This window comes from Podarcis pityusensis (genome assembly GCF_964106645.2).
Source record: "Podarcis pityusensis genome assembly, chromosome: 3".
Lineage (NCBI taxonomy): Eukaryota > Metazoa > Chordata > Lepidosauria > Squamata > Lacertidae > Podarcis > Podarcis pityusensis.
Window position 1 is genome coordinate 42435326 of NC_138026.1, and position 72089 is coordinate 42507414.

The 72089-nt window shown below is 42.2% G+C and overlaps 1 protein-coding gene across 1 annotated transcript; it reads left to right on the plus strand.

Moving 5' to 3' along the window:
- The first annotated feature begins 28538 nt into the window (after positions 1-28538).
- Positions 28539-47880, plus strand: SPACA1 (sperm acrosome associated 1). The gene is made up of 7 exons (XM_080999919.1): positions 28539-29110; positions 30872-30928; positions 35779-35880; positions 36172-36278; positions 38507-38642; positions 45264-45384; positions 47365-47880. The coding sequence occupies exons 1-7, from the start codon at positions 28957-28959 to the stop codon at positions 47603-47605; spliced, it is 918 nt and encodes a 305-aa protein (XP_080856045.1). The 5' UTR covers positions 28539-28956; the 3' UTR covers positions 47606-47880.
- Positions 47881-72089: the final 24209 nt, after the last annotated feature.

The window sequence follows — 72089 nt, forward strand, 5'->3', positions numbered from 1 at the left end:
TTTGTTTCAAGAAGTAAGACTTAAGTTTCATGGCAGTTTACCTGTTGCAGGGAGTTCCAAAGTGGAAATGGGTATTATGTGGCACCTGTAGTACTGCCAATGCTGTGGATCGAAGTGGTCAAGTGGGCACATGTGAGGTAAAGCAATCTTGCAGGTATCTAGTAGCACAGATATTCTTATCATCAATGAATTTGTCTAATCCCTCCTTTAAAGCTGTCCAAGTTCATGGCCTTTGTGGTAGCAAATTCCATAGTTCAACTATACAGTATGGTGTGTGAAGGAGCATCTTCTCTTGTTTGTACTGAACCATCCAACATTTAGCTTCCTTGGATGGCCCCAGGATCCTGTCATATTATCTGTCTTTTTTTTCCTGCACCTCATGCATAATTTTAAGCATGCTTGGAGGAACAGGGAATGTGCCTCAAATCAATATTGCTTTATCTTGTATCTGTTTGGCTGTTTTGGAATGGGCTTCCCAAAAGATATAAGGATGAAGCTTATCTTATTTCTATCCCTGACTTCTTCTGTGCAATATTTCAATAATGAGAAGTTAGGATATTGGATACAATTGTAGGAAGCTCAGTGGTAGAAACTAATTAATTCCGAGGATCACTGAGGTTTTGGAAACCTTCAACTTTGCTCATGGGAGCTTAGTGTGCACGTAAGCAGCTACATTACCGGTTACCTTCTGCATGTCTGAAAATCAAGGCTTGGTATGTTGAAAATGTAAATGCTAATTAGCGAGTTGAAATCTAAATGTTAATTAGTTATTGTTCTGTGCCCACGCAATTGTAATTCAATTATAACTTTACTTGAAAAATGATGTGTTTCAAATATAGCAAGGCACACATTTATCATCAACGTCTAAATCTACTCTTTGTGTCAAGGCTGACACTTGGGAATGAATCCATTATTTTTAATTATTGAAATATATTTCAAAAATACATCATACGAAAGTGCAGCACTCACAGTGTTTTTAAATGTTCACCAGGCAAGCCCAGGTTGTCACAGACACTACACTAATAGCAAATTTGTCATTGCATGAACCAGAAAGTCTGGATTTGTTTTGTTTTTTCCTGCCGAAAAAAGGCAGCTATAATTAATAGGCTACCCTCTTAAGCCCTTGGATAGATGAGGGAGTGACAAATGACTGTGTAGCAGAGTGAATTGCGAAGATACTGTTTAATGGGTCCCCCATGGGCTCAGATCATACAACTCTCCTATAAAAATGCCTTCTCTTAAATCTCCTAGCCTCATGAGACAGATTGATTCAGCTAGTCAAGAACCAGAATCAATGTGCTATGACTTAATGTTGCCAAATACTCCTAAACAACCCCAAATCAAAATGCAAAAAAGTTAGCCAGTTGGTTAAAGTTGATTCTGATGAAAGCTTTCAATGGACGTCACTGCAGCAAGGTAGCTCCCCAGAAGGTCATGTATTACGGTATTTCCTCACAAGTCCTTCAAAACTTGAACCACTTGGTTTTTCATTCCCTGCCCCACAAATTTCATTTGATAGAGAAAGAGAGAGTTGGAAGGACTTCATATGATCATCTAATCTGATCTGCTCCCAGGAAACCACTTACTTCAGCACATTTGATAAGTGACCATATCGCCTCTGCTTTATAGAATCATACAGTTGGCAGGGACCAAATACCTAGTATATTAACTTGGTTTATATTTGGGGGGGGTAGACCCTTCATAATGTGTGGCTGTAGTCAGAAACTTCAGCCGTTCAGGCTTACCTTGCTTGATTTTTATTTTTTTATTTTTTTTGTAAATCTGTCACCTCATCCTAATCTAAGCTAAAAATGGAAAAAAGTAGGGTTGTATCATGACTGAATTATGCAAGAGACAGGCTTGAGTGATGAACTCCTGCAGTTTCTCGATTTCTGCTTGTGGAACGTGGTGTTGTCCAAATGATATTTTAAAACTAATCAGCACATAATAATTGGGAAAAACCTAACCCAATAGACATTTATAATAATAATAATAATAATAATAATAATAATAATAATAATAATTTATTTGTACCCTGCCCATCTGGCTGGGTTTCTCCAGCCACTCTGGGCGGCTTCCAACAAAGATGAAAAATACACTAAAATGTCACATATTAAAAACTTCCCTGAACAGGGCTGCCTTCAGATGTCTTCTGAATGTCAGGTAGTTGTTTATCGCTTTGACATCTGATGGGAGGGCGTTCCACAGGGCGGGCGCCACTACCGAGAAGGCCCTCTGCCTGGTTCCCTGTAACTTGGCCTCTCGCAGTGAGGGAACCGCCAGAAGGCCCTCGGAGCTGGACCTCAGTGTCCGGGCAGAACAATGGGGGTGGAGACGCTCCTTCAGATATACTGGACCGAGGCCGTTTAGGGCTTTAAAGGTCAGCACCAACACTTTGAATTGTGCTCGGAAACGTACTGGGAGCCAATGTAGGTCTTTCAAGACTGGTGTTATGTGGTCTCAGTGGCCACTCCCAGTCACCAGGCGAGACAGTCTGCAGGCAGATAGGGTCTCAGCCTACGTACCAGATGGAGCTGGTAAACAGCTGCCCTGGATACAGATTTGACCTGTGCCTCCATGGACAGCTGTGAGTCCAAAATGACTCCCAGGCTGTGCACCTGGTCCTTCAGGGGCACAGTTACCCTATTCAGGACCAGGGAATCCTCCACACCTGCCTGCCTCCTGTCCCCCAAAAACAGTACTTCTGTCTTGTCAGGATTCAACCTCAATCTGTTAGCCGCCATCCATCCTCCAACCGCCTCCAGACACTCACACAGGACCTTCACCGCCTTCACTGGTTCTGATTTAAAAGAGAGGTAGAGCTGGGTATCATCCGCATACTGATGAACACCCAGCCCAAACCTCCTGATGATCTCTCCCAGTGGCTGCATGTAAATGTTGAAAAGTATGGGGGAGAGGACAGAACCCTGTCATTAAGCTCATATTTCAAAATTATTATTTTTTAAGTGCTTGCATGTTTGCCAACCTTTGGGTATCACTCTGCATGCTTCTACCCCCATCCATACCCATAACTCGTTCTTGGGACACTGTTCTGACTGGTGAACCAATTATAGTAGAGGTTTCTTTGCTGTGTACTATCTTTCACTTCTGTGTTTTATTTTCTTTGGCTTGGATCATTGATTTATTTTCACTGGACAGGGTTGTTTCGCTAAGGAAACACGAGCCAATGCATGCTCTGGATAAGGGCCTTGTAGATATTCTCGAAAGGGGTGTGTCTCCACTGGACAGCTCCCCTGCTACCTTAACCACCATGCTACACATCTGCCTTTGGACAGCTGCCTGTCCTTTGCTGATGAGACAGGGACTCTAAGGTGGAAATGGGGCACATCTGTGGACAGTGGCACATCTGCAGACACTGGTGCTCATCCTCCTTGAAGGAGCTGCCAAATTGCTCACAGCCTTCTCCCTTTCCCTGCAGTCAATGGAGGCTGGTGGAAAAGAAGAGGAGAAACTGCAACTATTGGACATACTGAGTCCAGAGAAACTTGGAGAGGGAGAGATTGGGCTGGGCAAAGAACATGACAATAGCATGGAGGAGATGAAGCTGTTATTCTGCAATAGCATCCAGGGCCTATGATTGGTAGTGAGCCATTGCATGGGCCCCAATCTGTGCCTGATGATGCTGACCTCAAGATGCAAGGCTTGTGCCAGACTCCATCCCTGAGCCATCAAACCCAGTCCCTGAGCTGACAGGCTCTGTCCCGGCCTCCTAACTTCCACCCAGAGCCACAGTAGTAATTTTGAGATCAAAAGCTGGCAACCCTAATTGCTGACCATGTAATACTTAGTGTGAGAAGGCAAAGGAAAAGCAGTTGGGAAAGGCCTTTGCAAAGGAGAGAACAACTGAAATGGTTAAGGTTCACATAAGCAAAATGTTTGTGAGATGAGGCAGATGGTCAGATTTCAGCTACCGGTAACTTGTTAGGGAAAGGATTGGCAATGTTTGGTTACAACTAGATGTCTGCAGAGAAGAAGGTGGAAAATAACAACAATTGAGATGCAAATCTTGCATCAAGAAAGATTTGAGAAAGCTTAAGATATACTGAGATATGTCTGACAGGCTGTAAATAAAGCCAGCTTGCCAGCTCTGGGTTCCAAGTGTGGTTTTATTTATGGCTATTGCAGTGAACAAATAAGAATTGAATTCTCAGGACGTTTACCATGATTTACAAATGACAGATTAGGAAAGCATTCGTTAGGGATTCTGTAGCAGACTTTTGGAGGAAAAGAAAGATCCCAGAGAATCATCTGGAGGAGGGTGGGGGTGGCAGGATTCTGTTTGTTATGGGGGTAGAATTGCCAGTTCCAGGGCCTCAATGTAGAGCTTTAGTTTTCCTCTGAATATTGGAACTCAGTGCCATCTCTCACATTTTGTTCTTTTTCGGTGAGAGTGTCAGTGAGGCTCATGGCACGGGGAGAAAGAGAAGTGATTCTGGAATTGCTAATGCAATCAGAACATATATAAACTGCTGGGCACAGCAGTGTTGCATGAACCGATCAGTGCTTGGGGGAGGCATTGCCTTCTGCCAGGCATAAGGGAAAAAACACTCTTGGGATGCATGTATGCAGCTAGACAGCAGTGATGCATTTGAGCACTTGTGCAATTTGGTAATGTATACGGCGTGATTCATGGTAAGTTAAGTGCACTGATGACATACAAGATTTCTAAGTACTCGCCCTATAGTTGTCTTGCGTGTAACAAACCTCATTCGCTGCAATCCTGAGCTAGACATATTTATGTAAGATGTTTTATGATGAGATTGGTATAATAATGCGTCATCATTGGCCTATTAGATTCAGGAAGCTTTTCCATATTCACATTTTAATCTCACTTTTGCCTCTCAAAGTTACTGACAACAGAAGAGAGTATGACAGATGTGGAGGTTTTTTGTTCAAGAGTTAAGGAAACCCTTTCCCTGGTAATCTTAGTCAACAGAACTTTGCTTTCATACTCGGGATCAGGGATGGGAAACCAGTGACTCTCCAGATGTTGTTGGACTCTGACACTGAGGGGGTGATAGGAGTTGTATAGTAGTAGTAGTAGTAGTAGTAGTAGTAATATTTATACCCCACCCATCTGACTGTGTTTCCTCAGCCACTCTGGGCAGCTTCCAACAAAATATTAAAATACAATAATCTGTTAAACATTAAAAGCTTCCCTAAACTGGGCTGCCTTCAGATATCTTCTAAAGGTCTGGTAGTTGTTTTTCTCTTTGACATCTGGTGGAAGGGCGTTCCACAGGGCAGGTGACTCTACCGAGAAGGCCCTCTGCCTGGTTCCCTGTAACTTGGCTTCTCGCAGTGAGGAAACCACCAGAAGGCCCTCGGCGCTGGTCCTCAGTGTCCAGGCAGAACGATGGGGGTGGAGACGCTCCTTCAGGTATACTGGACCAAGGCCGTTTCGGGCTTTAAAGGTCAGCACCAACACTCTGAATTGTGCTCGGCAACGTACTGGGAGTCAATATAGGTCTTTCAAGACTGGTGTTATGTGGTCTCAGTGGCCACTCCCAGTCACCAGTCTAGCTGCCGCATTCTGGATTAGTTGTAGTTTCCGGGTCACCTTCAAAGGTAGCCCCACGTAGAGCGCATTGCAGTAGTCCAAGCAAGAGATAAACAGAGCATGTACCACTCTGGCGAGACAATCTGCGGGCAGGTAGGGTCTCAGCCTGCATACCAGATGGAGCTGATAAACAGCTGCCCTGGACACAGAATTGACCTGTGCCTCCACGGACAGCTGTGAGTCCAAAATGACTCCCAGGCTGCGCAGCTGGTCCTTCAGGGGCACAGTTACCTGGGGATTCAGGACCAGGGAGTCCTCCACACCTGCCTACCTCCTGTCCCCCCAAAACAGTACTTCTGTCTTGTCAGGAATCAACCACATCCTCCAACTGCCTCCAGACACTCACACAGAACCTTCACTTCCTTCACTGGTTCTGATTTGAAAGAGAAGTAGAGTTGGGTATCATCCACATACTGATGAACACCCAGCCGAAATCCTCTGATGATCTCTCCCAGCGGCTGCATGTAGATGTTGAAAAGCATGGGGGAGAGGACATAACCCTGAGGCATCCCACAAGTGAGAGCCCAGGGGTCTGAACACTCATCCCCCACCACCACTTTCTGAACACGGCCCAGGAGGAATGACCGGAACCACTGCATAACAGTGCCCCCAGCTCCCAGCTCTTCTAGACGGTCCAGAAGGATGTTATGGTCAATGGTATCAAAAGCCGCTGAGAGATCCAGCAGAACTAGGAAACAGCTCTCACCTTTGTCCCTAGCCCACCAGAGATCATCGGCCAGTGCGACCAAGGCAGTTTCAGTCCCATGATGAGGCCTGAATCCTGACTGGAAGGGATCCAAATGGTCTGCTTCTTCCAGGCCTGTTCAGCAACCACTCGCTCAATCACCTTGCCCAAGAATGGAAGAATTGAGACTGGGCAATAGTTGGCCATATTGGCCACATCTAAAGATGTTTTTTAAAGAAGTGGTTTGATAACCGCCTCTTTCAGCGGGTCTGGGAAGGCTCCCTCACAGAGAGAAGCATTCACCACCCCGTGAAGCCAATCGCCCAGCCCTTCCCAGCTAGCTTTTATAAACCAGGATGGGCAAGGATCAAGAAGACAGGTGATTGGTTTCACTCATCCAAGCAGTCTGTCCACATCCTCAGAGGTAACAGATTGGAATTGATCCCATGCAACTTGACTAGACAGGACTCTAGCACTCTCTTGCCCCGGCCCTGCTCCCATGGTGGAGTTTACCTCTTCCCAAATCTGAGCGACTTTATCAGCAAAAAACTTTGCAAAATCATTGCAGGAGATCATGTGGCCCATACTGGGCCCTGATGGAACAGGTGGTTCCGCTAAATTGTGAACCACCTGAAAGAGTCTCCTGCTGCTGTTTTCTGCAGATACAATAGAGGCGGTGAAGAAAGTCTTTTACTTAGTGATCACCAACATCCATAGAAGTGAACACCAGGTCTAAGGCATGTCCACGGCTATGAGTTGGGCCAGACTTATTCAGGGACAGCCCCTGGAGGACATGCTTTCCACGAAGTCCTGAGCGGCCCCTTGTAAGGTCGTGTCGGCGTGGATGTTAAAATCCCCTAGGACAACCAAACTAATTGTCTCCAGGAGATCATCCGCCACGACCTGAAGCAGCTTGGGCAAGGAATCCTTGGTGCAGCGGGGAGGTCGGTACACCAATAGGAATCCTGTACTGCCCCTATTGCCCAACTTCCAGAACATGCACTCAGAGAACTGGGTCTTCCCAATAGGACGCCTGGTGCAAACTAATGTCTTCCTAAAAATCACTGCAAGCCCCTCTCCCCGCCCACAAGGCCTGGGTTGCTGTGTGTAAGAGAAACCTGGTGGACAAGCAGCAGCAAGGACAGGCCCATCTGCTTCATCCAACCAAGTCTCTGTTACACATGCCAGGTCAAGTCCTCCATCCACGATCAAGTCATGGAGGGCAGTGGTCTTATGAATCATTGACTTGGCATTGCACAGCAGCACCTTCAGGTCATGTGGGTATCCCTTGCTGATTCTAGTATCCGTCCGGTCAGGACCAGACCCGGAGGCAGGAATAGTCCTCAAACAACGACTAAACCTGCCTCCTCGGTAATGACATGGTCTGGTCTTCGTGAAACTCCTCCTCCTACCCGTGATCACTGAGATTGGTTGTCTCAGTGCATTCCCCCAGTGGAACATGCCCCAGCCATTTTGTTGGCTGGGACCCACTCCCAGGCAGCGCTGACACCTCCCCTTAAGAACAAAATAAAACCTATATAAAAACAAAAAAACCCAATAACAGATAAACCAAAAACCAATAAACCACAATAAACCAAAAACCAAAAACAGTAAAAATTACAAACATACCAAAATTAAACAAATTCCCAAACCCGACTAAACATTCATCCCACACCCACACCAAAAATAATTTTAAAAGGTAAAAAAGAAAAACGTTTTAAAAAGAACTGTGTGCTGTTCTGAGTTCTCCTGGGTAGCAGCAGCAGCAACCGTCCTTATGAGGCCTGTCAGGCCCCGCCCTGGCCAGGTGGTGAGTGGCAGGAACGGGGCCCAACAACATCTGGCAAAAGCTCACCAGGCTCCTCAACCCTCCTCCAGATCTAATATATGGAGGTGAGAAGATGGATTCCTTTATTTTGGAGTTTTATTTTTGCCTTCTGTTGGATTACAAAGGAGAAAACAGAACCCCCAGTTGGATCCATTTGTAAAATGGTGGACGCAGATCAGCGTCTCCTCTGCTGATTACAGAAGACAACCTGTCATCGATTTCCATGGGGCTTCCATGGACAAGGTCTTATGCCACCCACCTATATTTATTTATCTATCTGTCTACCTATCTATCTACATATCATAGACTTCAAGTCCCTTCTACCCCTAATATTGCATTACTCAGAAGTTCCTGAATGAGAATGATTGGTCCATGAGGCAACATTTCTGTTAGTTACAGCAAGCAAAACTTGCCAACTCCAGACTTGACAAGCTGTGAGACCCAGATGAGAAATGCTCGCCTGCTTCAGTGAGGATAAATTTGCCAGTGTCTATAAAGCAGACCAGCACTGCCTGCTGTAAGATGCTATGTCAGTGGAAAATATTTCTCCTCAGTATTCCCACATGGTAGTGACAGGACTCGTCTTCCTCTCAGGAATGGTATATGGAGCAGTGTGCCTCTTTTTAAAATGAACACACACACACACACACACACACACACACATACAGCATGAGAATATTCTTGAAAGACCAGAACTGGACTGGTTTGGGGGTGGGGTTCCTATACTAATTTCAAAAAGAAGCCTAAGCAGTCTTATGAGTGAAAATCAATCTGAAATAACAGTGGCCAAGGGAGGGAGAGGCTACTACAAGAGAAGGGGAAACAGGTTTTGGAGATGAATCAGTGAATTAATGCACAGACTTATAAGGCTGTATCTGACGAAGACATAAAATAGAAATAAATGGACTCCAAGATCTGCTGTGATGAAAGGGGTTTGGAAGAGGTCAATCTCTGACTGAGCCTGCCTCAGCCAAGGCTATACTGGCTGAAGTCCCTCATTGTGGCTCAGTCAGAGATAGTGTTAGTCCTCCATCCTGGCTCAGACAGGGCTCAGTTGGCTGAGCCAAGGCTGTGATAAGTCTTTAAAAGGGGGTATTTTAGGGTTGTGGTGGGGGTGGGACAGGGCAAGGGGAGGTTTAACCCAATTCCAAACTGCCTAACCTAGTAACCTGTAAGTTACACTGGCAAAACAGGCGGTGCAAGTCAAATTCTGTTTTAAAAGCTCGCTTTATCTCTGCCAGGCTCCTTGTTGTTTAGGGGGGTATGATGTAGTGCAGGCATAGGCAAACCCTCCAGATGTTTTGGGATTACAATTCCCATCATCCCTGACCACTGGTCCTGTTAGCTAGGGATCATGGGAGTTGTAGTCCCAAAACATCTGGAGGGCCGAGTTTGCCTATGCCTGATGTAGCGCAAGTGGTTCTGCATTGTGTTTGTTTGCTTCCACTATGCACTACACTTATTTGTAAAAGAAACACAGTAATTACAAAGATCTCATAGGTCTCTACTACTCCCTCCCCCCTCCAAAGGGAACTACGGTACACGCTTCAGCATTGTCCTTGTGCTTCTTGCTACTCAGGAAAGTGAAGGAAGCTTAACAGCATTCTTACAGTGAGTCACACCGAGCAGACTTGACTTGGGACATCCATCTGATCTTATTGGGTGATCTCCAAGGGATAAAGTTTTTTTTTTAAAGAGCTACAAACATTTGTAAAACTGATTTTGCCTAATGACACAGAGAGATAATTACTGCTCTTTAATCAGGACAGTATTCTGTTTAATTAGAATCAATTTAGCTAACACCAGATAATTAAGAAATGGCTGCTTAGGAAAGATGGCAGACTAGTATAAGATGCTGGGAACTGTTCTCTTTAATTTGGAAGTTAGCAAATAAAGGCACAGTTGCTTGGGATCTCTCCATGTTCCTGGCTTTGGAGTTTCACTGTTTAAACTATAATTACCAGTGGAACAACTTGGGAAAGAAAGACTGCATTTGGAATGGAATCTATTGCATCAATGCTGTTCTCTCCCTCCCTCCCTCCCCCCTCCCTCTGTGTGTGTGGACTGCACTATGCTGAGTTTGTGATTCCTCACCCATCATGAATCTTGCAGGGAGATAAGCAGAGCATCAGCAGGCTCAGAACATGAGTGATCTGTGTGTGGCTTGCTAGGATAACATCTAATCACAGAAAAGAGCTCCGTGTACTCTTACTCTATGGAGTTTTTATATCAAAATTTCCCCACATGTCTGAACACAGCCAGAAAATCCACTTTATCCCTGTGAACTATACTATCCATACATTAAAAGGAATACCCTGACTTTCCATCATAGTTTATATTCATTGTGAGGTGATAGATAGATAGATAGATAGATAGATAGATAGATACAGATACAGTGGTACCTCAGGTTACAGATGCTTCAGATTATGCAATTTCGAGTTGCGCACCGCACTGAACCCGGAAGTACCGAATTGCGACCCGCGCGTGTGCAGATGCGGTGCTGCAGGTTGCGAACGTGCCTCCCACACGGATCACGTTCGCAGCCTGAGGTTCCACTGTATAGATATAGCTATAGATATAACATTCATATGAATATGAATGACTGACTTGACTGGCTCTGGCAGATTGAACAGACAAGACTAATAGTGGATCCAATGGTCAAGAAGGACGTTTCTGCATGTGCTGTAGAGGGAAGTGAAGGGCAGATGGGGCTCATCAACATAGGCAGGTAGCCCATCAAGGAGAAGGAAAACTCTGACCCTAAACCTCTGCTGCCTTGTGGGACATCTTCAGAGTAAACTCTACACAAATCAGGAGGGGCGTCGGTTGAATGGTGCCTTGTACGCCTCCTTCCAGGAACCAAGCTGATGCCAAACATATTGCTCTGCTTTCTTTTGGACCACATCAGCGAGACCAAGAGTGAGTCTTGTCATCTGGGTAGCCCAGGACCTCCATATATGCTGCCCAGGCTTGTGCCCCAGGAGATCAATTTCGTGCTGCTAATGCAGTGGTTTGACTTCATCCCCCAGTGGCATACTCCACTGTTTCTCAAGACAAAGGGATGCCAACAACACACACACACACACACACATCCCCAAGTCAATTAAAAATAAACACTGTTATTTACCTCAATTATTTACTCCATCCGTTGCATGGAACTCTGAAAGTATTCTCTTCATGCAGTCACAAAACCTAGTTTTCTAGGGAAAAAAGGCTTTGTTCTTCAGCATTACCTTAACTGTTAAATCTTCATTTTTCCAGATGGTCATGTCTTTAAAATGAAAAGACATGGCATTTTTAAAGGCATTTTAGCTGTGATTCCTGCATTGCAGCAGGGCTGGACTGGGGTCCCTTCCAACTCTATGGTTCTACGAGAGTATGTAATAGATAGATGTTTATTTTGAATTGATAGTACTTTGCCCAAGCAGAGGTCTCTTTAGGGATTGATGCCTTGAACTCTGGATCAATAATGCTTTTCCATGCTCCTAGCAATGATGATGGTAGACTCACAGAATTGTAGCGTTGGAAGGGACCGCAAGGGTCATGTAGTCCCACCCCCTGCAATGCCTGAATCTTTTGCCCAACGTAGAACTCAAACCAACAGCCCTGAGATTAAGAGTCTTATGCTTTACCAAATGATGATGATTCTTTTTATGTGAATAATCTTCAAATGTGTGTTAGATTTTAAAAGTTAGTGCTCTTCAGTATCTGCTGGTGGGGGGCGGGGGGAAGAAACCACTCATTTTCTTCAATTTAATTTTCACAGTTACACTGACTCTGAAGTACTTTCTCTGGTCTAGGGCAGCACGTTCTGTTCTAGTAAAAAGGCTTCAGGGATGCAGGTAGAGGTGGTAATGGCTGCCAGAAATGAAGGTTTTATGATAAGTCAAGGGGGGTGTTTTTCTGTCATGCTATTAAGTAACTCTGTACCTTATTTTTCTGTCGGATCCATCATTACTTTGGGGAAATAGCTTTCACTTATGAGGCCCCACTGAGCCTTTTAGAACAGTTATCTCTTAAACTCTACAGCGAAAGATGCTGCTTTCTCCCTCAGTGAGCACATTATAATAATATACAGTGGTACCTCAGGTTGCAGACGCTTCAGGTTACAGACGCTTCAGGTTACAGACTCCGCTAACCCAGAAATAGTACCTCGGGTTAAGAACTTTGCTTCAGGATGAGAACAGAAATCGTGCTCCGGCAGCATGGTGGCAGCAGGAGGCCCCATTAGCTAAAGTGGTACCTCAGGTTAAGAACAGTTTCAGGTTAAGAATGGACCTCCAGAACGAATTCAGTTCTTATCCCGAGGTACCACTGCAACTGCTATTTACATGCATCTTATATCGGAAGTGACTTATCTGGTATGTGTGTGCTGCAGTCTAACCCACGGGCATAGCTGGGGGGGCAGGGAGGCAGCTGCCCCCCAAAAAATCAAGTAAATAAATAAAAATACTTAACTAGCTGACCAACATAAGGCCTCCCCCCTGCCCCCCGCAAGTAAATCCTGGCTGAACCCATACTAACCTGCAAGTAATATTTAGAAGTAATGGATGTTACTTGAAAGATACAGAGATAAGGGAGCACTCACAAAATTATGCTGCTGTAGAAAAGGCTTAGTTGTGCCAGGGCTGCAGATACACAGGGATGGCATTTGGCTCTCTACATATTGTTGGACTATCAGCTCCCAACTTCCCTGATTATTGGTCATGCTGATGGGAGTTGGAATCAAATATTTGAAGCCCCATAGGTTTGCCAGCCCTCCTATAGCATGGTGGTAAATTAGCTTGAACTTTGGGTGACGTAGGACCATAAACCTAGTGTTGGATGGGAAGCGTCCTATGGCTGAGCATATTGTGTCAAAATCAAAGAAACCAATGACAGGACTCAATTGTTTTAAAAGGACACATTATTAAACCACATATTAAAGTTCTTAAAACTAAAGAAGAGCCTACTTGGCCCATTACATTCCTCTCAAAATTAAAGTGGTAGCATAACCTGTCAAGGATTGTTGCTTAAAATCAGATAACTTTCAGGCACTGAGCAGGACAGTATTCTGAAATGAATATGTGCCTTCATTTTTCAAACACAGACCAAAAAGAAAAGAAAAAGAAACACCACACACTCATCCTCAAGCGCCAGGAAGGTGTAGAACATGCTCCCACCAGGACTAAATTTAAAAGATGTGCTTGGCAGTGATGAACACATGCCTAGCATATGGATACAGCTGACGGCAGAGTTCCTGGACTCCGTTCAAGAGAACACTCACATAGCAGATGAGCCGTGGCAAATTTAAAACTCTACGTCACATCCTTGCCACTAAGCCTTCATTTAGTCATCTGCGAATGCTGTTCAGTTGTCAGAATATGATATCTAGCTTGTTGCCGAGTGTAAGCTGAGATATTTCTGTTCAGGATCATCCATTCTGAACACGTAACACTGCAAGAAGAACTCATCTTGCTCTTTTCCGCTTGACAGTCGCTGGCAAGTACAGCAAATAACATGGAATCCTTTGACTCTGCTTGGAGGAGTCGCTGTCTAATAGACTTTGCCTGGCCTTCTGATACTTGATCTCAACGGCACAGTGGGAAGATGGGAAAGAGGCAGGATAGGGGCCCTTTCTCAGTACTTGCTTTTGCCAATGTGGTTCTATTAAGCAAAAGCAAAACACTCTTCCTGAAAAACACCGGAGAAGCCTAAGTACAGACACTTGTATGATCATATCCCAGGACACCTGGCTAGAAGAGGAGAGGGAGAAGCAGAAAACAACCATTGTGAAAAATGTATTTCCCCTCCTTCTAAAGAGAGTAGCAATATTTTCCAAGCGGCAGTTGCGGTTATCAAACAGTGCCCTCCTGGCCATTCGAATTTTCCATCTTATGTTGGCTTTCAAACCATGCTAACTTGGTTATCCAAAGCCCTCCTCTTTCTGGAATGCTTTTTCATCAGATTCAGGTGTCAACAGGAGGAAGATCTGCAGTGGTGTGGGTAACAGAGCATGAATGGGCCGTCTGAATCTGCTGTGAGCTTGAGAAGAGGCACAGCTACATTCGTGCCTATCCTTCCCTTGTTACCTTTGCCATCTGTCGAACTGTGCAGTCCAATTCTATGCAAGCTTACTCAGAAGTAAATCCCATGGATTACCGGTATGTATTCTAATGAATGGGGCTTGCTCCCCAGTGAGAAGGGCTTTAGCTCAGCAATAGAGGAGCTAACACTTTGCATGCAAAAAAAAATGTCTCTGATTCATCCCCTGGCATTTCTCGGCACAGCTGGGGAACATCTATGCCTGCAACCCTGATGGGCTGCTGTCACTCAATATTAGGTGGGCCAGACACGGCATAAGGCAGGTATCAGGGACACAGAGTGTGAACTCCTGTCAAAGTCCCCTCCAACTCTACAATTCATAGAAGGACCACTTCTCTGATATCTTCCCTCACCCTCAATTTATAAGCCTATTAAAGCTGCAAGCTTTGTTTTATATATTTTGCTCTCCCCCCATCCCCACTAGTTGAGAAGAAGAAAAACATCGTGTATCTGCTCTGTGATGCTTCAAGACTGGAAGCCTTAAGCTGCCACTAATGACCTGGTTCAGATGATCACTCCAAGCTCCATTGCACAAACCACAGGTTTCCATATTCAGAAAACTGTGGTTTGTTGTTAACCACAATCTGAAGTTCCCATCTCGTCTCTTCAGGCCTGAAGCATGGATACTGAGAACCAAACCTGCAAACCACGATTTGGAGGATTGCCTAAACATGATCAGAGCTTCCTGGTGAATCTTTCCAGTGGGTTAAGTCTCTTAACGTATGCCCTAGCGATCAATCCATCTATCTATAGGCACACTATACTGTGGTAAAAAGTTGGAAAATGCCATTTGCCTTTGAGAGAATTTTGATGAGCCATAGTCTTGAATTCTGATTGCTCAAAAGTCAGATATCCCACAAGTTATGCTAATTCCATAGGAAATACGGACTTATGTATTTCCTGTGGTGCATCACCATATCCTTTTCCATTGCTGATTTTAGAAATCAAATTAATTGGAGGTGCCAATCTTTATGATATTTAAACACTTGCTGCATCTCGTAATCCAGATAATATTATGCAAGGTGGCAGAAGGAAGAGGCGAAAGCAAGAAATGTTTTAGATTGAATAATTTTCAGGCACATTTTCTTCAATATTAATATTTTTCTTTGTGATATTAGGAGGGCCAAATGAAACCTCAGGTACTAAGAGGATGTGTTGCGGGGGGGGGGGGAGGTCACATCAATAAGCAGATATACACCACAGGGTTGATTCTGTCTCTATAATAAACTAAATTTGGGTTTAGATATATATGATTGTGAAGTTCAGTTTAAGCCAGTAGTTTTATTTTTGGTAGTTTGCTTATTATTCTGCTTAATAAGTGCACAACCTATTCTGTTGCAAGAGATAATAAAACAAAACGAAGTTAAAATTATGTGTCTTACACACAGTATCAACATAATCCTGATGAACAACATTAGTCTTTAAGGTTGTAAACTGAAACGAGATGGGCATTATTCACAGATAATTTTGTATTGTAGTTTAAGTTAAGTTTTCAGAGTTCAAGCCTTTCCCCAAAGCTACGCTTTTCTGAATTTGAAAATTTGCTTCCTAGTTCCAGATGTAAACAGGTAGGATGTGATTACTCAGCGGTGACGGAAATCTCAACGTTACCTAGGGCTGGCCCTAGACCAAGTAGTGGCCCAACCTCTATTTGTTCAGTTTTTCAATACCCTTTCTCTCCTCCCTCCCTTCCTCTATATATATTATTTATTTTTGTCACAGAAGACCAAAACAAATTGCACATGGAGTTGATCACAACCTTTCTTATACACACTGCTGCCTGAACATGCACACACACTGTAATCTTTTTTTCTTACAAATAAAAACAAACAAACAAACAAGGAATGTTAATGCAACAGCAATGCAAGTCAGTTTTTCCAGCATTGTTTCTTTCAGGTGAAGAGGGCACCTGATAGAAAACCCTGAACCCAAGGACTCACTGGGGACATGCACCCCTAAATCTGGCCCTGAAGGTACATGCTCCCCCTCCTTCTTAAATATTCCTGGGCTACTTCTTTAAGCTGTTTGTTTGTTTTCTAAGACAAATAATGGTTCGTTTCACATTAACATGAATTACCTGGGGGTCATGGCTGGAGTGTGGCCACCTCGACCACACTCCAATCTACAGTTCTGAAAAGTAATTTTCCCTGACATAGCGCATTTTTCTATATTATTTGCACGAATGTATACATGTTAACACATACTTTGGTCTATTCATTTTTGCACACATTACTTGGGTTGCGAAATTTGGAGAAGTGTGCATTCCAAAGGATTGTGGTTTCAGTTTGCATATTGTATGCTGCAGATCAGAGAGGTTTGCCTTTAAATGCAAACAGAATCCATTTTCTCCCCCATTCCTAGATACCAGAAATTGCTGGATGCTGCGTAGCTCCCTCTCTGCAGGCAAGAGCCTCTCGGATGCAGCAACGGAAATCTCTTGAGTGGGAAAAGTAAGACGCAAATGACGTGATGCAGTGAGGCGAAGAAGACATGTGGCACGATTGGAGGCTTGTTTCTGTCTGGGCTGCCACCCAATAAACGCAGGCAGAGGCTCTCACTTGCAGGAAGAACGAGGCCTTTATTCAGGCAAGCAGACACAGCACTCCGGAGTCCCAACTCAAGAGTTCAGGAGCAGGGCAAGAAGTTCAGAAGAGGGTGAAAGCGATGAAGATGTCCCAACACATTTCCCTGCTGCTCCCACCAAGCAGATGCAGAATGGTGTGCTCAGTTGCAAGATTTTCTCGCCTTGTAGGAGCATCATGATTTCAAGCATGCACTACATTGGGGTGGGTGGGTCTGTTCACATCTGCAAGCAGGGTGCCTGGTTCTAGGAGATGACACTGCACCCTCTTGTCCAAGCTCCTGTTCAGTCGCTGCCAACCCAAGCCCAACAGCGCTGTGGGGCTCATGATTGCTTACTCTGAATAAATCCCAATGAGGAGAGGAGTGCAGAAAGAAGAAATGCCATGGTACACCCAAAAAATTTCAGTCCTCTATTGTCTCCTGAAACAGATGGATGCCAACCGAATCCCAGTTACGTAGTTCAGTGGCCGTTAACGCCAAGTGTGTATACAAAGGCCGTTCTATATTATGGTTCTGAATCAAAATGACAAGTGCTTCACCCAACAGTCCAAGTGTCCCAAAAGATATAGTTCAACAGAACTGAAAAAAGAACTAGAAACAAAAAACCATAAGGACAGTCAGGAGAGGGCATAATTTCAAGAGGGGAAAGGCTGCTAACAGAGTGGAGAGAGGAGGGATGAGATTCTGTGACTCAGCTTTTCATGACCAAGTTTTATGAAACTGTAACTATCCATTTTTTATTAAAATAATTAAAATTTACAGGTACTTAAGAGCACTGCCTATGCCACATTTCAAAATTCAATATGTTTTTTCTAAATGTGGTCCGTTATTCCTTAGAGGTCTAATCAGGAACTCAATCGCCCTTGTTAATCACATCATCCCACTGCCATTTACTTGTGGAACTGAGCCATCATTTCCACAATTGCAGGATGTCCAAGGACAAAAGGAAACAAATTGCTTCAAAGAAAACGGAAAATGTCTTTCATTTCACATTATAGTTGCTGACATTTGGGGGGGGGGGAATAACAATATGAGGCACTTGAATTGCAGCTGCTAAGGTGATCCATTATTTTTATTCTATTCAGTGGAATTCCAAAAGAATGAAGTAAAAACTTAAGACATCCAGAGAGGATGTTATATAGCTCTTCCAGCATGTAATTGATTTCAAATGCGTATTTTCAAAATTACTTTTTAACCAATGCTTTAAAAAGAAGAAAGAATTATGTCCAGCTGCTGGGAGTCATTATTTTCTGACCTGTTTTTAATACCCCCATCTATCCCAATGGTTCCAGTATACAGCCTGGTCTGAAAGGACTGTTTGGAGCTCCCTTGAAGGAGTGTAGTAAATGCTGCTTATAGTCAAATGGTGTACAATGAGGGGTTGCTTTCACCATTGAAGCCTATATAGGTGCTATATCATTCCAGTGCCAAATTTACGTAAAAGCTAAACAAGCTATAGCTTAGGGCCCCACTCTCTTGGGGGCCCCCAAAAAAATTAAAGCGAAAAAACTCTGGATGTACATTTCCGTAATATAAGATAAAAAACAAATAAAATAAAACCTACATACAGCAACAGTGTTTTGTGTTGTAGCAACAGTGTTTTGTGTTGTGTTGTGTAGGCTCCTATGATGTAAGTTAATGGGCCACGCCTGCTAGCCTGCTCCCAAAAATATCACTGGTTTGCTCAGTTCTATATATAGGGTGCCTACATTCTGCATGGACTGGTTGCATGGCAACATGTGCAAATGGCTTTAGATACCTATTAGGTCCATAAATTACCATATGGCATATATTCAACACAAAAACAGCGACAATTTGTTGTTGGCAAAGGACAGCTAGGCATATAAAGGGCCCCATTACCTTCAGTAGCTTAGGGCCTCCTAAACCTAAATCCAGCCCTGATGGCTTCTGCATCCTTTTGAGAGGGTCTGCTTGGGGAGGATAGTCATTATTGACCCAAGGAGTTAACTCCCCCCCCCTTCTTAAAGTGCAATCCCATATATTCTCAAAATCAGAAGTATGTATTCAATGGCTTGTACCCAACATTAGTCATACTCAGAGTAACCGACTGAAATTAATGACCATGACTAACTTGAATCCATTCATTTCACTGGGTCTACTTCAAGTAACACAAGTGTTTATAAGCTTAATGTCCAGAAAATGCTGGGAATGAGAATGGGCTGTTTTACCTCCCTCTTCTATTTAATTGCTTCCCCCTTCCCTTTTCTAGCCTTGCATTATACAGGAAGCAAATGAATTGAAGTCAGTGGAGATAACAAGTGTAAAAGTAGTTCATTATAATTATAATTTTCCTCTGCTTTTAATTTTAATATAAAATAGCACTTTGATAATTGCATCACAAATTAAGGACAGTAGGTATTAAGAGATGCCTTGATACATCTAAATAGATATTCCAATATCTAATTAATTTTGGGAAACTTTCATTATTTAAACAAGCAAACTGATTTGCTAGAAAACAAAAGATTCAATTAAAAACTCAACCTTTAATAGTACCCTTAGAAGCCTTATTTCAATTATTTGACTCAGCCTGGGCTTTTTCTCCCCTAATCAAACTAACAATTACACAATGAAGGTCTATTATTTATTGAATGTGTGGGTCGGGAACAGATGTTATGAAGAGTTCAGAGAATCCTTAAATTTTGATTGTTTTATTATTTTACAAAAGCATAGGCAGTCTGGAGTTAGTAAGATATATAACTTTTCTGAAGTCTTGCTCAAGCCTCAGGTAGGGGGCTTATTTCCCCAAGCAATTGTTTCTTTTATATTTTCCTTTATGCATATATATATATATTGATGTATAAATCCCACTCTATGGTATCGGTTATTTTCTCTCTCACACCCACTCTCTCCCTCTCCCTCTTGGAAGTGAAAACCTTGAACTTTACATCACAGATAAGATCATAGTCAAAATCCAATAAAAAATGAGATACCTGAAATCTCAACTGTGTTTTTGATTTTTTAATATAATGCACAGCTCACTTAAATCCTGACCTTTACTGCAATATTCTTGGACTTCCATCCCTTCGGGCTGGATTAACTATTAGATAACCTATGCTATATAGAATGCTCAAAATATGGTCTCTTGCGCATGTAATCTAGTCCTAAAGTGAGGAGTATGCCCTTTTGGCAACATTGCAATCTCTTTCGGCACCTTCCACTGCTGTCATACTGATGCAAAACTTTGTAACTGCTCCAATCAGGCATGGCACAACTTAACACCGCCACAATTCCTGAAGTTATTAAACTCAGCCATGTGTACATTGCTTTGGCATGTATAACACTTCAGTGTGTGATCAGGGTATTTCCTGTCCACCCAACAACTGTTAACTGCAAAACTGTATCCATTGGCTTTATAGTCTTAAATGGGTTTAAGAGTTCCTGTTGCTCTATAAGGATCCCTGGTCCTTCTGCAAGGGTGCTAAGAGAACTGGGGGGGAGGGGTATTTTTTAGCCTTCTCCCCAACCTACCATTCTCTGTATTTTGGAAGAAAGCCGCAACACGTAAATCAATATGAAACCAATGCCAGTTTGCAATACTTTAGAAATGCCGTTGGAGGGGAGAAAAAAGGACAGCAGCAAAATATAAACCCAGGGCCGTCTTTACCCAGGGGTGCAAGGGGTGTGGGGCACCTGGACCCAAATTCTTGGGGGAGCCAGGCGCCTGCCGCTGAAGCCACCTAAGCTCTTAACTATTTACCTGTTTTGAAATAATAATTTTGATCAAGCTAGAAAAACAAAATACTTATATACTTAGGTATTACCGAAATGTATACCTACTGTTTCACTAAAGGACTTTTGACTTTGTGCGCTCATTTACCAAAGACGTGCTGTGCCAGCAGTGGTGCTTGTCATTCACAACGCCAGCGCTTGACTCAACGCCGGCGCTTGTCATTCACAACAGTTGTTGTTTAGTCTTTTAGTCGTGTCCGACTCTTCGTGACCCCATGGACCAGAGCACGCCAGGCACTCCTGTCTTCCACTGCCTCCCGCAGTTTGGTTAGGCTCATGTTTGTAGCTTAGAGAACACTGTCCAACCATCTCATCCTCTGTCGTCCCCTTCTCCTTGTGCCCTCCATCTTTCCCAACATCAGGGTCTTTTCCAGGGAGTCTTCTCTTCTCATGAGGTGGCCAAAGTATTGGAGCCTCAACTTCAGGATCTGTCCTTCCAGTGAGCACTCAGGGCTGATTTCCTTAAGAATGGGGAGGTTTGATCTTCTTGCAGTCCATGGGACTCTCAAGAGTCTCCTCCAGCACCATAATTCAAAAGCATCAATTCTTCGGCGATCAGCCTTCTTTATGGTCCAGCTCTCACTTCCATACATCACTGCTGGGACATTAACTATACGTTCACAACAGTGGCTCTTGTCAAACTCAACAACGGAGCTTGTCATTCTCAATGGCGCCGTGCACGCGAAATTAGCTCTCTTACATCTTATTATTTGGGGGCTAAACTAAATTTGGGGGCACTGGGTGGATCTTTGCACCCCGGTGGCAGCTAAAGACTGTGCTGTATAAACCCCCAACAGTTAGCTAACCTATAGATCGTCCCAACAAGTTTCCAGGATGATGCTAAAGTGGCTCATATATTTAAGTCATATATGATGAGTGTAAAGATAAAAGAAAGCACTTCTTCACACAGCACATAGTTATCTGTGGAACTTGCTTCACAGGAGACAGTGATGGCCATCAACTTAGATGGCTTTATTAGATTAGACAAATTGCTGCAGGAGGCTATCGATGACTATGAGCCATGGTGGCTATACTCTGCCTCCATAGTTTGAGGAAACAGTGCTTCTGAATAACAGTTGCTTAGCACTACAGAGTGAGAGTGTGGTCTTGCGCTTGGATCCTGCTTGTGGGTTTCCCACAGGCATCTTGTTGGCCACTGTGATGACAGGATGCAGAACTAGATGGGCCATTGGCCTTATTCAACAGGCACTTACGTTCCAGGGTTCTAAGGAGCACTTATGAACCTGTATATGTGGGAGTCTTAGATGAATCCTGTTAATGGGCAATAGAATTCTAGGGGAAAATAGCCATGATAAAATGCTCATCCCAGCCAATCCCAAGTCTTGCATTCACATTAGGAATGGGCTTAAAAACCCTTCTGATTCAAGCTGCTTCACATAGAATCGCTAGATTGGGAGCTCAGTCTAGTACAACTCCCTGCTGATGCAAAACAAAAAACCAAAAACCCCACTACTACAACGTCCCTGCTTGGAAACCATCAATGAAGGGGATTCCACCACCTTCCCAGGCAGTCTGTTCCACTGTCAAAACAGCTCACATTGGGAGGATGCTTCCCCTAATGTTCAGTCTAAATCTGTTTCCTTCTCATTTGAACCAACTGGTTCTGGGTCAATCCTCAGAAACAAGAGAAAATATACTCCATCAACTACATGACACCATATATGTAAGCAATCTCTGCCTTCAAGTTCCAAAACCTTAACATTGGCTGCTGATTTACTGCCTGAACTGTAGGTCAGAGGCACTGAGCTGGGGTGCCAATATCAAAACTGCATCTCAGTACAACACAGTCGAACCCCCCACCCCACCCACAAAAAGGTGGCAGGTGGCATCTGGGTCTTAATCACAAGTAATGGGAGAAAATACCCCTGGCTTCAGTTAATTTATTTATTTAAAACATTTAAAGGTAAAGGTACCCCTGCCCGTACGGGCCAGTCGTGTCCGACTCTAGGGTTGCGCGCTCATCTCGCTCAAGAGGCCGGGAGCCAGCGATGTCCGAAGACACTTCCAGGTCACGTGGCCAGCGTGACGAAGCTGCTCTGGCGAGCCAGGACCAGCGCAGCACACGGAAACGCCGTTTACCTTCCCGCTATAAAGCGGTACCTATTTATCTACTTGCACTTAGGGGTGCTTTCGAACTGCTAGGTGGGCAGGATTAAAACATTTATGTTAATAAATAAGTTAATAAACTTAATTCTTCACATTTTGTGGAGATATGTAAAATAATGGTATCCTGCACGCCACAAAGAACACAATAAAATTGCACACTGCAGCAGGATTTGAGAAGGTTTGCTTGCCTGTCTATATATGGCTCTCTTCTCAGCTCAGGGAAAACACAGCATTTAAAGCAGGAGGAAGAGGCACCATTAAACATGGTTCTGCGTAAGATCCATAATCCGTTCATCTTACATTAAAGCTGATAAATTGTAAATTATGTACTATGTTTCTAATATAGCCCTAAACTGATCCAACAGCAAAGTTTTCAATACCAGAAAGCAATTAAAAGAAAGACAGCCTCACCAGGTGAATGCAAATTATTTGGTTACTAGAGACCTGATCAAATAAGACAATCTAATTAACTGGTGATCAAATTAAGCAGAAGACTCTCTGAGTGAGGTGTAATTAACTGGAATTGTCTGTATTATGTAGGGTGCAATCTACCATCCAATTCCTGTGAAAGCTCCATTGAAATGAATGGGATTTGATGTGAAATAGCATCTGACATGTTGCACACCTATTCCGTTTTTTGAAATATGCATTATATGAGAGATTAGGCCAGAGTCCTACATTTAGCAAGGACTGTAGGAAACGTCTTGATGTTTATTGGTCTTCATAAGCTCATCAGCCCAAGTGGCAAGAACAGAAAGGGGAATGTGAGGAGCTTCAAAAGGTTCACTCTGAACTGTGTGAATGGGCATTAAAATGGCAAGTGTAATTCAATTTAGCAAATGTGAAATGATGCACACAGGGGCAAAGACAATCTAACTTATCGGATCTGAACTGGCAGGGACCAAGTGGGAAACAGCTCTTGGGAGTCACAGCAGGCAGATAAATGGAAATGATGACCCAGAGTGCGACAGCTGTGAAAAAGGGAAATTGTTTTAGGGATCGTTAGGAAAGGGGTTGGAGATGAAAGTGTGATATCATAATGCAGTTATAAAAATCTATGGCATGAGCAACATTTGGAATACTGTGTTCAAGCTTTGGTCTCCTCAGCTCAAAAAGAATATTGTTAAGGTTGAATATTGAAAAGGTTAAGAAAAGGGCATCCAAAATGATTATGAGGCTGCACTATTCCCCTGTAAGGAAAAGTAAAGGTTACAGCGCTTGGGACTTTAATTCTTGATATGCATTTTTAGCCTGCCCTTCACCATGTGATTCTGGCTCAATTCAAGTAAACCATTAAATACATAAAACATTACTAGTCCGTATTAAAAAATTTTTTGAAAAAAATTATGTTTTTCAGGTTTATAGATTTCACTAATTTTACAATCATTTTAACATTTCAAAGCTTGACTTCCTTCCCCCTCTTTCTGCAGTTCCTTAAATTTATTTTTAATATCTTCTGCATATCCAAATTAACTTAATTTGCTCATGTATTATCTACTTTAAATAAAACTGCAGGTTATTACAATAATTCTGCCAATGTTCTTATCTGTTTACAATTTATCTGTAAATATTCAATAAGCCATTTCCATTCTTTCATAAAAAGTTTGTTATCTCGATTTCTTATTCTTCCGGTAAGTTTCACCATTTCTGCATATTCCGTAATTTTTTGCATCCATTCTTCCTTTGCTGGGACTTAGGCTGTATTAAATCAAACCAGAAACCGTCAGAAACGGCAATAATTCTACAGTGGGAGATATCTTCTGATCTTATTCTCTACCCCAAAGGCCTGTGGGAAAAAAGGGGCCTCTTGACCTAACATAAAGGGTATACAATGAAGAAGGCAGGCACACCTTGGACAGGGGAGCATTTCACAGCTTGAGTGCCACCAAAGAGAAAAATCTCTCACACTGCTGAAATTCACAGGATGGCAGAATTGCCAGCAGGGATTCATAGAATCATAGAGTTGGAAGAGACCACAAGGGCCATCGAGTCCAACCCCCTGCCAAGCAGGAAACACTGCACATCGCAATGGGATGAAATACAGTGGTACCTTGGGTTAAGAACTTAATTTGTTCCAGAGGTCCGTTCTTAACCTGAAGCACCACTTTAGCTAATAGGGCCTCTTGCTGCCGCTGCGCTGCTGCTGCACGATTTCTGTTCTCATCCTAAAGCAAAGTTCTTAATCCAGGGTACTATTTCTGGGTTAGCGGAGTCTGTAACCTGAAGCGTCTGTAACCCGAGGTACCACTGTATGTTAGTTTGGAAATGGATAAGGGGAGCATGTTTGGATAGAGAAAAACATTCCCTCTCAAAATACTAAAATCCAGGGTTATCTAACAAAGCTGAATGTGGGAATTCAGTGAGTTCTCCATATACCAGTTGAACTATGGAATTTGCTACACAAGATACACTGATGGCCACCAATCTAGGAGATTCAAAAGGTATTTTTTATTTATTTCATAAAACACTTGACAGTAAATAAAATAAAATCCCCCCACCTTGGGAGGACAAAACTATCGGCAAATACTAGTCATGATGGCAATGTATACATTTTCTCCGATATCTGTGGTGATATGTCTGCGTATCCCTGTTGCTATAGAGAGGGCTATTGCACACATGTCCTGCTCATGTGATTTCCTCTCCCATCTGGTTAACCACTGGGCGAACAGGATGAGGAACTAGACTACTTTTGGCTTTATCTAGGAAGGATCTTCTTATGCTCTTGATGCATCCTGATGATAGGTTGTGGGGGTTTTTTTGCATTTAGGAAGCAGCCTTTTTCCTACACATTTGCAGGTTTAAGCAAAATACAGCCAACCACTGACAGATCTCTTCCTCCGCTACTTTTTATGGATGACAATTATTGCTGTTTCCTGCTTACCTGGAAAATGGAAATGAGGACACTTCATGACAATGTTACCTAGGAAAATATCCAAGTTACCTAGGAAAATATCCTACCTTGAAAATATATTCCATTCTGTGGTTCTAAAATAGCGGCTGGGATATACTTCTAAAGTCTTTCCCTGCTTTAGCTGTTTTCAGTAAGTCTAACCCCAGGTGCAGTGGAAAGGGGTGGGATGTGGGATGCGTACACACCATAAATTTAAAGCACATTATCTTCCCCAAAAATCCTGGGTACCATATTTTGTTAAGGTCGTTGGGAATTGTAGCTCTTGGAAAGATAAGCTAGTGTTCCCAGGATTCTTTGAAGAAGTGATGTGTTTTTAATGTATAATGTATACTTAGCCCAAGCAAGCCTTCCAGGATCCATCACTAGCCCAGAAAAACCTTCATAAAGTGTTAACAAAATGTTTTTTAAAATGTGGTTTCAGGACAGCAGAAGGTTCATTCACAGTAGCTTTCCTGAAGAGAAACAATTGATAAGGTTTACAGTTTATCTACTGATAAAATTATATTTTATTTGAATTAATGTCTTCATTTTATTATCTACTGTGCCCTTGAAACTTTGCAGCATTTGCCTACTAGATCCTCAATCATATTGTAGTTTTTTTGGGAGTAAGTCCAGTTGAACCCAGTAGAACTTACTTCTTAATAGACATGCAGACGATTACACTGTTAGAAGATATAGGTTTAAAAATGCACATTGGCAGAAAGATGAAATACATTTTTATATGCAAAAATTCATTTATTTGAAAAAATTATAAACCACAATAAAAAGGCTTTCCAAGCGGAGTACAAGTAAAATTACAGATAAAACAATAAATTAAATTACAATAAAATGCATTAAACATTAGCACAAATGTATTCTATTCTGTTATGACTTCCCTGCAATTTACCATGCTAATATAAAATTTCAGCAAGACCCTTCAATCTAAGGTTGTGACTCTAAGTACATTTATTTGAAAAATTTCCAATGAAAAGAGCATGAAATTACAGGATTGAATACATCTAAAGCTGCAATCTTATGCACATTTACAGTAAACCAAGCCAGTCCCACTTAGCACAGTGGAACTTACCTCGGAATAAACATGTAGATAGTTGTGCAATTAGTGCATTTATATAGCTTTTTCCATTGTGCATTAACTTCAAATACATCATTACATTAAACCTTACAACAGCTACCAGGATAGGCATGTAGTATGAGCCCTTTTCTATCACGGAAGGTTAACGCCAGTGAATAAGATCTTGTCTTAACAGATAAGTTCATACCTAAGAACTGGACTCAAAAGGTTCCAGTACCCCATTTCAGTAGTCTGCAAGAGCTCATACCACAATAGACCAATTGTATCCAAGACACCATCACAATTTGTGACTTTCATGAAGAGTCCAGTTTCCCACTTAGATGCATTTATAGTCTCCAGCTAATTATTTGACCACCTCAATGAGTTTTCCCCCAATACGCCATAATCATTATTTTCCTCATTTCCTGGAGGAAAAACGTGTTCAGTTTTCAGAGGTGTTTGAGACAGGGAGTTTTGCTTGCCTTTGTGTGGGAGAAATTACTGGCAGGAAATTAAGCTAAATGAATTAGTTTTGCCCTCTATAGAGAGGTCTGTAATGTTTCCCATCTCACTGCCTTGTCTCAATCCAGCTTTCTGTCAATGTCCACTCCTTTGTTCTCAGAAACCTTTATACTGGTTGACATTTAACTATTCCAGAGGACGATAGCTGTTGTGGCTACTGAAGGAGATAATAATTGAAAAGAGACAGATTTTTTGATAGCTGAAGATTATTTGTTGCCATTGCTTTAAGAGTACCAGCACAAAAACCTTTGATTACAGCTCCCAAATTCAAAGGGGAATCTATGAAGAGATAGGATAAAGATATCATATGGAACATTATCCACACTATTAAATGGATTCCTTATTTCACCAAAATGGCCAAAATCTCCCCCAGCAAGAATGGCACAGAATACCAGATATACAGTAGTTATTAAAATATATAGACTATTTTATCCTAAGGACTCAAGACTACCTAATATCTATACTTAGTAATAGCTCTTCCTCCTTCCTGCCAGAGGCATCTACATTTGTTCTACTGTCAGATGGAGAGACCACAAACACTTCAGAAATAAAACTCAGAATGCAAGTGTTGACAAAGTTAACATGACTACAAGTTATGAATGCCCTGTAGAGGTCAGTTAGCTGTTCATGTGGAACACCGCATTGCAATTAGTCAAAAAAGGATTCGCACTAGTGTGAAAGAATCATGCCAACAATGCAGTGATCCATCCATACATGAATGGGTTTAGAAATTCTGGGGCACCCAGAGGCCTCATAACAGCCACAACGGGTGGGTCAGCTCAAAGACCTGATGAGATTTCGGATGCCGAGTAGAAGCTAACTGAGCAAAACTCAGTAATCAAGACAACCAGCACTTTTGTTATACAGTGGTACCTCGGGTTAAGTACTTAATTCGTTCTGGAGGTCCGTTCTTAACCTGAAGCACCACTTTAGCTAATGGGGCCTCCTGCTGCTGCCGTGCCACCGGAGCACAATTTCTGTTCTCATCCTGAAGCAAAGTTCTTAACCCGAGGTACTATTTCTGGGTTAGCGGAGTCTGTAACCTGAAGCGTATGTAGCCTGAAGCGTATGTAACTCGAGGTACCACTGTATTCCAAAATGCTAAACAAAAGCCTATGGTTGCATTTCTATACAGTTACCACTTAACTCAAAGGAATTTACTGTGAGTGGGCATGTATAGGACTAAGCTATAAATCCAGAACTGTTAAAAACCAATACAGGATATGCAAGTGGAGAGACCCAGGTTTTGTTTTGACTTGTCTGCTGGCTGTTTATGTGCAATTCTTGCGAAGTGCTTCTCAGGGAGAAAACACTTGAGCAACACCTCCAGAGACACTGCAGATTAGATACCACTCCCTTGGCTGTCAATCCTCCTGCGCTATGGAAAAGCACAAGGTTCTTAAAGGCATTATTAGTGTGTTATCTGAAAATCGTGAGGACAGTTCAGCAGTCTGTTTTAGAAAAGGTGGTGGTTGCGAGGGTGCGAGGTTTGAGTTTCTGAGATCAGTAAAGACGCAAAGCACATTTTCTGAAGACCTCCATAGATGTATGGGCTCAGGAGGCAGTCCCCAAATACTTTCATATAGGGAGAAGGCGCTGCCACCGTGTGTGCATGTGGGGGGGAACCTTCCAGTTTCGGGGTGGGGAGAAGGAAGAGAAGCAGGATCGGGGCGAGCGGCCTCCTCCTTCCTCGCCCCCCGCGTCTTCCCAGCGCCGCGTGCCGCTCGAACGCTGAGCAAGGCCTCATTGTGACGCCTCAATGGTTGCCCCTTTGCGAGCGCCTCCGCGCGGCGGGCTCGGCTGAGGGCAAAGGCCGCGGCGGGCGCTGCAGAAAATGGGGTTCTGCAAGGCCGAGGGCACGGGGAAGCTCGTCCTCCGGGTGGGCCTGTTCCTGACGCTGCTGGCCAGCGAGCCCGCGGGCGCCTTCAACGACACCATCTCGGTCGACGTGGCCTTGTCGGAGCCGCTGCTGCATCTGGAGGAATCGGGTGAGCGGCGAGCGGCTCACTCACGTCCGGAGCCTGTCGAGCACGCGGAGGGCGCCCTGCGGAGAGGCGCCCTTTCCCCCCAGCGAGAGCCTCCCTCGGCTCTGTTCGAAGCCCAGTCGGCGGCTGCGAAGGGCCGCCTTTGCACCTCCGCCGTCTTCATTGTGCAAACGGGCCTCTGGCTAACCTGCGCGAGGCAATTTTCCAGGCGAAAGCGCACCCCTAAGGCAACAGCCCCGCGGCGAGGCTGCTGCTGCTTCTAGCTGCCTCCTCCTCCTCCTCTCTTTTCCCCGGGCCAAGTTCCAGCCTCAGAGGCTCCCCGGCGCTTCCTTTTCGCTCGCTGCGCCGCCCGGCTGCTGCTCTTTGCAGGTCCCGGCAAGTTCCTTCCCATTTCCCCCCTTGAGAAGCTAGAACGATGTTAGGTCAAAGAGAAGGTGTTTCGCGTGTGGAGCCAGCTGTTTGCCAGGCTGAGTGAGAGTCGCGGGTTTTTTGAAAAGTCATTGCTTAATCATCCCTTACTGGGATGCGAGAGCCACGTGCCGTCTTTTATGTCACGAATTGGATGCGCTGTCAGTGCGATAGCGTTGTGCAAGGACTTGCCTTGAAGCCCAAAAGTGGACCATCCCTGCAAGACTGTGACAGTGTACATATTGCTCCTGGCCCATTGCTCCTGGACTAGATGGGCCATTGGCCTGATCCAGGGAGGCTCTTATTACGTTTTTGACTCTCCGATGATGATTGTTCATGTGTAAATTTTTTTACATAACTTTTCCCCCCACTAGATGTTAGGCTGCAGTTCTATACACACTTACCCGGAAGTCTGTGCCATGAAACATAATAGGATTTACTTCTGAGTAAACATGCATAGGCTTGTACAGTGGCACCTCGGTTTTAGACTATCTCCGTTGACAAACAGTTTGGTTTTCAGATGCTGTAAACCTGGGAATAAATGCTTCGGTTTTCAAACACGTCTCAGAAGTCGAACATGCAATGTGGCTTCCGCAGTGTGCAAGATCCTGAAACCTAGCTGCCAGCTATTGAGTGTTAGTTTTTGAATGTTTCAGAACTTGAATGGACTTCTGGAATAAATTACGTTCGAAAACCGAGGTACCACTGTATTATTATAACATAGCTTTGATTTAGCAAGCTGAAAAGTAAGGTATCATGCAGTATAATAATGATCTCTACTACATATTTACAATGTGATTCACCAGTCACTGAAATAAAGATAATGTTGTGCTTTTCAATTTCCCTACTGGACTATATTAAAAGAATAAATTATCATGTAGGGATGTACACCCTATTTCTCAAAATCAGTTAATATTTAAATAATGAGATGTGTCCAGCTTGATTTGTTTTAGTATAATTTATTGCTCCAGAAATCCTGGTTTCTTTCCCATTGCTCCACTGAATGAGAAAATGTTATGCTTCAGGTGAAAAGCACTGGGGAAGAATTTCATAACTACAGGGTGGGTGAGAGTCACCTAATGAACCCTGTCAATGGAAGTCTTGCACAAGGGCTTCGGCTTGCACAGTGGGGCTTCCCCCCTCCTGCCCCGTCTTTCTTCCTGCAGCTGCCAAAATTTGCTCTGAGGGGGTTAGGAGAACCTCCAGAACATCACGGGGGGAAGGGATCTTTCCACCTCTCAAGCTGACATGCTTGTGCAGACAGAACATTTGCAATACCATAATGTTGAATTCCACCCTATATTTTCGTATACTTACTTCTGTAACCTGCTTTTTGTAACTTGATATCTTTTTCAGAAGCAAATCTGACAGAACCCAAGGAAGTAGAATTTGGAGAATGCACGGTTACATGTGGTAAGCAGAAAAGCAGATGGATAAAACATAGTATAAATGGGTGGGTTTTGGATTTTAAAAAAACTTTTTAGGAACAATATACTAACATTAGCTGTTGAACCATTGTAATTTGCATGCCCTCGTTCACCTTCCATTGATTTCAGTTGTTGATAACTATAATTAACAAAAACAATCCAGTTGATTGTCATTATAAATTTAGGTCAGATCTGTTGTTTTATTAATTTCACAGCCTGCAGGCTCTTTTTTTTAAAAAAAAAAACCAGCTCCTTTTGTTTATTGGCTCATGGAGCTGCCTTCACCAGAGTAACAATTTTCTCTATTTGTGAACATCTGCGAAACGTTCAGAAGCTGAAAGACCTCCTGATGCATCTCACAGATGTCTTCCCACATACAAGATTTCCAGCCCTATAAAGCAAATGGCTTCTCTGCAATAGTGTATGCCGTATTCATCATACAGCTTATTAGTTGTGCTAAAGGTAGCTGAGGTCTCAAAAATGAGTGGAAAGAGTGATCTCCAATAGGATAACCATTTTCTAGTCAAATATGCCTGTGTTCATGCAGAGCAAATAAAAATAGGATAGTTTTTGCATCTCTTACAATGGCTCCGTTTCTCAGGTAGTTCGCAAGAGAAACAAATGTTCATAAACCTGATGGTTATGCCAGAAAGGAAATGTTTACTGCCCCCATCAGTGCAGCATATTTTTGTTATTTTGTGCCAGTAAACATTTTTTATATTATTCTTATGTTCTTTGCTCCAGTTAATACTTTTTTTAGCACAGTTTGCGTCCCTTCCCTATTCAAAATTTGAAAAATTTGCAGATTGCTCTCCATTCTGGCAATGTTTCCATACTTTAAGTTACCCACTCCATATATTCACAGGGTTCTTTTAATTATAAATGTAACATTTAAAAAAGAAATATGAACAGTTGGTGTTATAATGAAAGAGTTGCATTCACTGATTGTGTCACTCTCATTTAGAGTGTTTTTTTATTTTATTTTAAGGTAGCCACATCTATAATTTTGTCTATAGCAGAGAGGCTACATTGCTGTCCATTCCCCCACATCTCAGCAAATCCATGTTTCTTTAATACTGCCCCTCCCCTGAAATGTGTAGAAGCCTCTGTTTCATTGCTTTTCCCAGGATATATTTATGGTAATTGTGCAAATTCACAATATCCTTTTGATAATTGTTAGAATTCAGTGTTACACATGTGCTCCTAGCTTTTTCCACTTTCTTTTAAAAAAATATAAATGTTTTATACTATGCTGTTGTTTATATTTTATACAGTATCGTAAAGCATTTTGTACTTGTTGTCTTGCTTTTATTCACAACAATCTTGTCAGATAGATTTGTGCAATTCCCATTTTTACCTGATCAGGAAAGCAACATGATCAACTTGAATTACAACTCGTGTCTCTCTGCTGAAATCCCAAAATCTGGGCTCATCCATACTGATGTCTAATTTGGATAATAAGCTTCCCGTACAACATTAATTATTCATTGTCCATGTGACATTCTCTACCAAATCCCACACCATACCAGGGATGCTTCAAAAAGGAGAAGATCTGAAATAATCCAGATTTATGGTAGGAAAAGTGGAGGAGAATGTCCTAAAGACAACAGAGAATTAATGGAAGTACATTATCTACATTCAAGAACAGTATGAACGAGCCCTCCATTCAGCTCAACTTAACTTTTACTTTTTCTTATTCATTATTTCATCTTTTTTTTACTATGTAGCTGCAAGTTGAACCATTTTTAAATTATCTTCCAGCCATCAATTGTTCTAAATCCTTTTGGCTATGCTTTCTTTCTTCTCAATTTAGCACCTTAACTTAATTGAATTAACATAGTTCTTCATTAACTTCTCCGTTATTATTGATAAAGCTGTCAGATTAGATGTGGTCTAATGCCACTTAACTGCATGCCTCATTAAAGCCCCAACCCCGCCCCCAAAGGTTGACTTGTTAATACCATTTCACATCCAACCTTCATTGCAAATTACATTGCTAGTTTGAGGGAATTTGAATGAATATCTCAATGGCCATGTTCATTAAAGTCAGTAAACCCAAATACCTTGTTTTTGATGGAGTGCTAAGCCAAGGATCATGTCTTGTATCTCTCCAGCACAAGTGAGGAGGAGCAAAGCTTGTGCATGGTAAGCCACAGTTAATGGCTTGTCATGATGTTCAGATGCGTCCAATGAGAAAATTGCCAGGATGGAGGTAAAAATATCCAACTGGCCAGGCAATAAAAGGAGAAAAAGTAACTAAATGGTGAAACACCAAAGGAACTTGAGATCTTCTGAAACAACCTTCTTAGGACTTGAAATTTAAATTTAGCCTACACAAAGGTTGTTGCCCCTGGCCCATATTTGCTTCATGCATCCATGGTTTCACTGCATGAACACAGAATCTGGCATCTCATACAAGATCTAACCACCTAGAAAATTGATCTAAATCTATTCCCTGCTCTCTACACCCGAAGACAAAACCAGGAAAAAGGCTTACCCAGGGCTATTTTCTCACTTTGAATGCACTTCTCTTATGGATTTGCATCTTGGTCGTGCAAGTGTATCTGAAAATATTTTGTAAATATATGACAACTCCAAATTTATTATTCAGGTAGCTGCAGTTAAGGCAACTTTCCTATTGCGTTGGCGTAGCGTGGGGGGGCACAAGGGCGGTTGCCTCAAGTGCAAAATTCTTAGGGGTGCAAAATTTCAACACCCGGTGCTGCCTTAATACAGCTGTACTCATCGCTGGGTTCCATTAAAAACGGCTTCTCCATCCAAACCAGGAAATGACCACTTCAGACAACAGTACAACTCTTCTTTTCTTATCTCTGCGAATACGATCTCCTGGGTGATATAAATACTGTTAGGTAGTTGAATGTGCATGCGTACTCCATCCGTTTCCCTCTCACTCACCCCCGCTTTGCCACGGGCCTTGGCAACTGCCCTGTGGTATCAGTTACAGAGGATTTTCAGAATTTGAGCTAAGAGGCAGAAAGTCTTCCCTAGTCAAATTCTAGTGCTCCTAGTCCCACCATGCTTTACTCCAAATCTGATGAAGCCATCTTTCTGCAATCACAATTCAATCCCTAGGATTGTACTGTTACCCAGAAGTTTGTATCTTCCTGTTTTCAAGGGAATTTGGATAGTGGAAGTAAAAGGAATCATGAACAGCTGGGAGATTGGAGTTGGGGTTAAGAGTGATTGGTGGCCCAATAAAAGGAGACTGTCAACTCTCTCTCTCTCTCTCTCTCTCTCTCTCTCTCTCTCTCTCTCTCTCTCTCACACACACACACACACACACAGTCTGTCCATTTGTCCATCCCTGTTTCAGGATTAAAAGAGAAGCTGTGTCCATTGTTTTCCTTTATTATAGGTATCTCCAGTATCACCCATTATACACCCATTATGTGAGTTTTTAAAAAATCCAAAACAAGAGAAATGTCTTTAATAAAAATGTCAGTTCATTGCTATATACACCTCTGTTTTCTTAACCTTTGAAATGAGAAATTCTCAGCAGCTTAGCATGATTCTCGTTTTGCAACATTTCCAGTAAGTGTTGTTCGTTCCGTCTGCCACTTGAGGTAATGCTACATGTCATATAAGAAATATTACAAAATATATCAGGTTTTCTAGGCATTTAGGGATGCAAAATACCTCACCACAAGGTTGTTGTTTTTTCATATGCATAGGTTGTATTCTGGTTAGGTCACAAAAGGTTTCTTTTCCATCTCCTCCATTCCTTATTCAATAAACAAAATATTTCTATAACGGCTGGGAATCTATTCTGTATTTACTGGGACTAAACATACTATTCTCTCCTCCCTCGCATGCCATGCCATTTGAATGAGCTGGGTACACAGTGTTTGGCAGAAGGAAAAAGAGAAAAGCAAAGAAACACAGCACTTGTGTTGAATATGTTTGTGTTTTTGAAAATAACATGAAGTTCCCAAGTGAAATGTTGATGTCTGAGATCTGCAATTCTTATCTAATCTTAATTACATATAGGTAGCTTTTTTCCCCTGTAGGCTGCAACCCTCCACACACTCACTAGGAAGTAAGTGCCCTTTAATTCGGTGGGATTTCTTCCTGAATAAACCTGATAGGTGGAAGTTATCCAGTGCAATCTCTTTTATTATCATTAAAAAACTTGGATAATTTAAAACTGCTTAAAATGGAAGATATCATTAACATGTGGCTACAGTAACAATCAGAATTGAGCTTGCCTCAGAAAGCTTTGATTATGTTGATGAATCCACCAATTAAAGCTAGCACCAAGGTGAGATCAATGTGACATCAGATTTCCTTAATTTGCAAGAGTACTTACCCTCCTTCCTGAGAAGCCCAAATCCTGCAAGGTATTCAGCACTGTAATTTTCCATTGGTATCCATAAGAGTTAAGGATGCTCAGCACCTGATCGGAATGAGCTCATCAGAGCAAAAATGCTCCAGGCACCAGATGGTTGAGGCTTTGAAAGGCCAGGTTCACAGAGGCTGCAAGCTAGCGTTGATATTTAAATTTTAATTAACTTGTTTGTTTTTAGCAATGCATTAAAATGAAAGTGCATATAAAATTCAACTGAAAGGAGAAAGTTTTTACCTTGTGGAATGGATGGGTTACCATCATCTAAGTACACAATAGTCTCAGGCACAAATGGGTGGTATCTTCTAAATTTTGGTTATAAAGAAGACAACTGCTTTTCTGAAGGCCTTTGACAGGGACCAGAGTGTTTTGATTTTAGAAGGTGAACTTAAAGGAGTATCTGCCACAGAGAAAGAGAAAGAAACCAAAACACAAACAGACATGTAATGCTACCTTTTTCATCTTGATCAAAGGCATTGGCATTCGAGAAGTTATATTAACCAATGGATGCCCTGGAGGTGAAACTAAGTGTATTGTTCGTGTTGAAGAGTGCAGAGGACCAGCAGATTGTGGATGTGAGTAATGATGTAATGATACAGTTATTCCCAGTTAGCTTCTGTGAATATTCATGCATCATTTCCAAAATGCCATACATTTATTCTGAGGTGGTTTAAAAGTGACATGTCCTGTATTGCTTCTTAGTTAATAGCAGGTTTAAACATAAAAGCCAGTAACATGCAATTTATAATAATTAAATGATAACTCCTCTAACCACAGTCTGTTAGTGGAGTTGTTCCTAGTATTTTGAGGTGTACAATAATGTTTAAGTATTGGTACAAAGTGACTTTTAAAACTATGTTCTGCAGGGGGTAAACCAATTTCTGAAAGTCTTGCTAGTGTGAAGATACCGTGTATTTTTGTACCTCCAGAAAATCGATTTCAGTACATTTGGAAAATGTTGATTCCGGACCAGGTAAGTAATCTAGTTCCATCCTGTGCAATGTATACTGAACTGATTTTATTTCTAATGATTCCACATAAACTTAGGCTTCCTAGAGTGTATTTATTTGCGTATAATATTGTAGATTTATAGATGCTAGAATTTAACTAAGGTTTGAGGGTGTCAAAGATAATTTATTTGGAGGAAATAGCCAGAGCCTAGTGTGTATTTTCAGGCATTGCAAGGGGTGTGATAGACCCACCAATAAGCTTCTTCCTGGGACATTGCTATTGGACATTGTAATCCTAGTCCAATCAACAAATGTTAATGAAGTCAGGCAAACTTTTTTTGTGAGGTGACCATCTTTAGCTATAAGGTGTTCAAAGGAAATAGGTGTTAGAAAGGGAATTTATGGAGTCTTCCTCTGAAGATAAACAGAGCTTAGTTTAGGGAAGGGGTTGGCAGTGATGTAATCAGGAAGCAAAGAGGGGCAGCTAAGCTGATATGTGCCCTGCAGAGCAGGGGAGGCTGCAGAGGAAGGATGCTGATGCTACTATGGAATAAGTTGGCATGTTTTAGAGTGCTGCTGCTGTGAGCCCCTTCATTGAAGCTTCAGGTTGTGTATATATGTAAATAAACCATATATCATAAAGACACTGTAGCCTCCGTTGTGCCTCATTGCCAAAAGAAACACAAACCCTGGTTTAGTGCCAAGACTCCTGGAATCTTGTGCACCGTTCATTAGAGACTGAGGTGGCGTGGAACAATATTAATAGATACTGGAGCTCACCTTATGCCAGTGACTCTTGCATGACCACATGCTCTTTTTTTTCTTCTACACTTGTATACCAAGGTACACATACATCCAAAAGACACATTCGTTTCTTTAATCTGGAGTTGTAGTATGCTACGAAATAACAGCAGCTCCTGAAAAGGAGAATGAGATGACAAGTCAGGGTCTAGAGCACTTGAATACATGATTTAAAGCAAAGATAGTCAAATAAGTGTGTTGTGCATTTAGAGGAGAGCAGAAATGATTATGTTAAAGCTGTAGAAAAGGCAAGCACCAGAGAAGATTGGGTGAGGAAAAGAAGTATGTGAGAGGTATGGCAAGTTCTATAGGTATAAGCTATTGCCACATAAGGAAATGGGAGGGAATAGAGTCCAAGCAAAATGAGAAAATGGTCCAAAATCTAAATTGCACATTTCCTGAAGTAGAGTGAGTAGCTTCTTGGAAAGTTAAGTAAAAGAGAGAAGAGACTGAGTTGGCGATATGAGATTATAGCACATGTATTGCCTCTCTCAAGGTGGGGTGTGTGGGTTTGGGTGCGCGCACTCTCAGCAGTCTGCCATAAATGAGGCCATTGTTGTCTTATTCACAAACCCAGGTATCAGTAGTGGGTGATGTGGTGTGGCAGCAGTGCTCACCTGATCTTCTGGCAGCTGAGTCACTCCTGCTTAGTAAGAGATATCCAGAAGAGGAAACATGAACACACACAAACACAGTGACAGCATAACTGGCTCTTTTGCAATACGTGGCAAGTTACACCATATGCGTCCATATACCATCAAAATTTGTCATCTAATTTAGAGGAGAAAATACATGATACACAAATGTGTATCAAAAAGTGTGTGGCAAACCTTAATTTTTACTTTGTTGTACTCCTCATCTAGGCAGCACTCTTTCCCTCCACCATCCTTGGTCCCATTCCCCAAGGAGCTGAAACTCTCCCAGTGTAACAAACACCTTTCCATATACCCACACTTCTATTGCACTTCTTCCTCCATGCTGGAAATGGATAAAACTGTCGTTCCTTAATCAAATTCTGAGCCTTAACTACTCCCAGCATAGAGCATGGAAGGGGAGAGGGCATGGCAAGTTACAAGAAAGCCATTGCTTTCTGACATTTCCTAGAACAATCTGCTTATCACGTCATCATGCAATTCCTTCCTTAATTTAAAACAATATTGATGAAAGAGGCTTTCCATTTAATTGGTCCCACACAGATTTTGTGTTTTTCAGAGAAGAATTAACAATCGTCCAAAATTTATGGGTCACCTGACATTGCCTATCCACTGAAGAACTGAAGGGGAAAATAAAAAGTTGGGAATTTCAGATAGTTTATGGTTTAGGATATATCAGGAGGGATCACTGAAGCACCAGGAAAGAAAGAAAAGCCCCCCCCCCCAATTGTCACATAGTACATTCTTCGTTATGAGATAATCCAACTTTGTCTTTTTTGTCACCTTTGAATTGATAGCAATCACTCATTCTTCCTAATGATTCAGCTATTCTGGAGGTACACAGAGATACCCACCCCGTTGCGTTTGAGTGCGATACAATAGAAAACGATGAATTGATTGCATCTGTAAAATATACAGTGTACACAACAGCTGGTAAGTTCATGGAAGTTCATAAATATTTAGTCAGACGTTGCTTGTGTTAAATTAAACTTTATGAGAAGATCTTCACTCTCCACTTGTAGTTTGCAAACTACAAATGGAGCAATCCGGTAAACATGTGATGTTTCTTGTACTCTGCAGGAAGCGGAGGCCGGAGGGAATAGTGTCTATGGCGCAGACTCCATTAAAATGACTGGGCAATGTGCTCACTGCCAACACTTGATGCACTGCACCCATATCAAGCAGACTGTTTTGGAAAAGCAGTGTTTTAATTGAAAAATATATATGCTGATTTATTTTAAAACTTCCTTATCTGTTAATTTGTTACTGTACTGCATTAATCTGCATATCTTTTGTGCTTTCCCCCCTCACTGATTTCAAAAGACAGAAAGATCAGGCAATTTAACAGAAGCAGCTGTTGACACCTTGTTCAATTCTCCCCAGGCCCTCTGTTGTAATCTTTCAATGCCGCAGAGTAAGGGTTTAACTGATGTACTTCTTGCAGCTGTCATCTTGAATTTTACCACTCAAAGTAGATATCAGTTCCAGAGCTTCAAAGAAGCCCATCAGCATGAGAATATCATAATTTCCCCCCATTTCTCCCACAATAGTTCTCTTCCCTGTGCAGTTAAAATACCCATGTCACTGGGTTGAGGCAGCAGTGGTTATAGGGGTTCCTGAAAAGGGGTTCTCTTAAAATCACCATCTTATCAAGATGAAAATGATTGGTATGTGTGTCTGTTTGCCACGTAGACATGGCTACGTGGAACAGAAATCTCCTTATGAGAACACACCCATAACTGAACTTTGTGAAATGGAAAATGGCCTTCAGACTGGTAAACAAAAACTAAAAAGAATCACTACGGGATTAGATATATGTGATTGTATTGTTGCTAAAGGGATAACTTTTCTGTGGAAGTTACGCTATATGATGTCATGGTTGTTTTTATTCTGGTTTTAGGATTTTTTTTTTTTAATATTGTTTACATTTGTAGGGCCTGTTCCATTTGCTGGTCTTTTGTTTACCCCTTATTTTCTAATTGTAAAAATGTGTTTTTTAAAGGAAATAGCTAAAATTCAGGGCGGCCCAACTTTCATACCAAGTGGGCTGAAAGAGTACATTGATATGGAACCTGCGGGCTGCACAAAACCTTCTCACGTGTGTGTGTGTGCTATGCAAAAATCACAATGTGGGGAAAACTATGAAGCCAGCCAATGCTTCTCTCGATTCCTGCAGCTCCTGTTAATTCTGCTGGCTCAGCTCTCCCCTGCCTCCTAGAGGAGGCAGCAGATCACAAGAGCAGGCTTCAGCAAAAATCACGATGCAGGAAAAACCGTGAAGCCAGCCAATGCCTCTACATAGCTCCATCCTTATTTCAGACTTCATGATATATTGGTATATCACAATGTTTAGCTGGTGATATATTGTGATGTTGCAAACCAGATATCGCCCAGCTCTAATAGGTATTTTGAAGTTATGTACGACATTTTTTTCTTCAGTCCTTGACGACATTAGTTTAAAGGATCCGGTAGCAAATGGCATAATTTAAGTATTTGACAAAGTGGACTAAATTTACTTTTAAAAATGAGGGAAATTGTGCAGTGCCCTATTTTGATGCAGTGTTGTCTTGTGTCTTGTGCTTTGTTTTCTTTGTTGCTTTTCCTTGGTTGACTGTCCTTTGAATTTGTGCCAATGCATAGCTGTACCTTCGAGACCCATGCTAGATCTCTGAACCACAGAATCTGTAAGGAGCAAGCAGTTGCTAAGGCCTGACTCTCAATAGTATCCACCTGTCTCTGGTTTCTGAAGGAAAAAGCCACCTGTAATTCCTCTTAATTAAGGCTACCTCCATGTCAAAGCATAAACCGAAAGGGCAAACATAGGTGAATAATTACTGGAACTAGAGAGGGATGGGAAATATTTCTCATGGATGTTTCTCCTTCTAAAGCCTACAGGTTCCAACATATATTTTCTTCTCCATTTGATTGAAATGAAGATCAAGGCTTTCCCTATACTCTGCTAAAAAGAAATAGGAATGGAATATCAACACACATTGGCTGAAATTAGTTACTACGAATTCTCAAATTCATGTTGATGGAAATTAGGGATGAAACAAGGAATTATTTCCCCTGTTACTGTCTGGTGCTATTAGATAAACTGGTTGCTGTTAAGAAAGACTGTATAATGGGCTACTTTTATCAATGGTCTGAGCCAGTTGGTCTTTGCTTATCTTCTTGTTACTGAGTAACTCATGAATCCCAGAGACCAGTAAAAAGCATTATGTTTGGTCAGCTTCAAAATGCATTTAATCTGGGCTGCTGTGTCTTCATGGATAGAATGTCAGCCCTCAACTGTTGAGCTGTGTCTGTTGGCGTCTTCTGATCCTTGCTCACATACTCCTGTCCTGAGCATTTGCATTGATGCGTCAGCTTGTGAAGCTAGTGCACATCCCTGATGGTGTGTGTCATTTTTCATGACACTTCAGTGGTGTTGCCTTTGGTACAGCCCCATCCTAAACATCTGTGTGTCTGCCAAAGCAACATGTATATGCATGCATGTACACCCCTGCAGCAATGATTGCTGAGAGCCATCGTCTCTTGAAATGAAGAGTTGGGAGGTGGAGAAGAAAACTGGATTATCAGAACAATCTGCTATCAGAGCAGAGCTGCTTTGGGCTCTGTTCTGTTGCTAATGGTTCTTCATACCATTAGGACCCCTATAATGACATTAGCTTGGAAACTGAATCTAGGCTCAATTGTACACTCTGCAAATAGAATCTCCTTTCGGAGGAAAGAAGGCAGGAATTAATTCAAGTGATGACATCTTGCATTAAAAATCGAGGATTTCTTAAAAAAAAAAAAGGAACTATAGGAGGGATGGTACCACTTTATTCTCAGGTGGTGTGTAAATGATATAATGTTGTGCCTGGTGGGAAATTTTCCTATAAGAGATTATAACTGTGTTCTTGCTCAAAACGTGTTTTGCAGCAGTTTTTAGTGTAGTTTTTGGAGACAACAGGGAGATGAGTGGATAGGTGTGTCAAAAGAGCAGGAAGAATCTACATGAACAATTGCTCCAATTTCTAAGGGGTGTGTGTGTGTGTGTGTGTGTGTGTGTGTGTGTGTGTATGTGTGTGTGTGTTAGGATAAAGCTGGTATAAACGAAGAGCTATCCATAAGGAGTATTTTGCACAGGATGATTCGTTTCTCATTAATGCTCTATTAATTCCTCATCATTGGTGAGGTTCTCTGTTTGGTTTTCAGCAGAGGCCTAGGCTCATAGGTCCTGGCTCTTCTCAGCAGAAATTGGGAACCCCTCCCTCCATGTCTTTTCAACTTCTTCTGGCTATTGCAAAGAAAATCACCGTAATTGTTAATGGTGCTCTGCATCAGGCAACCTTTCTACTGCACGGTTGCTCTGTTCCATACTCCAGCCTATTTTGGGTCTTAGCTTACTTCTGACAAAACGAGTGACATAAGGCAGTTTATTCATGTTTTCTGATAATAGTTCTGTGTGGGAGGGAGTGTGTTGTAAGTGAAGGGGATTATTCTCCTCCTCTTGCCATGGGAAGAGACAGCCAGACAAGATCCAGAGCGTGCTCCTTGTGCCATCACCCGTGTGTGTGAGCGAGTGAGTGTGTGTTGGCAACCACAGGGGAGGAGGTGGAGGCAGCAGCTGGCCAGTTTTCATCTCACCCACATGAACGTGATATCCAGTTGGCTGTGCAGAGGCAATTTTTGTACAGTAGCTTTCATTCAGGTCATTTCCTGTGCAGGCAGGGTCTATGGCATTGCAGCACATTGCCCTGTAAAGTGCAAGCAACTTACTCAGAATGATGCTCAAGAAATAACATGTTCTCAGTAAACTGCTCCAAGAAGATAGCAAGAGAAGGGCCAAAGCACATGTTAAATTAGCTACCTACCTGCATCTTTAAGTCTAGAGGGCCAGGGGTGGCCCTGTTGGCCACCTCCTATTATTCCAGTTCACCTTTAGCCCCTTACACTTCCAGTTTGTGTGTGTGTCTCCTACACTTCCATGGCAACCTTATTCTTATGCAAGTCAGCACCTAGTTAAGGACAAAGGCTAATATAACCCCTCCTCCCCATGCTAGCAATCTGGTTTTTAAGAGACTTAAAAGCACAGATATATATATATATAGAGAGAGAGAGAGGGAGCGTGCTATTGTAACATGTAGTTTGGCCCTAAGATCATCTTGCCTCTGAATAATGTGACACATCAAAATGTGTTTGGCAAGCCATATTGTTCTATATTTTCTGTTTTGAGCACATTGTTTTGTTGCTGCCTCCCCCTTTTTGTCTCATTTTCCTTGTGGGGCTGCAGCCGCCTCCTTTTCTATTCAGGATGGAGTTAACACACTAAAATTGAGCTTATATAGAAAACGTTGGTTTGTTTCCAGTAATGCAGTCTTTCCCATGCTATCCCTCCTCTAAAGATAAAAGAATTCTAATGATTTTGGAACAAAAAAGTCTGTCTTGGCATTCTGTTCCTTTTAACAGACCTGACGTCATTTGCACAAGGGGGGAGTTTACTTTGAACTGTGAGAATGCAGTATTGTGAACTAGGTAGTGTTGCAAACTAGGTCATCTTGCTTGCTGGATTATTCCACGGTATTTACAGTAGTGTTTAGAAGCAGGAATTCATTATGCTACATTCTGTACTAGCAGACATTTCCTGCCTCCTGCCAGAATCTCAAGCCTTTGGAGGCCTTGAGAAAAGGATTTAGGAGAATCTCTGTGTAATATTGTATGGTTATAAATCCTAGTTCAGAAACAGAAAGGATTGTGTTCTGCTAGCACACTCGATTGTTTGTAGCAGCTCAGAAAATATATACTACAGGTGAACACTATTTTATTTGATACCTTGGTGCGGGGGGGTATGCTCACAATGAATTTTAAAATTAAGTTTTATTTGTGAGCTGCATTTAAAATATTGAGTGGTAGGGTAAAAATCCACCAAACAAACAAACAAACAAACAAACAAACAAACAAACAGCATGTTCAGAAGAAGTTAAATGCAGCAGCCTTTTGCCTAACTCACCTGGTTGCCAGACAGCAAGGAATTCCCTGCAAGTGGGTGAGGTTGCTCCATGCTACCTGCTGAATGAGCATTAAGCCTGATTTGTTTGCGGAGAGATTAGACAGGGCGTGCAGTTTAACGAGCATTCATTCTGATCTGTTGGTGGGGAAGTTACACTACAGTTGCACCAAGCAAGTGTTGTCCCACAATTCCTGGCGCATTTCCCTATCGCTTTCCTTTATTGCAAGGGGTCTGCTGAGGAGGGGGCTTGCAGGAGGCTGGCAGAGGGATAGGTCACCCTGTCTCTTCCTCTGCATTTCCATGCTGGTCCCAATGCAGGGGACAATGTATTCCTTCTCTGCCACCCTGTTTAGTCTTTGTGCTGGCCATGGTGGAAGGGAAGCCCCTTCCTCTGCAGCTTGCATGGAAACACAGTGCCACCCCTCCAGCGCTAGCTCACTTGGCAGAAAGCAATTCCCTGCCCCCCCCTCCCTGAAAGGAAATGCAGGATACTAGGGTTCTATCAGGCTAGTAACAAAAAAATAAAATAAGAGTGCACGGTAATAATATTTGTGGGCTTGTTTGCATGGTTATGGTGCAGCCGTCCTGGAGCTATCACTTAAAAATAAAAACAGAACAGTAATACATAAAAGCAAAGTAAGCTGTGCATAGGAAACTAGGTTGTCCTGAGAAGGCTAGAGTGCAACTGCTCACGCTTTCTGCATGCATGTAGTTAGGCGAGCATCAACCACAGGAAAGCTTTACCTGTGATTTTTTTTAAAATGCCTTATTCTTTGCCACATTTCTTTCCACCCCATGGTGACCAACAGTGATATGTATGACAACACTGTGGTGCTGGTTTTTAATTCACATTCCACCAAACCAGGGCAGCTCCACTAGTAGGTGAAAATAATCATCGCTAGGTATGATGTCTGAAAGCTTCCTTGGCTGATTTATCTGGTTTCAGGAACTAAGTCATCAGCTGGTGGATACCACTTTTACCAAGGGTTGCTTTACTCAGAGGCATTATTTGGACCTACCCCTTTAAATCTTACTGTTTCAATCTGCAGCTAAATTTTATTACTTCTGATGATCAACATTTTATTTACATAAGCTACCTTAACCTTACACTCATTAGCATGTTATATAAGAGCATTTTAAAGGTCTACTGCAATATACTGTGTCTCTTTTGTAAATAGAAGTGATGTTCTAAGTTCTTGTGCTTATTTACTTGTTTAGTTCCTCCATATGTCGGTTCTTTAAAATTTCTGCTGCTGTGCTCTTAATCTTTCCTGGTGTGTTGCACTCTTTCAAACTGTGCACAGGGATGGTACATAGTAGTGACATAACAGTTTTGCTTAAGGTTATAGTGCATAATGATCTGCCTTGTGATGCCTGCCTTTTAAAAGATGCACCTTTTGTACAATTTAGAATTGCTTTCTTATGTCACAGAAAAACTTAGTGGAGATTTCTATAAAACATAACAAAGCATATTTAAAAAGAACCCCTTTTTTTTTCATCCTTTTCAAAATTCTGTTTACCAACATTTCCATAATAACAGTTTTGCCTTTCTTTAGAGTTGGAAACAAGAAGGTTGAAGAAGCCAAATACAGATATAGTTTTGGTGTTTGTCCTCATAACTGGAGTTATTGTTTGTGTTGGCGTGGTATTTGCAATAATCTTCATCATCCTTAATTGGTAGGTAAACAGTGTTAAACTGAAACAGACTTTGCAGTTGGGTAACAACGAACTGTCACATTATGGCTGCAACAAGCACCATACCTTTTAAAGCAAATTACATCACCCAAAGAATCCTGGGAGATGTAGTTTGTTAAGGGATGCTGGGAATTGTAGTTCTGTGCAGGGCAAACCACTGTTCCCAGGACTCTTTGGGGGGAAGGTCATGTGCTTTCTGTTTATAGCATTTATGTTGCAGAAGCCAAGTACAGTACTGGTCAGGAGATTGTATATGATGATGTAAGAACTCCAGAAGTTATATGCAGTACAGTACAAATATTTTGTGGAAAAGGAGGGTACTAGGGCTGACATACACTCTGGCAATGAGGCGTGAAAGCAGGCTTTCTAACTGTGCCAACTACAAGCATCCCCATACTTTAGGTGGGAAGACAAGAACAATCTACACATAGTTGCTTGTTGCGAAATGACATTCGTAGAAAGAGCTGCCCCACTCAAGAATCTGTCTCCCAGAGCAATTGTTTGATGTAACTTCGTTTATAAGGCTGGCCAGGGGCTTCTAGATGCAGTTAAAGGTAAAGGTAAAGGGACCCCTGACCATTAGGTCCAGTCGTGACCAACTCTGGGGTTGTGGTGCTCATCTCGCTTTATTGGCCAACAGCTCATGTGGTCATGTGGTCAGCATGACTAAGCCGCTTCTGGTGAACCAGAGCAGCACATAGAAACACCTTTTACCTTCCCGCTGCAGCGGTACCTATTTATCTACTTGCACTTTGACGTGCTTTCGAACTGCTAGGTTGGCAAGAGCAGGGACCAAACAACGGGAGCTCACCCCATCATGGGGATTCGAACCGCCAACCTACCGATCATCAAGTCTTAGGCTCTGTGGGTTAACCCACAGTGCCAACCACGTCCCTTCTAGATGCAGTTATGAATCTGGTTTAGCTGGTAACAAACAGTAAAGAATAGGTGAACCTGCAAAACTAGCAAAGGCATTACAAACAAAACAAAACCCTGAGGAGACCTTTAAAGGGGAAGAGGAACTGTTCCAGATACAGGAAGCATCATGGCAGATTGCAAGCAGAAAAATGGAAGAAATGAATAAAGGAAGCTGCTGGTGGGGAAATTGGCTCATGAGGCATGGAAAGGGTGAGAAGTAGAATAGGAGGAAACGAGAGAAGAGAGCATTAGAAGTGGAGAGGTCAAGAATTTAAATGCCAGTACTGTATCTAGAGTGACATTCGAAGAATGGTTGAAAAGCATTGCTTTCATTTTAATGTGATAAGGTTTGTGCTATAGTATGCTGTCTGTTTGGCTGAAGACAGAAAATAGTTTTTTTAGAGAGATAAAGGGGAAGGATGATGCTGTGCATGGCTCAGTCTTAGGTGGACCAATTGTCCAATCCAGGGCTTGTCCCCACTTCTTCTTGTCCTACTGCTTGCAACCCCTGCTCATCAAAAACCACTATTTAGTGCTCAGTCAGAGCAAACAGCTATTTAGGTTTTCTCCAGATTGATGTTTGCTCTGATTTAGCACTAAAAAGTGGGGTTTTCCTGGGAAAGGAGCAGGGCCAGGGGGAAACCACTGAGACCCACGCATGGGACAAGTGTGGATGAGCCCTCGGTGTGAGGTAGCTTCATCTGTTCCATTGCTCATAGTGGCTACACTCCTCTGGTGAACAAGGTTTAGAGGTAGAACCGTTTTCTGACCAGAAGTCCAGAACAGGGCAGAAGAAAAGCTTGTGTACACCTTTGGAAGTGATGCAACCCTTAACCATAGCTGTCAACTTTTCCCTTTTCTTGCGAGGAATCCTATTTGGAATAAGGGAATTTCCCTTAAAAAAAAGGGAAACGTTGACAGCTATGCCCTTAACCTTTATTCAAGACTTTTTAAAAAGTATTTTCTGTCTCTAGCCTGCTTTTTCAAAATGACACAAAGACAGGTGGCGTTTGTCTTATGATCTGGTTGTGGCTTATCTTGTAGGGCTGCTGTCAAAATGTTCTGGCAAACAAAAGTTTGGCGAAGCAGAGAGGAGCCAAGCTCAAGTTCATTGAGGACGTCATCAGGGCAGTTCACCGCAGTAGACCAGATGTCGCAACTAGACAACAATGCAGGAGAACCGGTTTCTACTTACCAGGAGTGGACTGGACCAACAAGAGTCAGCGAAGGAGGAGGGGGAGGGGGAGGAGGAGAAGGAGGAGATGCAGACAAGGGGAATTACTAGAAAAGAGAGATTATTTTATAAAAGGGAGAGATTAAAGTATGCTCGATATATTAAGAGTACCAGGTCTGAGAAGTGCTTTTTGCCGCTCTGATTAAGCTTGGTTGTGAACATTGAGACAGTAGTGGGAAACAGCATCAACCAGACTTAAGGACTGATTTCTGCTGTCAAGATTAGTCTGGTTCATCAGGAGCCTCTGCCTTTCTGTGCTGTTGAAAAGCCAAAGTGAGATGTTTTCGCATACCCAAACTCGCACAATAAAATACATTGGCACTCCAGTTCTTAATATCTATGCTGGTGTATCTGTCTGTGACATAGTTCATGCTTTGTGAGATGGTGATAGTAGAATTAGGCTAGAGCCCCAAACCCTGATCCACACTGGTAGAGGGGGTTAAGATCCAGAAGACATCTCCACCTGCTGGTCTTGAAATTATGGCGCAAGCAATGCTCTGAGATGGGGTCTCTGTGCTGTGCCATACTGGCTGGGGTGGGTAGCAGGGTTTCAGAGGGCTCCACCATTTCTTACTGCCCCCGTTGCTTCCTAGCCAGACTTAAGATCACTCTGTTATTGACTGATACTCCAATAAATTTCATGCTGGCACAGGTGCATGCAGACCATAATCAAGCACAGGTCTTTGCACCTTTTAAGCCCATTAAAATCAATGGGTCTAAATTTCATATATATTTACAATTTCCAGTTATACATTTTCCACAATAAAATATCCAATAAGATAGTACATTCATTGACTTCTCCTCCTTTCATTGTTCTTTTAATTTTCCCATTATTACTTCATATTCTATTCCAACCATCTAATTTCCCCCCCTTTACATATTACCTCTATTTACTGTCGGCCAGGCATCCCCAGACTCAGCCCTCCAGCAGTTTTTGGGACTACAATTCCCATCATCCCTGACCACTGGTCCTGTTAGCTAGGGATGATGGGAGTTGTAGTCCCAAAACATCTGGAGGTCCGAGTTTGGGGGTGCCTGCTGTAGGTTATATTGTTGAATTTACCTTAATCCTGCTAACTTTTTCACTTGTTTACAGTTATTTTCCAGATACTCCACAAATATTTTCCATTCCTCTCTATGAACTCTATCCTGTTGTTCTCTTATTCTGCTTTAGACCTGCTAACTGCATACCCCATCCTTTTAAGATACCATTCCGCCTTTGGGACCTCTCCCACCCTCCATCTTTGGGCTAACAAAATCCGAGCTGCTGTAGTTGAATACATATTTTTTCTGGCCCCTGGGAACGTCTGTCTGCACTATTCCTAGAAGAAATGCCTCTGTTTTTTGGGAGGGGGGAATGTTCTTTTAAACAATTTTTTCATCTCATTCTAAATCATTTCCCAATAATCCTTAACTATTCTTCATGTCAACCACATATGATAAAACATTCCTTCTGCTTCTTTATATTTCCAACACATACCTAATTCAGATTTGTACATATTCGCTAATTCACTCGGCGTTGGGTACCATCTATATATCATTTTCATGTAATTTCCCTTCACAATGGGTCTAAATTTCAGTTGGAATACAGCATTGACATTAGCAGCCTACACAAAGAACATTTCATATCATGTCACTTGTCCTGTCATCAACCTTCCTTACTTTCCTGAAATGTTAAAACCTCAGGGAAGTCTGAGTACCATAACTTTAGTTACTGCAGAAGAGGGAGCAATGTTACACGTTTGCAAATTGAGACAAAAAGATTTGTGCTTGAAAATGACTGTGTAGGGGAAAGGAAATAAACCTTGTATTCTCAATTTCCTTTAATAAATTCCCTTTTCTGGCAGCACATTTTTATAGATCAAGTTGAGCCCCATTTTGAATTCATGGCTGCAGAACTGTTAAATAGTAAAACTATATCACATATTTTCAGTTTTATAGAAAGCAAAACTTCCAGGGGGAGGGAGGGAGAGAATAGGCTGTTGAAAGTAGCAACCGTTGACATTTAATGGGGACTCAGAGTAGCTCCAGCATTAACAGCTGTGCTGGAAATTTTATAAAAGAGTTTATGCCAACACACAAAAGTATAGACAGAACTGGTTTTCAATAACCAGAAAGCTCATTATTAAACATTTGTTCATTTTTTAAAAAGGGAGCTAATCGAAGGAAAAACACATAAGGTTTATTTCCAAAGTTCAGATATTTGTGCAGATGTTCTAATTGCACCCCCTGCGTCTCTTTAAAAGAGCTTATCAACATTTTTCATAATTGTATGTTTTTGGTTTCTTTTTAAAGAGAAAAAGAAAAGAAAAATGAACACTAACCATTACATCCCCTAGAACTCTGCATTTAAAACTGGCAACTATTTGAATCACTGAGATGGGCAATGCTTTATTGTGTTATTGAGGAAAAGCATCCTAAAATCTAAAGAGAAAATGTAGATAAGAAAACAGCCCAGAATACAATGGTGGCAGCGCTGCCCGCTGCTCCATTAGTCAAGGCCAAAGCTTTTTATTTTACTTGCTGTTCAATGTCAATGCAATTTTCTATAATATTTTATCTTGTTAAATGTTTGTGGTTGAAGGAGAACTGTGCACTAAAAATTTTTTTTTAAATGGCAAATATACAAATTATGAATCCATTTTGTACAAATTTCCTGATATTAATAGGCTGCTGAACTTTGTATTTGCAAAATCTGACAAATGTACAGAAGGTCATCGTAACTTTTGAAAAGGGAAATGAAGGACGGGGGTGGGGGGGCTGATGGGGCTTGTAGCCCAAAATATCTAAAGGGCCCAAGATTGTAGAAGGGTGTTTTATGCCAATAAACACACAGCTCCGCAAAAAAAATTACTTTAATAGAAATAGCATTTGTTTCGTTTTGCTTTTTAAGAACTGCTAACGATTCAAAAGCACAAAACACCCCTCATGTTCTTGTTGGGAAATCCCACAGTTTGTAAATGTGTGTATATGGATGATATACACCACCTGATGGAAACACACATAGAACACACCTTATCACCTTATCTTTTTTCTTATTAAAATACTTATAAATATACTTCACCTATACAGATAATAGGGCAGGTAAAACATAGGTTTTTTTTTCTTTAAACAAACCATATATATGCTAGGCCAGGGATACTTTACTGTTTTGATCCAATTCTGACGGAATAAAGCACTTGAACAATGAAGCCAGTGTGCTATGTCTATAGCGTGCTGCTATGGGAAAACCCCAGTTTAGCCATTCTCCATTTCCAGTGTCAATTAAACAATGATAATTACCAGGATCAGGGCCAGACATATCGTGAGGCAGGGTGAGGCTGCCATTCCAGCAGCTCATAAGGGAACCAATTACCGGTAAGTTGTTGTTTGTTTGTTTATAATACAACAGGTGCTTGTGGGATTTTCACCTCACCTTGATCCAAGATGCTATTCACTTTGACCGAAGACGGGGCAACCTCAGGCAACAAAATATCTTGGGCTAGCCCAACTGCAGCCCAACTGCCCTTGGACCTTATTTGGATTGATATAATCTTACTGGGGCTGACAAGGTTATAAGGGCAACTGTGCAGACCCTGTGATCTGTATAACTGCCTTCCAGATAAGGATATAATCTTTCCAATTGTGAATTACAGACCCCATCCGAACTTGCACATATCAGTGTAGATTCTTGATCATTCCCTGTTTCTTGGGAGGGAGGAAGTGGGACAATCTTTTTGAAATTCACAGCTTGTCTGTATACGATCTGCTCTCTTTCTCAGGAAATTGAGGAAATATTAAAATATTTTTAAGTTCATAATGTATGAGCCAGTTTCACTAAAAGTGTGATCTAATGGCATAAGTGATGGAAATAATTTTTTTCCTTGACAGTTTTTATGCATTCCTTGCTTAAAATGAAATCTTAATGATGAATCCGAAAGATTTCCATTATATTTTATTACTTCATTTAGTCAAAGACATTTAACAAAATACTAAGGAATAAACCAGGGGAAGGGTGTTCCCCTGTGGTGCCTTGCACCATTGATTTCTTTCCAAAAAGACAGTTTTAAAAACCACATGCTCCAAAAAATGAAGGAAAGTTACAGTTGAAAGCGGATCTCATTTTGTATTATTAGTGGTGATATTTTCTCCAGTGTGATTAAGATTCAGGGAGCATTTCCTTTGTAAATCAAGGAATAGTTTCAGCTAAATGTTTAATGAAATTTGCAGTATTCTGTGTTGCCTGTGCAATTAATTAGTGCTATGAATAATAGGAAGTCAGAATCTCACTTACTTAAAAATAAAATCTAGATTTCCAGAATAACTGACAATTGCTGCATTTGTTTTTCTGTAATAGTGAAATTGTAGACATATCTCTTCAGAAGTGAAGTCCTACTTATCCCCAGGTAAGTATATAAAGGACTGCAGGATAAGATTATGAAGACTAAAATCCACATACACTTGGAAGGGAGCCCCACTGAACACAGTAGGACTTATTTCTAAGTACTATTATTATTCATTTAATTTCTATACTGCTTTACATTTATCAGATAAAATATCCAAGCGGTTTACCACACATCAGAACATCAAATAAAACAATCCAGAATAAAAACATTACTGAAGAAAGTTGGATATAAAGTATGCATTCAAAGCAACATACTAAACAGGGAACTAAAATGTTATGAAAAAGATTTCAAAATAAAACATTAAACTGCAAAATGCACATTTAACACAGCAAAGTTAACAAAAATTCTTAATGTTTCAAAAGAAAGCATTACTAAAGGAAGCCAAATATGAAATGCACATTTAAAATAGTATACAGTGGTACCTCAGGTTACATACGCTTCAGGTTACAGACTCCGCTAACCCAGAAATAGTGCTTCAGGTTAAGAACTTTGCTTCAGGATGAGAACAGAAATCGTGCTCCGGCGGCGTGGCGACAGCAGGAGGCCCCATTAGCTAAAGTGGTCTTCAGGTTAAGAACAGTTTCAGGTTAAGAACGGACCTCCGGAACGAATAAAGTACTTAACCCGAGGTACCACTGTAATTAACAAGGGACTAAAATATTATCCTAAACATAGAACATATCTGCTGCTGTTCTGCCAGTTGTGCAAGTTTCCAGTGCAATCCTATGCAAGAAGACCATTTTGGCTGTGAGTCCTGTAAGACCTGCTCCCTGCCCTCCCGGACCAAGTGGAAAAAGTCCTGCAAGACAGGGAACATGTCTACCAGGACTCGCAGCCAAGATGGTCTCCTTGCATAGGATTGCACTGTAACATGTTGTATGATTGTTAGACAAGCAAACCACAGATATTCGGCAAACTGCTTTTCCATGGTGCTTAGTTGAATTAGTTGGTCTTGGAAGCAGTTGGAAAGCAATATGGATTATTCCCCTGGATCTGATTCTGTTTGTGATAGCTAGGAACTGCTAGCACATGATGGGTGTTCTGTCATGCAACCTAGAAATATATGCCTTGAGTTAATGATAACATTCATTTCCCATCTGTGGTAAGCATTGGCATTGAATCAGGTCAACTGAGAAACAATGAAAACAGTTTCTTGCAGCATGCAAGAAAAAAGCAAGTATTTTTATATATATGGTATTAGGTGTTTTTGCTTTCTGTTGCTGGTATGCATATCAGACAACCACTAGATCGATACCTTTGTCTGTGGAGAAACATAGTATCCAGATAAACTTGAATGCTGGGGGGAAATACACACACACACACACACACACACACAGAGAGAGAGAGAGAGTTTACAGTAGTGATATATTTCAAATGGTTTTGCCAAAACCTCTGGTATGAAAATGAATATTTCCCAACCCAGACCACAGAATCGTAAGTAGATACTGCTAAATTGTTGTCTATCAGAAAGTGTAAAGTTAAGCTGGTTATTCAACTTTCACACCTAAATTGCTTCATGCCTTTAATCTTAATGAAGACAGGAAATTAGAAGCACACTCCTTTTGAAATACGCTTCCCCTGCTGTTTGACCTTGCAAAAGGTGTGATCTAATCATTTCAGATTTTCATTTCCTTTTTCTTATTTCTAGAGTCTGGTTGGTTCAAGCTCCAATGTAGGAATTCACCCATCTCTCTCTCTCTCTCTCTCTCTCTCTCTCTCTCTCTTGCTCTCTTTCGCTTGCTAGCACACAAATGCCCAGGTCTCCTTATTACTCACACCCAGGGTTCATTCTTTTTAAAGTCTATGTTTTCCTCCTATCCACTTGTCAATTTGACATCCCTCTCAGTTCCCTCAGATACAATCAATTTGTGACTCGTTTTGTTTTGTTTTTAAAAAATGGAAAAGCCAAGCAGAAGAAAATGGAAGATGTATCAGCAGGCACTGAAAAGATTTTTCCACTTGTTCTTCTTTTGCATGTCTCCTATAGGCAGGTTTTCCCACTCTTGGTATTAGAATTCACTTTTAGGTTGCTCGGCAAACTAAGAAGCACACGCCTCTCCATGAAGGGAATATGCCAGCTTCTGTACATCCTCAGCAGATGTACTGAACTGATATTTCAGGGGTGGGGAACATTTGGCCCTCCAGAAGTTCTTTCTTTGATTCCAACTTACATCAACCTCAGCCAGTGTGGCCAGCGATTAGGAAGGATAGGAATTGGAGTCCATCATCTTCTGGGTGGCGGGGGGGGGCACAGGTTCCTCACCCCTGCTATATGAAATACTGCAGAGGAAAGAAGGCTTATGTGACATCATAGTGATATCAGATGATTGACAGTTGGGTGGGCTCCACCTGTCAAAATATTCCAGCAAGGATGGGGGAAAGACCCAGTTTTCTATTCCTGGTCAATAGTCTTGATACCTCAGATTCTAAAGGCAGCCCTGTGTCAGGAAGTTTTTAATGTTTGATGCTTTACTATGTTTTTACATGTGCTGTATGCTGCCCAGAGTGTCTGGGGAACCCCAGCCAGATGGGTGAGGTAAGAAATAACAACAACAACAACCAACATACCTTTCAACGTTTATTCAATGAAAATAGGGACATCTTATTCCATTATTATTATTAATATTATTATTACTACTACTATTATTTTTTTATTTTATTTATACCCCACCCATCTGACTAGGTTGCCCCAGCCATTCAGGGCATTTGCAACATATATAAAAACATACATAATAAAACTATACAGGGCTGCCTTCAGATGTCTTCTAAGGTTGTTACTTATTTCCTTGGCTTGGCTATCACATAACTCCATACCCTCCAACATTTCTCCAATGAAAATATGGATGTCCTAAGTAAAAGCAGGACATTCTGGGATCAAATCAGAAACTGGGACGGACTGTCCCTGGAAAATAGGGACGCTTGGAGGGCCTGCATACAGAACAAGGGTAAGGGTGACATCCATTGCTCCACCCATTCTTTATTCTGGCCTGTGATTCTGCCCTCTTCCTGTTCCCCATCTTATAGGAAAGTCACGAAATAGTTTCATGCTATCTAAGGCATTCTTTTTTCTTTTAATGTTGCTGACTATATAGAGGAACATTTGAGCCTGTTGTACTGATAGCAGAAGAACTTAATGGCAAAATCTGAAAGGTTGCTAGGAGGGCAAGATTTAGTAAGATGAAAGTGTACCAGGTAAAAGGTGAACGAAGCCCACATTTTTCAGCTGATATCTGTGACGAAGCAAATAGCTGTGTCTTATTAGATAATCCCCCAGACGTGGGCCAAGCTGGATGTGGTACACAAGTGGAGTTTTCAGATGTGAGCATCACTGATGCCTCTTTCCACTTGTAAATTCAGAATTACACACATACACATCTCATAGCCATATCACAGACATGCCTAACTCATTGCAGCTGCTGCTGCTGCTGCTGCTGCTGCTGCTGCTGCACCAAACTTGATGGGACGGGGGACAGGGAACGGGGTGGTCCAGAACCAGGTCTCAACAAGTTTGAGCAAGAAATAGCAAGTAGGCCTGGTTTGCCCAGTGCCTTGTGGGTGGCAGGCCTACTGCAAGGAGTCAGAGAACTCTGCATGCTTCAGGTTTCATATGCAGCACTAGTGTGTGAAGCCCATGTTTTGAAGTTCCAAATACACATTATGAACCAGAGTTTCTGAAACACCACTTTGTAGCTCTAAATTATTGTTTTTATGTGATGTCTAAACCAGTCATGGGTTAAGTTAATGCCCCATACAATTTCTAGTACAGAGAGAGTACCACTACTAAATAAATGGCTAATTGGTAGCTGTAGTAAAAGGTAAAGGTAAAGGTACCCCTGCCCGTACGGGCCAGTCGTGTCCGACTCTAGGGTTGCGTGCTCATCTCGCTTAAGAGGCCGGGAGCCAGCGCTGTCCGGAGACACTTCCGGGTCACGTGGCCAGCGTGACGAAGCTGCATCTGGCGTGCCTGCACCAGCGCCGCACACGGAAACGCCGTTTACCTTCCCATTATAAAGCGGTACCTATTTATCTACTTGCACTTAGGGGTGCTTTCAAACTGCTAGGTGGGCAGGAGCTGGGACCAGACGACGGGAGCTCACCCTGCTGCGGGGATTCGAACCACCGACCATGCGATCAGCAAGTCCTAGGCACTGTGGTTTTACCCACAGCGCCACCCGCGTCCCTTGGTAGCTTGGTAGCTGTAGTAGTAATCCTCAATTAAATAAGGTGTTTCATGTAAGAAATTGAAATTGTATTGGTTTTAGCTACATTCAGTGATTCCTGAATACAGGAAACCACACTTGATACTTTAGCCTAAATCAAGAAGGAGACAGGGAGATGACTGAAATTGCTTCTTAAAAATGAACAAATTTATTATTTTTATTATTTATGTGCATATACTGTAATTCAAGAGAGCAATTAGCATCCCTTTGAAATCTTACCATGGAATAATACAGTTTCTGTGGAAATGGGATTGTAAGCATGATCTGTTGCTGCTAGCAAAAAGAATATAATCTGATTCTGTTTCCAAATGTATTTGCTTAAGAAGACAATAGACAATACTAGCAGTGAAACATTTATCTGTCTAGCTTAAGTGGCTTAGGTGAGAGAGTTACTGCTTAGAAGCTCAGAGAGAAGGAAAGTTAATATCCTTGGTTTGGTCAGCTTGTAACTTTCCAGTTTTAACGTTTCTTCACAAATGCCACTTTCCCACAGGAACTACAAAAGGGAAAACAGAAAGGACAGTGCCTTCGTGATATCAACAGCTGCTATACCAGTCCTCCTCTTCTTCTTACACTTAGTTGCATGATACAATCCCTAGCACAAACTGATACACTATGGTGAATTCCATGCTGCTAAATTAAAATATTGCGTAGCAACCGACAGGTCTTCATCTAAGACAAACTGCTGATATGTGCTATGCTTTTCTTACCATTGGACATGACGAAGAGATTAGCCCTTGCCATTTTATCCTCTGCTCTTTGTTCCTACTCAGAACACTTAAGGAGAGAGTTGGATGAGAGGGTCTCCTGTTAAGACTGCAGTGCAGACTGGGTATATACAATCCATCTGCAATCTTGCACACAGTTAGGCTTCTCAAATCCCACAAAGCCGGTGGAATTTAAACAGACTGTGAAGAACGCTATAGCCCTGTAATTCTACTTTGCAAGGGAAAAGGCAATCCTCCTTTACCAAACAAGCCATTTGCATCAGCATAACTGCTCCCTGCCTGCTTGCAAGGAAGGGGCAATGTCTACTCTGAATGGAGCTCTGAAAGGATGAATTTTCCTCAAGCACATCATAAATATTTCCTTCAGTACCTATGGTGAGGAAGCAAGGATTGGCCAGAAATATATCCCTGGAATACATTAAACAAATGGAATTCCTCTACTGGAACACACTACATACATTTAATGGAAACCTGTACTCTGAATTATATCTTGGTGCTCCAAAGCCTGAAACAAGCTAAGTTTCTGCTTTTTTTAAAAAAAGAAGCCAGAGTTCCTGAGTTTTGTAGAACTGCAACATCTGCAGCGCTGTTATGAAACAGGTTTAAAACTGGGCTGGGGAAATTCCCTTGTGATACACCAATGAGAAAACAGACCTAGATTTTAGAAGCTGGATGCCTAAAATTAGGATCCTAAGTGCCTAGTTACACACCTAAATAAGCACAGTGGTTTTTGAAAGTGCTGAGTTGCCTGTATCTCCTGGTTTGGGAGACGTTTGCCCCATAAACCTACCTTGCTGTAAGCACAGTACAGGAGAAGTATTTTATTCCCTTTCGTTTGCTGATAATCCTTTTTCTTCTTTCCATTTCTTGACTGCTTAGCAGCTTTTATGATAGAGTCGGAAGGGACCTTGAAAGTAATTTAGTCTAACCTTTTGCTCAATGCAAGATCTGCAATGCGGAGTGCAACAACTGCAGCCTCTCTGCCCAGCCTCTGTAGCCTTAAATACCTCTAGCAAAGGACAGCTCAGGTTTTTCTAGGCTTTAGACTCCCTGACACCATCCTGTAGATTCAGGCTAATCTGTTGAACTCATCATTGTTTATATATCTCTTCTTCCATCTCCTATACCCATCCTCTTTGACTCTCAGCTCGTCAGAGAGCAATCTGTGCAGCCACACTGGCTTCTTTCAATATCTCCCATTTTTCCTCCCTCCCTCCCGTGTTTCCCTAACATAGGGATTTACTGCTTTCCTAAAGTGCCCCCTCCCCAAGTTATCTAACATTTATATTGAGATATAGAAGCTATGGATTGTGGTGAACACTGATGGATGTTTGCAATGAGAGTTGATGGTGCAGGAAGGAGCAAAAATGAACTGCCACGGCCCCAAGCTATATAACACTCATGTTTTATATTTATATGGTTAAGAAACAGTCTGTCTAAAATTAAAGCCATTGGATCTGCCTTGAGCAAAATGCATGAGAATGAGCAGAAAGCTGACACATTTTCCTTCTGAGGGCCTGGCAACAGCTGCCACACAACACTGGGTACTCTGCCAGGAATGCCAAGCACCACATTAGGACAAGGACATGTGCGTGGAGCACACTTCCGAGAAATCATACTTACAACACCCAGGGTATTCAAAACTGAACTCGCAGGATAACTGCACCTGTGAAACCTCCTAGGAAACAAGGATAGTTAGGTAAAAGGTAAAGGACCCAGACGGTTAAGTCCAGTCAAAGGCGACTATGGGCTTGAGGCACTCATCTCGCTTTCAGGCCGAGGGAGCTGGCATTTGTCCACAGACATCTTTCCAGGTCATGTGGCCAGCCTGACTAAACCACTTCTGGTGTAATGGGACACTGTGACAGAAGCCAGAGCATATGGAAACACCATTTACCTTCCTACTACAGCGGTACCTGTTTATCTACTTGCACTGGTGTGCTTTCGAACTGCTAGGTAGGCAGGAGCTGGGACAGAGCAACAGGAGCTCACCACCGCTGCGCAGGTTTGTTTTTATTCCTTAAAGGGAGCCTTCTTAATCTAATAGCTATGTTATCATGCTCATAACATAATGCTCTCCACTGTCATTCTCTTGGTCCTGGTGGTACCTTTCCTGATGTAGGATACATATTCTAGCTGAACTTCATTATTGTGGTTTTAGACAATTCTAATATTTTTGTTAGAGATTTGGCACTTGACTATCTCTTTCAGCTTCCTTTTTTTACCAATTCCCACATTTGGGGGAAATTTCCTCTTTCTTCTTTTTATTTCCTGATTTATTAACACATCACTTTCAAATATAGTGAGATATTTCCACATGAAACCTTCCTTTTCCCTTTGCTAAGTGCTGAACACCATTGAAGCGGACAGTTAATGCTGCTACCAAAACAGAAAGCACACCATTTCTGAAGTAGGCCTCTGACCGAGTATCATCAGTGTCCTTTGTTGCTTCCAATATAGCATTATGTGTGCTATTGTCATGTGGCCTTGTCTTCTTACACCTAACTATATCACATGTACCCAGTACTAAATTACTCCTGTGGTCTGGTATTGCCACTCGTAGCAGTTCTGTGGAAGAGTCTGCCTCTTTGGGGATTTCTAGCTTGTTGGACTCTTACTTCCTCTTTGATTTACAGAGCAATGGCAACTCTTGTGCCTCATTTCACTAGGTTTCAGTTCTGCCTATTATGTACCCTCCTTTATGAGCAAGCACTCCAGTTTGCCCATCCTTGCATTAGCATATAAATATTTATATGCAGCACTGTCTCTCTCCAAATGGCTTCTCTAATTTTCTATCAAGCCTCTGCACTTGGAGTGCCTGGTTTTATCACTGGAGGTTTTAAAGCAGAGGTTGGATAGCCACCTGCCATAGATGCTTTAGTTGAGATTCCTGCATTGCAGGGGGTTGGACTAGGTGACCCCAGGGAGTCCCTTCCAACTATTTGATTCTATGATCCCTCCTTTGCAAGAAAGACTTGCAATACAGTGGTACCTCGGGTTACAGACGCTTCAGGTTACAAATGCTTCAGGTTACAGACTCCGCCAACCCAGAAATAGTACCTTGGGTTAAGAACTTTGCTTCAGGATGAGAACAGAAATTGTGCGGCGGTGGCGCAGCAGCAGCGGGAGGTCCCATTAGCTAAAGTGATACCTCAGGTTAAGAAATTTACCTCAGTATGAGAACAAGAATTCATGCGCCAGCGGCAAGGCAGCAGTGGGAGGCCCCATTAGCTAAAATGGTACCTCAGGTTAAGAACAGTTTCAGGTTAAGAACAGACCTCCAGAATGAATTAAGTTCTTAACCTGAGGTACCACTGTATTAACATGCTGCTTATTTCAAAATGTTAGTTGATCGATACAAGTAAAGAGCTAATTTACTAAGGTCTTTAATATACTGATACAATGTAGAAGACATTGGGAGCTACAACGGAAGAAGAAAAATATCTTCTCCGGAAGATAATGTCCAACTTTATGACTACAACGTAGACTGGTAAATACAAATGCTCTCATTGCGATGTTCTGTGTGAATTCATAAAGTATTTTACTACAGTTTATCTGATCACCATCACAGAACATTCCTCTTGTAACTGCTTTCTTTTTACATAAACTAATCCTCGAAGTCTTCTGCTTTCTCCCCAAGCGCACGTCTCTGATGAATAGCTGTGAACCCTCCCACTTTGTCCTCTGGGTGGGAACAGATTCTTAAGTGGCTGCAGCTGTAGAAAGCGATTAAATATCACTGTCTCCCTGTAAGTAGCAGGTGGCAGGTGGCAGCCAAAGGTTGGGGTCAAAGGGCTCCATCCCATTTTAGCACTTGCATTGAGTAACAGGGCAGGGTGCAATGCATCAGTCCTCTTTTATCTTTTCTCCCTTCTCCCTATTGAAAATGGGGGGGGGGGGGTAAGGGTACAATTGTAAGGTACCTGCTGGGTTGAGAAGCATCTTTCTACATCTAACCTTCCCAGCAAAGAGTTTGATTAGAGAATAGGGTGGAGTATGCAACACAACAAGAAGAGGGGATCAAAAGACATTGGATACAGGAGGAAAACGGCTGCCGTGTTACCTCTCCATTCCCATTTCACTATATATTCTTTTTCAAGGGAAACAATTCTTATATTTTTGCTTTAGACGTATAGACATAAAAATACACTGAGTCTGCACTATACTTTTAAAGCAGTATCATACCGTTTAAAAAAGTTACGGCTTCTTCCGAAGATTCCTGGAAACTGTAGTTTGTTAAGGGCACTGAGAGTTGTTAGGAGAGCCCTATTTCTCTCATAAATGCTACCGTTCCCAGAGTAGTCAACCCTTCTTCCCAGGGAGTTCCAGAGACAACCATTTCCTTCATTTGCCAGCCGAGTAACTCAGAAACTGAAATGTGATATGCACATGTTGAAAAAGAACTATTGACTGTGCTATTTGGAACGGATCTATTTTTTCCAGCTCATATTTGGCCGAATGGTGCATGCCCTGTTGGATCACAAGCCGCTGAAACCATTGTTGAGTGCCCCAAAGAGACCTCAACAGATATGGATGCAACTACAAAACGATGATGGTGCCCATGAAATAGCAACAAGGCAGCCCTGGGGAAAGTGGGAAAAGATTTGTTCATGTGACAAAAGAAGAAGAAGAAGAAGAAGAAGAAGAAGAGGAGGAGGAGGAGGAGTAGTTTGGATTTGATATCCCGCCTTTCACTCCCTTTAAGGAGTCTCAAAGCGGCTAACATTCTCCTTTCCCTTCCTCCCCCACAACAAACACTCTGTGAGGTGAGTGGGGCTGAGAGACTTCAAAGAAGTGTGACTAGCCCAAGGACACCCAGGCAGCTGCATGTGGAGGAGCGGAGAAGGAATATCTCATCATGATTGACAACTGCTGTACCAGTCTTTGGGAGATCTCACACAGTCACAAAGGAGATAAAAGGCTACAATGGCCATTGCAAAAATAGTTGAAATAATAGACCACAAATTTGTAACAGAACAATGCTGCAGCATACAGACTCATTGGGAATTTCAGTGTCTGCCCTCAAATGTAAGCATGTGGGGGAATAGTGGGTGAGACTCAATGGGCTCCATCAGCAGAAGCCCCCTGCAAGGACTTCTGCTTGCTCAAAGGGGCTTCTCCCTCTCTCAACACTCTGCACCCCTGAAGTTGGCTTGCAGTGGGGGTGGGGCGTGTCTGAAGAACCCCCAGAGCAGCACACGGGGGAGGAAAAGGGGTTGATTCCATTTGCCCAGCTCAAATGCTTGCACTGACAGAACGGTCAGAAGAGAACAGTGTTGAATTCCTCGTAGTATATATTAGAAGGACATAGGCGCCAACTCTTTTGGCTCCACCCCAATACTTTTTTGGAGGGCAGGCCCAGGCTGCAGAGGAGGCTGAGCACGGAGCGAAGCACAGCACAGCTTCAATGGCTGGCTCCTCCTCCTGCTGTGGAGAGGAAGGGGGTGGGGAAGCAGCCCTGGCCGGTGGCGGTCGCTGTAGCACAAGAGAGGAGGAGCCGCTGGCCATTGATGCCGTGCTGCCGCCACATTCAACTCCACTCTGTGGCTCCTTCCAACATCCTGATGTTGCAACGGCACATGTGTGACGTCCCAAGGCCACATGTGTCATTGCCCCGCCAAATCTTCTGCATATATTGGGGCCTCTATTCATGGATATGTGTTGGGATAGGGACTAAAGGGCTGTGTCTCATCATTATGTTGTAATTTGAAGGAAGAAATAAAATGTAAATAGTGAAGCAAAGCATCTTCTTCCTGTCTTTCTTCTTCTTTCTCAGCTGCCAAGATGGCTGAGAGAATTTGATTCAAATCTAGGAAAAGCAGGAATTAATCTGTATTTCCCTATCTTGGACCAATACAACACTCCCTCACAAGGTTGGGGGGGGGATTGGCACAGGGATTAAAAAAAGAGTAATTTGGGGAAGGGGAGATATTTTGTTTGCATGCCTTTCTACAAAAATGTGCAAGTCATACCTGCCTGCAGACACTCTCTCATAAAAAAACCCATTTCTTCCTCCTGTTCTTACCATCCAGCATCTTACAATTACAGCATATCTTCCATTAAATTTAATATAATCCATCAAGAGGCCTCACTGGGGATCTCCTTCATTCCAGATTTATTTGCTAATAGACTCATGACAGCCGATGATGGCTCTCTCTTTTCGTGCGATTATTAATTGCTAATGCAGTTTTATCACTGCAATCACAGAGTTGCCAAACACACATTCACTTCTTTTGAAAAGCTCCAGCCTAAATTATGGCTTCATCGTCCAAGTTTCTGCGAGAATTCAGAGCACCAATATAATATATGGAAAATAATTGAAGGGCGTAAATTTTAGCATTGTGTCTCATCTTCTTGACTGACTCCTAGCTCCTCGTTGGAACCAATTCTCTTTTGAGCACTTATACTCTTGTTCCCTGTCTCAGATTTATGCAGAATGAGGCCAGTCTCTTTTGGAGCAAATTCTGTGGCCAGAGACAGGGAAGCATGAGATCAGACAAGTTGAATATGCCCAACTCTGAGGGAAAGATAAAGCCATGGGAGCCAGATACTTTGATTTCCCATCCCCCCTGATCCTAAATCTAAACACAGCTACCCCACAGGAAATCTGTTCATTTCTATGGATTTTATTCCAACAGAAGTCTTTTAGCAAAGAAGTGTGTGAATTTCTGAGAGATCTATAAGGACTGTTGGAGCTTGTTTTTGTTTTTGTTTTGCTTTTTTGTGCAGTTGCCCCTGGGGAAACAACTGTCAGAATGTTGTGTGGGTGAGACAGCAGGTTTTCTGTCAAAGAGACTGTTCAATGTTCTTCTGAACAATGTGCAAAGAAGCCCTTCTCTCACAATAGCTCATTCTGTATTTCTCCCATCCCATGTTGTGTTTTAACATCTTGAGGCATTTGTGTTGTGGTTCTCATTGCAATTTAATTGTTTTATAATAACACTTCATTTAACTGGATAATTGACCACATGCTTAACTTTAAGTACATAAGCAGCCCTACTGGGGATGTTAAGAACGGTCCTCCCGGCTCTTTTTTCACATTAATCAGCCCATACGTTTAGCTTTCTGTTCTTGTTCTCCATGCCTTTGCACTAGTTTAAGATTGAAAGCACTCTTCTTGAACACCAACACTGGTTGTAAAATGGTATTCACACTTCCCTGTTCTCATCTCATTAGAAATACAATGTATACATCGAATAATGATATTGTCATGAATTTGGAGTGAGAGGAGTAGGCTATATACCCTTCTAATTCCTGGATCCAGCAAGTGTCAAAATCTAAGCAAGGATTCAGATTCATGGAATAGGCAGGCTAGCATCTTGGTGGGGTAATGGGCCATTAAAGTAACAAAAGAAGTGGCTCTGTGTCAGAGTGGGGGCCTCTCCCTGAACTCGCTGGTAGTTAGAAAGACAAAGGCCAGAGTTGAGAGTCACTTATATGAGCTAGAAGCTGGAAGCTGGAAGCAGTAGGCCAAGAAGGCAGAGAGGCAGAGCGATGCTTGATTTATGTTGGAATCCAAGGCTATGGAAGAAACAAGACCCTCTTGGTCTATGTGTGGTCTATGTGGTTTTTGGTCTATGTGTGGACACTGTCACACACCATTTTGAATCAATATGGTGAACCCTTCCAAAGCTAGGAATTATGACTCACCAACCCGCCTGGGCAGTAAGAGGTAGGAGCGAGCTCTGAGGGTACTTTCACATATACCCTTGCCCAGAGAAACACTCTACCTGGTCTGTCTTTTGTATCTCAGTATCTTACGGTGCATTTATTTTATTTCCCTTCATTTCAGCTATTCTTTTCATGTCCAGATTCTGTTCTGGGGGATCCCACAGATTCATCTCCCACCCTCCAAAATATCCTGGCGTGACATGCGCAGCACTCTTGAGAGACATAAGCCAACAATATTTTATTCTATATCTTATCTCTGGTAGTTGTCACCACTCAACTGCTTTCTTTTACATTCAGGCAACTATAGATTCTTCAACAGCTTCCTCAACCTAGTCTTTCTTGCTACCTGCTGGTGGCTTTCCAGTTTACCACTGATGATGACGACGACAACAACAACAACAACAACAAACAACTCTGCACATCTGGCTGGGTTTCTCCAGCCACTCTGGAAAGCTTACAGCACATATAAAGACATGCTTGTTCTCCAGAGGCATAACCCAGAGGAAGAATGCATGATTATTAAATCTAAGTTATTAAATCTATTAAATCTAAGTGTTTTGTTAATTTGATTTGGTGTTGGTCATTTTTATTTTAGAATTGTGTGATATTTCAGTGGTTTTAGCGTATGTCACTGTGATATTGCTGCTGCTGCTGCTGCTGCTGCCATTAGTTGATGTTTTATACATACTCTCTTAAATTAACATACAAATATTTTTTGGGGGGGATGCCTTTAAGCCTTTGAAAATAATAACCATATAGAGTGGCTGGGGCAACCCAGTCAGATGGATGGGGTATAAATAATAAAATTATTATTATTTATTATAGTTTCCTAGTTACCAGTCTAATTCCTGAAGGTGGTAAATAGCGATTGGGTTCATTTTACTGTATAAAGATGTCCAGAACAGATATCAAATATATGTTGTATACACAGGCCTGCGACCACCTGTGGTAGAAGTTGTTGCAAACAAGGTGTTTGTTTTGCTCACTGAACATCTCATTTCTAGCTCTGATTAAATATCCCTTTTCATTTATAGCCCTGTTCAGTATCCATTAAAGGCTCAGAAAGCAATGAGTGTATCGAACAAAGCAGTGAGGTCTATATTTTATGAGTGTCATTTGGCTTTCTGCCCCTTTCCTAGCCATGTGATAAGCTCACCTTCTAACCCTGCTTCTTATTCTTATTAAAATATTCAGCTTCTGTAGGGAAGCAGTGATTGTATTCAGAGTAACATGAATTGTACTCTTGCATATTGTATATGGTTTATGGCACTTGCTTCAATAGAAGTGGCAGTTGGTACACATAAACCCCTGGTGAATTCTAATTGCATTTTTTATTATTAATAGTATCGTGACCTTTATATTTAGCAGACTACTGGAGCTGCCATCATTTATTGTAACTTGCCAATTGCTGCCAGTTGTTGTTAGCATCCGTCTGTCTTGAGAAACAATGGCGTGCGCCTCCAGGGATGAAATCAAACTGGTGTGTTAGAAGCACTGAAGTGACTTCCCTGGGGTGCAAGCTTGGGCAGTGTGCAGGTTGGTCCTGGCCTTCCCAGATGGCAAGACCCCCCTCTCGGCCTCGCTGATGTGGTCCAAAGCAAAGGTGAGCAATACATTTGGCACCAGCTTGGCTGCAGGAGTTGCCAGAAGGAACGGTACAAGGCGCCACCCAATCGCTTTAGGGACTGCACTCCAGATTTGTGTAGGGTTCATTCCTTAGCCTTTTCTTCTCCTGAAGATATCCCACAGGGCAGCAGAGGTTTAGATTCAGAGTCTTTCTTCTCCTAGATGGGCTACCTTTCCAGGTTGACAAGCCCCATCTGCTCCTCACTTCCCTCTATGGCATGCGCAGAAACTGTCTTCTTGACCATTGGACCCACTGTTGGTCTCATCTGCTCAATCTGCCAGAGCCTGCCATCACAGTAAGTCTAGCAGCTGCCATTCGATCCACTGTATCTCCACCAGAAGCTTGATGAAACGCTGAGTTCCATTTGGTGTAGCCTAGGGAGGGAAACACTTTTCTGCCCAGGAGCTGCATTTCTTACTTGGGTAACCTTCTGGGGGTGTAATATGTCAGTGGTGAGTGGGGCCAGATGAGACGGCAAAACAACAAATGTAAATGCTACTTTTGCACAGTGGGCTAGTTTCTACACACATTCGTGGGCCTCTCTCTATCTTTCATTTCGACAATCAAGAGGCATCATCAGAGTTCAAGGACACATTTCAGTCAAGCAAAAGCACCCAGGGTGTAAAACAGAGTCCAGTCAGGTGGGTGACCTGGGGAGAGTTTCAGGGGCCAGGTAGAGATGGCTGTATTCAGCCCCTGGGTCTGATGGTCCTCATTCCTGGTGTGTTCAATGAAGAAGAAGAAAACAGGTGAGCTGGTTATGTGAGCTCTGTTCTGGCTTCTGTTGCATTATTAGAGCAGGGATGGGAACCAGTGGTCTTCCTGATGTTTTTGGATCACAGCTCCTGCCATTCCTGACCACTGGCCATGCTGGCTGGGCTGATGGGAGAGTCCAACCATATCTGGAGGGCCACAGGTTCCTCACCCCTGCATTAAAGATTTGAGACTGCGGAAGGGGAAAAAATATTTGCCTATTAAGTGAAAATGACACCATAATCACATCCCCATGCTCCAAATCTCAAAAGTGTGGGCAGAAGGACTATATCTCTCAGTTTAAGAGCCCTAAAGCATTTGCAGCTCAAATTTGTCACCCAGCACAATTTTCCTTTAGAATCAAAAGAACGGCAAAATCCCCCACGCTACGGGCACTGAACAGATTTGACAGAAGTAAATATATGGAAAGCAATGTCTACAGCCTCCCCCACAAACACATGTTGAGGAAAATCAGCCTACTTCTCAAATTGTGATGGAAATAATAATAATAACAAACTCTGCTGTACTTCGTGCAAGCCAAGAGTCATCAACACGTGCCCATTTGCTTTTCCTCAGAGACAATCTGTATCCTTTCCAAGCTGTATTTATGTACAAGATGTGTCTTTCATTGTGGTATAACCTTAGAAGTTCAAATGTGACATCTACTCCCTGAGGTAGGACAGCTATGCCCAGAATGGAATCACGTAACTCATTTTCTCTTGCCATATGGTGATTCCCACCCCCTACGCCAGTCACCCTATGCTGACTGAATACTGGAGTAAAAGTCTCCATAGCCACACCATGAGTGACAATGTGTCTTGCTATGCTGGGGGCAGGCGGTTGTGCTTTGTATGTGTGTGTGGTGCAGTTTTCTAGTGCTGTTGCTGCAACGGATGTGTTTTGATCCTATATCGATGGACTGAAATATTTTATATGATTGTAAGCCTCCACGGCAGAGATGAAGGAATTTTCCCGCCCTTTCCCCCCTCATGGGGTACCTCCCAGGGGCTTCATAAAAGTGGTGGCCAGGCAAAAGACTAGAGGCAAAAGTGGACGTGGCTTTTACTTTTTGGGACAATGGGCACATTTTGAATTTTGAGAGAGTGCTGAGGAGGCCAGTAAAAAAATTACCCACTATGAGGAGCGGGTGGGAATTGCATTATTTAAAATGGCTACCATGGTGTACATGACATAACACAAAATTAAGAGAGACAGACACCCACAATAACCTTATGCTTGGCTGTGGCAAGTCAGCTTTGTCCTGCTGGAACTGATCTTGGGGATCACACAATACTGATTTTACTGATGCTGTCTAATAGCAACCAGAAATATCCCTCAGCACCAGGAAAAATACAGAACACTCTAACCTCACAGAACTCGCTTAGAAGGTACCTGCACATTTTGCCCCGTAACTTCCTTTCAAGAAGTGCTAGAGACTTTCTTTGTTTCTTTTTTTTAATGAAATTTTAGGATCTAGGGCATCAGTGAACACATTTGTCTGCACCAGTTTGGCACCCTCTGCTTTAGCAGTAGGCTACATTTCAGCCATGCAAAAGTCAGAACAACCCCCCTCCAAAAAACCCCAACCCCCCCTTCCATCCAGGCAACCAAGAAACAATATTACAGTTCAAGGGCAGATTCTAGTCAGGCAAACCCACCTGAGGAAGTTGTGGAGCAGAGCCAGTGAGGGGTGTAACCTAGAGGGATGCAGCCTATGGAGTTCCCCAAGGGTGGCATAGAGAGGCATGGCGGGCCACATTTGGGTCCCAGGCCTCAGGTCCCCCACCCTTGCTCTATGGGAAATCCTTTGATCCTTGTGCTTGAAGGATGGATTAAATAAATAAATATTTGTCTTGATCTGAAGGAACTTGGATGCTGAAGCTAAGCATGTTTGGGTCTAATAATAATAATAATAATAATAATAATAATAATACCCCACCCATCTGATTGGCTTGCCTAGGTGAGAGACTGCTTGGAACCTTTTATATATACACGGACTTGAATTTTATGGGAACAAGGCAAGATATAAATGTGAGGAAAATAATAGTTAAAAAATGATATCTGTGCTTTGTTGATGGCCTGCAAGGGCGCTGGTTCCTGGGGGCCAAGGTACTGTGCCCCCCATTTTGTTTGAAGGGGTCAGGCCCCCTCAATGTTCAGAGGGCCCCCTGCACAATATCAGAACGTCCCACACGCACTATCAGTAACAAATTTGCTCTGGAATTGCTCATGTGTGTGATTTTAAACAATGCCATGCTGGGAGGGGGGCAATTAAAAAACACAACAATAATAGATTTGGATGTGGCAAATAATAATAATAATAATAATAATAATAATAATAATAATATATTATTTATACCCCACCCATCTGGCTGAGTCTCCCCAGCCACTCTGGGCGGCTCCCAATCAAATGTTAAAAACAATACAGCATTAAATATTAAAAACTTCCCTAAACAGGGTTGCCTTCAGATGTCTTTTAAAGATAGGATAGCTGCTTATTTCCTTCACATCTGAAGGGTGGGTGTTCCACAGGGTGGGTGCCACTACCGAGAAGGCCCTCTGTCTGGTTCCCTGTAACCTCACTTCTCGCAACGAGGAAACCGCCAGAAGGCCCTCGGCGCTGGATCTCAGTGTCCGGGCTGAACGTAGAAGCGTATGGGGCCTGAAGCTCAGTCATTTCCACTTTGGATCATGTTTTATTCCCCTGAAGGGGATCCAGCATAGGAAAGCTATGAAGACTATGAAGCAAACAGAGCAGTGAGTAAGCATGTTTCCTTTTGACAGGAAGATAAGACAGTACAGTACAATGAGAAGGATTGCCAAATAGTGACTAATTTCTTGACAGGCATTTTCAAGTGACTTATTCATTTATTTACTCCTCTTGCACCTCTACTTTTCTCCAAGGAGCGCAAGGTAACGTACATGCCCAGCCCCCTCTATTTTATCCTCACACAAACCCTGTCAGGTGGGTTAGGCTGAAAGACTGTGACTGGCCTATGAGTTGGTGGCTGTGGGGGGATTTGAACCTACAACTCTTGAGTCCTCGCTCAGGCACAAAAATAAATGGGAAGCAAAAGTTGCAGTCGTTGATGGGCAAGCTGAAATCATTGCTTGATAAATGTAAATTTTGTAAGTCAATTCTTTTTAGAATCAGTTCATCCAGTTAGTATAGGAAACAATGAAATAACTAAGGGTGCGGTCCTCTGCCCACTTACCTGGCCTTTTACAGCGGTCATGTTTTTGTGATCTACTTGAAATTGCAAACAAATGTGATGTCTGTCTCCTGTTCCCCCACACTCCATATTAATGGTTGGCTTTATTTTGCTTAAAAGTTGTATTACCTTTGCTCTTGTAACCTGCTTTATGATGAAGGACGGGTAAGAAATCTAATAAACAAATAATAAATAAGTGTGCGTAAGCTTGCAGCCTTAAAAGTTATAAGCACTATGTCTGGGCAAGGAGCTTGCAAACCTTCCAGGTTAGAAATTAATACAGGGATCATTGCCTGGGAAGGTTATTGTGTCTTGTTGTGTTTGCATGCCCTAGTGGGTACGAACATTTGTGGTTTAGCCAGATCCAGTTATGAGATTATGCTGTTTTTTAAGTGGAGATTTTATATCCCTATTACCACTGTTGCTACAACATTTTGGTGGCACATTATAACGTGTAAAGATGCTGTGCAACCTTTATATTGTTTGTCTGGTTCTGAACAGCTGTTTGGGGAATTTTAGCAATATGTGGTTTTATACGGAGACTGTTTTGCTGGATGCTCAGCCATTATGGCTTTAGGCAGATGGAGTACTTCCTTTTGTTTCCCAGCCTAAGTTCCTATTTCCTCCTACTCTAAAAGGTATCAGTTTGTCTCATCAATAATATGAAGGCAGGCCATTAAATTTCAAGAATAATTTGCATCAAGGCTTGCATGATAACAACAATAATGAGGACAATGTATTTAGCCGATACATGAGATATTCTGGGCTGCTTCTGCAACCCAAGTATCAGGAGAGGGCTCCCTTCAAATGATGCACTTTATCAAGAGAGAAAATCATAAACAGGGAAGCAGATGGAGGAGGAGGAGGAAAAAGAGCTTTGTGAGGTTGACCCATCAGCAACAGACAAAATTATGCCAAAGACAAAAGCTAGTGGTCAGTTTAACAGTTTTTTCTTGCAAAGGGTATTTCATACACACAGATGCCCCAGAGGGGCACTTCAGCTTCATATTTCAGTTATAAATATTTTGCTATTTCCTCATGCTCTACAGTGGTTCATTGTCTAAAAAAACAAAATAAAATCTCAGCCCTAGGGATAGACAACATATTTCCAAGGAATTTGCCCAATCATTTCACATTCAGCAGTAAGGAGCAAGTGTTAAGCAGAGGCCAGCTGATTTAGAGTCTAAGATTAGATACCACAAGCAACTATTTAAAAACCTCTCATAATCAGCAAGATTTGGACAGATTGTAAATGAGCAAGAACAGCGCATGAATGTGAAAGCTGCTTCCCCCCCTTCCTTTTGCAGTAGAATCAGGGGTGTGTGTTCATATAAATATGGAGAAGGCTAAGGATCCTCGCCTGTTTGGTTGTTAGAGGAAGCTCTAGAAATCTCTGACATATGGTAATGGATAAAGGCCTTCCATCTGTGAAATGATGCTATTTAGTACCTTCAGCTTCCACTTAGAGGAACTCAAGCTTGAAGACTGAAAATTCTTGTCTGAATTAAGTATTGGACCACAACTTACCTCTGTGGCATCAGGTGCAGTCCCTGATCTGTGTACAGATGGCGAGGATGATGTGGCCTCTGATAATTCAAATTCAATATGCACCTGCCTGGTTTGAAGCAAGGCCTTCTAAGAGTGGGTGCTGCTCGTTTTTGTTTAGGTGCTTTTAAATGGTTTTCAGTGCTCTTTTCAGTAGGGTTGCTTATTTAAGTATAATTTTTAATATGTATGCTTTGAGCTGTATCTGCTTTAGCTTATGTGGTGAGCCACCTTGGGCCTTGCACTGGGAGCGAGGTGGGATGTCAAGAAATAAATATTAGATTCAGTGGGGCTTATTTTGAGGGGGACATGCTTTGGATTGGGCTGCCATTTTACTTTTCTTCCTCTCTTCTTGTGCTGAAGCCATTTGCCCCACTAATTTTTCTCCAGTGAA

Bases quoted from the DNA above. Each gene is read 5' to 3' on its own strand.
- SPACA1 (XM_080999919.1), top strand. From the start codon at position 28,957: ATGGGGTTCTGCAAGGCCGAGGGCACGGGGAAGCTCGTCCTCCGGGTG. The intron at 35,881-36,171 runs GTGAGTAATGAT...TATGTTCTGCAG, and splicing joins AGGACCAGCAGATTGTGGAT to GGGGTAAACCAATTTCTGAA. The intron at 45,385-47,364 runs GTAGGTAAACAG...CTTATCTTGTAG, and splicing joins ATCTTCATCATCCTTAATTG to GGCTGCTGTCAAAATGTTCT.